The sequence below is a fragment of the Pteropus medius genome, unplaced genomic scaffold (genome assembly GCF_902729225.1).
Source record: "Pteropus medius unplaced genomic scaffold, Ma_sr-lr_union100, whole genome shotgun sequence".
Lineage (NCBI taxonomy): Eukaryota > Metazoa > Chordata > Mammalia > Chiroptera > Pteropodidae > Pteropus > Pteropus medius.
In genome coordinates this window covers 3968554-4019128 of record NW_024349799.1, presented here as the reverse complement: position 1 = coordinate 4019128, position 50575 = coordinate 3968554, and the positions used below count along the sequence as shown (strand labels likewise).

General features: G+C 42.9%; 1 protein-coding gene and 1 long non-coding RNA gene across 3 annotated transcripts; both read left to right on the top strand.

Moving 5' to 3' along the window:
• Positions 1–3482: 3482 nt before the first annotated feature.
• Positions 3483–8200, top strand: MRPS23 (mitochondrial ribosomal protein S23). Its single transcript, XM_039885729.1, has 5 exons — positions 3483–3639; positions 4183–4353; positions 6416–6493; positions 6694–6820; positions 7202–8200. Exons 1-5 carry the CDS (start codon positions 3596–3598, stop codon positions 7352–7354), a joined length of 573 nt encoding a protein of 190 aa, XP_039741663.1. The 5' UTR covers positions 3483–3595; the 3' UTR covers positions 7355–8200.
• Positions 8201–11161: 2961 nt separating this feature from the next.
• On the top strand, positions 11162–29218 carry LOC120621146 (uncharacterized). 2 transcript variants are annotated; one of them, XR_005658087.1, is made up of 3 exons: positions 11162–11240; positions 20752–20929; positions 28769–29218. It is a non-coding gene; the product is annotated as an uncharacterized LOC120621146 (long non-coding RNA). The 2 variants fall into 2 exon arrangements; XR_005658088.1 differs by lacking the exon at positions 28769–29218 and adding an exon at positions 21222–21292.
• The last annotated feature ends 21357 nt before the right edge of the window (positions 29219–50575 follow it).

The window sequence follows — 50575 nt, the reverse complement described above, 5'->3', positions numbered from 1 at the left end:
CGGTGACTGGAATCTCTGGTGAGAGAGCTGTGCGAAGAGGTGGCCTGATGCTGTGCAGAGAGGGAGGCAGAGGAACAGAGACTGACTTCACTCTCCTCCTTCCTTTCTGTCCCCTGCCAATGCCTTCCATTGGCAGCACCAATTGGAACTCACTGGAAGCATAGGGCAAGGGGCTGAGGGTGCAGTCGATGAAAGTCAGCCTCCTGGGGCACAGAGCAGGGTGAAAAAGGGCAGAGAGTGCACGTAGATGTGGATGGGCAAATGGAAGCTACTCAGCACAAGTGCTTATCGATCAGCGTTAAAGGCTGAAGTCCTAACTCCCAGCACCTCACTCAGGTCATGTCTGTATATGGAGATAGTTTTTAAAGAATTTTTTAAGTTAAAGTGAGGTCATTAGGTTGAGCCTGAGTCCAATATGACTGGTGTCATAAGAAGACAGACATGTACGAAGGAAAGACCCTGCGAAGACACAGGGAGAAGACAGCCATCTACAAAGCACCGAGAGAGGCCTCAGAAAAAGCCAATCCTGCCAATGCCTTGATCTTGGACTTCTAGCCTCCAGAATTGGGAGAAAAAGAAGTTTCTGTTGTTTAAGTCGTTCAGTCTGTGGTATTTTGTTATTGCAGCCCTAGCAAACTAATACAATCTATAAGCTATTCAGTATATAACATCAATTATGAATTTGCCTCTCTATCTCCCCCACTGGACAGTCAGCTTCTCTGGGACCCACCGAAGGGTTAGATAGACACTTAAATATTTGTGGACGAATGGATCACTTAACAAGAAAATAAAACAATAAGGTGATCTATGAAATATCATCAAAATGCTGCAGTCTCAGGTGACAATCAGTGGTTTACAGGACACAACAGCAATAGTGATGCTGTAACAGCCATTGGGCTTGTAAATTATGAGGACTCACTATGTGTGCTGCAATTAGTGCTTTACAAGAACGATTACTTTTACTCTTGCACAACCCATGTTGACAGCTGATTCTGCCATTCACATTTTAACTTATGGGGAGAGGCTTGTAAAGTTATATAACTTGCCCAAGATGACACGATTAGTGGGCACATCTACAGTGTGATGTAGTGGGGCCGAATGGCATAGTGGAAGGACTGTGGCCTTTTGGAGAATTTACAAGCTCTATTTCCTTATCCGTAAGATTGTCAGGACAGTACATCAGGTGACTGAACAATTGAATGAGATAATCCAGGTTCCTGGTGCAATGCACCGGCACGAGTCTATCAGCCCCTTGCAGGCTTGAGAGGCTGTGGTGAGAAGAAAGAGAAAGTGTCTAATGCCAGTCCGCAGCTACTCGACAGCTTCCTCCTAGATTATGAATGAGCACTCTCTGGGGTCTGCTCTTCCTGTTGTAGGCTCAGGGGGTTCCCAATCCATCTTGTTCTCACATCGCCATAGTCCCCTTACTTAACCTACCAACATTCTGCTCTCAGTCGCAAAAGCATTAGATATGATACTGGAGAGGAAACTTTAAAGGCTCAAAAGAGGAAGGGACTTCCCTAAGATCTAGAGAGAAAACTCTTGCCTTGCAATTCTTCCTCCATTAAGGGTTTGGGTCTTTGGCTCCCCTCCCTGAACTTAGAATAAACCCTTCTAATTCTTTAGTGGTAACTGCAGTGGCCTACAGGGGCAGCCCCAAGTGGGAGAAGGGAAGTGTGTCTGTGGTCTGGGCTGGCAACTAGCTCTGACTTGGACAGAATTAGAAACTTGTTATGAGGCCTAGGAAGATTATATTTAGCTGCGAGCGTGTTTGCTCTCCCTGGAGGAAAGTCTTCTAGATCTTCCTAGGATAGGAAGACTGGAGACTCCACACTTGGCCCACTGGCCAGAGCTGTGTGTGCTCTCTCTCTCTCTCTCTCCTATTCTACAGGGCCTCAAGGCAGCAGTGACACTCACCGTTCAGTTTAGTTCTGGCCCTCAAGTCACCCTGTCCCCTGCCCCTGGGGTCAGTTCTGCCTGATCTACTCTGTCTGACCGTCACTCTGTCCACCCGTCTCCAGCTTGAGGCACAGCTAAGGAGGCACTGTAGTGTTCTGAAAAGGGCCCAGGCTGGGCTGGAACTTTGGCCCTGTGGTTACCTATCAGATAAGTTACTTACTTAACCCCCTGGGGCCTCACTTTCTAATCTATAAAGAAGATAATAACAGCCACCTTATAGGTAGGTGTGTGGATTCAGTGAGATAACTCCAACAAGCAGTAACTGTTCATCACACATTCCTTTCCTCCTCCTCACCAGCCTCCCACAGAGCAGAACTCTTGGATGATTTGGTGTTCTTTCTTGCTGACAAAGATAATGGGCTCCCGGGAGACATTTTGTGTGCATGTGATTCAAAACATTTCATTGGATTAAAAAGTTCAAAAAAAAAAAAAAAAAAAAAACTCTTTACAGGTCAAACTCTGAAAGATAGAGAAAAAATTCTTTCTTCCTCTCCTGCAATTTCACTGGAGATAACCAATGTTCACAGCCTTGTGTGTTTTCCCACAAGTTTCTATCCTTATACAAACACAAATATATGTTGTATATTTTCTTTTTCTTTTAACAGGTCAGTTTCTCATTAAAGGCGTTTCTCTGCAACTTCTTTTTTCATTTAACTCATGGGCATTCACCTAGGTAAATACACATGGATCTGAATCATTTATTTTAATAGCAGCATAGGATTCCATAGAATATAGGAACCGTAATTTTCCAGACATTTCCCATTGGACGGACTTTTTCTTGCCACTACAATGCTGCAATGACAATTCTTGCACAAATATCCTCACGAAATTGTGTTTTAATTTCTAATTTACTCGAAGTATGATTATTGGGCCAAAAGGTAACTCTGAGAGATTACTTTCCCAGATTTTTGAGTTTCCTTCTTCGAATTAGGTCCGGACACTTTTACTTTTCAAGCTCAAAGATGAGCTAGCTAACCAGCGACGCCTCCCGGCAGCATTCCTATTACAGCCATGCAGGTGGCGCTCCAGGACCCGAGGGTTTAAAGGGGAGCGCTAAACAGCAAGAGACGTCGGGAAGGGGGCTTGGGCTCCAGTGTGACCCTGGGCAAGTGACTGCCCCTCCCCGGGCCTCGGTTTCCTTTTTCGTAGTCTGTGACTCCAACCAAGATTAGGCGCAGCCGGGGCCTAGTGTTGGTGACCTGGTTGGCTCCCCGAAGACAGGGGCTGCGCTTCCCTCCTCCCTCCCCGTCATCTTCCCTCCGAGCGGCCCCACCTTCTCGAGAGGAGTTGACTCAGGCCAGAAAAGGTAAAGCACCCACCACAATATACCCCTGCCCTAGATCGGTCACTTATTGCCTCTGCCCCGCTGATCGGTCATTTGTTGCTTCTGCCGGGCGGTGGCTCCCTCCCTCCCTTTCGGCTCGGCTCTCGAGTGCTCTTGGCTGAACCTGGTAAGTAGACGAGGAGCGCAGCAATTCGGCCGATCCTTTGCTTCCGTCTGGCTCTGTTCTCCCGTAGGGGCGGCGGAGTAAGCACCGAGATCCTCGGCTCGGCTAGCAACTTAGGCCCCTTGCGCCGGCCGCTGGCGCTTCCGGTTCCGGTGGTCACCACCCGTGCCGGGTCAGAGGCGCGGGCCATGGCGGGGAGCCGGCTGGAAACCGTGGGCAGCATTTTCACGCGGTGCGTGCTCGCAGCCGCGGTGGGCCGAGGGTGCCTCCCCCTTAGCGTGTCCCACCCTTTCTTGGGTGGATGTGAGCAGAGCTACGCGTGCTCCGGCGTGCGGTGTCGGATCCCCGGGAGGCCCCCTTGTGCCCTCTCCTGCAGTTGTGCTTGACGACCTCACTCTGAATTTCTTCTCTCACGTTCAAGATTGCACCTCTCCCAGTCTCCGAGTGGAGTTCTCTAGGAAGAGGAAGGGAGGAAGAGGCTGGTGGATTTGTCTGGGCCGTCTTCGCAATTTCCTTGACCGCACGGGAATGGGGCGGGGTGGGGCCGATGTAAGAAGATAGAAGGACTTAACTTTGTTAGGACAAGCATTGTTAGGTTGGTTTACAGTATGGAAATATCTTACTGTAGGCGGGAAACACCCCTGTTCTGCCCTCCTTCCTTTTCTGTCTTGCCGACTCCGTGATCCCGTTGACGTCCCAGCTATGGCTAGACTGATTCAGGGGCTTAGGCTGTTGTAACTGACTGACCTTTGTTCTTTTTTCTTATCTCCTTAAGGACGCGAGACCTGATTCGGGCTGGGGTGTTGAAGGAGAAGCCCCTCTGGTTTGACATATATGACGCCTTTCCCCCGCTGAGGGAGCCGGTCTTCCAAAGGCCCCGCTTGCGATATGGCAAAACCAAAGCTCCCATCCAGGACATCTTCTACCATGAGGATCGGATTAGAGCGTGAGTGCAAAGACCATATGGTGGACGGGAGGGAGCAGAAGTACAGAAAGGTTTAGCTAGCAATCTGGTAACCTAACTTAAAAAGGAATTGAATCAGGGCTTTCCCTGTGGAGAAAGTCTTGTAAACCTAGCCAGATCAGTGCCATGTCCCATGTGAGAGAAACAGAAGTTCTGAGAAATAGAATCTGGAGCCAGGAATTGATCGTTGCAATTCTGTCTACCTGATCTCGCCTGTTTTGCAGCAGGCACAATGGTAAGCCCTTAACAAACACCTCATTTAGGCCTTACTCTAACCCTGCAACGCAGGTATCCTCTCCATTTTAGTCTTGAGGATTCTGAGGCTTAAGGAGGTCAACTCACTGGGAGTTCATTGACAAAGCCCTCTCCTTCAAATGCTGATATTATCAACTTGATTAGTGTTCCCAATTACCTAAATTTTAGCCTTGTTCCTTTTCTCCTCACCATCTTAAAGTCAGGGTATATAATTGAAGTGTATATATCTTTATTCACTTAAATCCTATTCTAGATGAAAACAGAATTTATTACTTGGTTGAGATCAGAGCCCTTTTCATTTGAGAAATAACACTCCCTTTTTGGAGAACAAGTATGTTCTTGCTCTATTTGGAAGATTTCAGGGTAGGACACAAGATCTTCGGGACCATTCAATACTTTTTCAGCACTTTTCTGCTCTAGTCCATTGAATACACTTGGTCACAATGCTTTCAAGGCTCATTTATACATTGAAATCATTTGTACTTCTTTGTGGATAGCAGTTGGAACTAGGTGATAGGTCATTGGACAAGGTGGAATATTTTATAGCTCTCATTACTATTCATGCCAAAATAATAACACCTTGTATTTAAATAGTTTTTTGAACCGTTATATCTTTTTTGGAGAGGTCTGTTTTATATTTTTAAGAACTCAATGAAATTAATTCTAGATGATCCGAACCTAAATGTAAATAATGAAACTATAAGAGCACTGGAAGAAAACATGGGAGAATTTTAAAAATAGTCTGAGTGATAAAGGCCTTTCTAAGAATGGCATAAAACCTAGAAGCCATAAATGAAAATATTAAAATTTTCTACACAAAAAAATTACTATAAGCAAAATCAGAAGTCAGCTGACATATTGGGAAGAGGATTTGCAACATGTATGACAAAGGGCTAATTTTCTATTTATACTGCTATACGGTTTGCTTATAAGCCAATAAGAAGACCATCAAATGGGGAAATTGGCAAAGAACATGGACAGGTCACAGAAAAGGAGATTCAGTTTTCTTTTAAAAATATGATAAAATGTTCAATGTATTTCATAAGAAAAGCAAGACTACCATGAATTATAATTTTTCACCTATCAAAATGACAAAGATCAAAACGTTGGAAAATATAATTTGATCAAGTTTTGAGAAAATAGGTACTCTCATACATTACTGGTATGAGTGTAAATTGGCACAGTGCTGAGGAAAGCATTTTGGCAATTTGGAAGGCCAAATTACAAATACACATACCTTGACCCCACAATACCACTCTTATGAATTTATTTCACAGACATTTGCATAGTTCAGTTAAAAATAGAAACAGATAAAAGTAATCTTGCAGCACCATCTAGAGTAGCTAAGAAGTGGAAACAATCTACGTGTACTGATCTGAAATGATCTCTAAGAAATAAGTAAAAACCAAGATGTAGAGTAGTGTTTACTGTCCTCGGGGTTAAACAGTGTGGTTGGAGACGGAATGATAGATGCATGTATACTTGTGTATTAGAATATTTCTGATGCATACACAAGAAACTGGTTAGTGCTACTTCCTGGGAAAGGAACTGGGTGGAGGTATTGGGGTGCAGAGGTGAGGAGTATTACTTTTCACTGGATACTTTTGTGTAACATTCGATATATTATATGCATGCATTACTTATTTAAAAATAAAAAACCAAAAACTCTTAGCCTCGAGCTGTGTAGGTCATGTTATACTTAACTTTTCAGGGCCTAGCAGTTATTCTTCATTCTGTTCTTGGCCATGATCTATAATTGGAGATTTATGTGTGTTCTTTGCATTTTCAGGAAATTTTATTCAGCCTATGGATCTGGTCAAAAAGCATTTGATCTGTTTAATCCAAACTTCAAGTCTACCTGTCAACGGTAAGCCATTTTATTAGTCCAGGGTGATTTTTTTTTTTAAAGAATTTAGTGAGCAGTTTGAAGAGTTTTACTGAATTCCACTTGAGGAAAAAAAATGTTCCTCTGGGAAGATCTGTTAAAGGAATGTTTGCCACTGTGTAACAGCCTGTCTTGACAACTCTCAGTATACAGACCTAAGATGTGACTCCTTGGAATTCTAGGTTTGTGGAGAAGTACATTGAGCTACAGAAACTGGGAGAAACAGATGAAGAGAAGTTATTTGTGGAAACAGGGAAGGCTTTATTGGCCGAAGGTGTCATTTTAAGACGAATAGGAGAAGCAAGAGCTGTGAGTATTTTATTATTAAAATTGTTATTAGGATTAGTTGTCTATTTGTCAGAGGTTAAAGGAAGGCTTGGTTTTCTTTCCCCAACCTTGGTTAATGTTCCTAAACTCCAGATCAAATACTCTTAGCTGGAATATACTGGAATTTTGTGGTAACGATGGAGACTTGGAACAAGTGAGTTGTCATTCGGGCTTTTGAAATTGTGCTTCTGTGGAGATTTTTTTCAATCATGTTTATTGTTTATTACAATAGAATTTAACCTGAAACATTAACCTTAAAATTTTGACTCAGTGATAGAATGTGCCTAAGTCATATAGCTTCAGCCAATTGCTTGAGTGAAAATGATATCATATGTGTGACGTACTTATGTCTGGTCTTCTAAGCAACAGGAAGGTGGTCACATTGCCTGGAAATCTGAACCCACAGATGTCAAACCCCAAACTGTGTTGGAAAAAAACCAGTCTCTGAAAGAAGTTGCACAGGACCAGCTTTCGGAGTCACCCGAGGAACCACCAAAAGGTCTCTCACCTCCCTGAAGAACTTGTGTGCTGTGTGTTCTCATATCCAAACCATGTTCGCCAGATGAATGTTGAACTGTTTTTAACAGTTGAGCTGTGTAAATGTTTCTGTATCTCTAAGGCATTATGTTTGCCTTCTTTTAGTTCCTATCCCTAGGCTGTCATAAAGCTCAATATCGTGGATTGAAAGAAGCAGTTATGTGAACTTTGATGTTACAACGGTATTAAATAAAGAATTCCCTAGCTGCTTATAAATTAAATTTACTTTAAAATTGTAAATAGCATGAGGAAATCTTTCTAAGTATTATTTGAATGGGACTCGTTCTGAGTAGGTTTGCTTGGATTTCAGTGTTAACGTGGGCCGGCTGTACTTGATTCTCTGGTATGTTCCTCTTCTCTGGATCCGTCAGACTTTTACTTGCACATACAATGTCGTCCCTTGGTCAACTGTTCCTGTCTGCAGATGTTTGTACTTTTTGCTATAGAACTATTGATCTTCAACTTGAGAGGCCAAGATGACTTGGGTTTTGCAGTAAGAGTGAGGACTTACTATTGATGATAGCCAAAGGCCAGAACTATAATCTCATGGGTTGACTGTGCTAGAGACAATGAGCATAGCCCTGTACATAAGAGGCTGCTCAGTAAAGATTTGTTGGACAAATGATTACATCCAGCTAAAGACCGAATCCAGATGACATCTCTTAGGTAACTGGGTTGCCAAGAGGGGTCCAGCTAATTTAGATGTTGCTTTCCACCAGCATCCACATGCTTCCCTGGTGTGAAGGTGTGCTTATAAGTCCTTATCGATTGTACTGTATTCTTAATTTCCATATCTTTTATTAAATAAATGAAATATCCCTCTGAGGTTGTAGCCTTTGTATTTGTGATCAAGCCAGTAGTTTTCAGCTACTAGCAATAACCTGCTTCATAAATCCCTTATTTTAAAACTCACGTAGCTCTTCTACCCTTTGTTCTTTCTGTGCAGTCTCTTCTGTCTCCTGGTGGACTGAGGGTGGGGCATACACCTCACAGCCTGTGCACCTCCTTGCACGTGGGTACTCAGATAATGGAGGGTAAATGAGTACATGAAGCAAAAGTAATTCTCAGCCATGCTGCTTCTCCCCACCCAACCCCTTTATCACTGTTCTGTAATTCCTCTTGTTTGGGGGCTTTACTTTCAGATGGGAAAGTAAATTTCAATCATTCAACAATATTAGGCCACCATTGGGTTCCAAGTACCGGGCCTGGGCCTGGGAGGACTTAGCAGGTAGAGGGGCTGTTCCGTTCTCAGAGAAACAACCGGGGATCACTCATTACCTCTCAAAATCTTCTATACCTGAGGTTTAAAAGGCAGTTTATTTGCCATAATGATAAAGAGATTTAAAAAAAATGACAGCATAATGCTTAAAAAAATTATACATACACATGGTTCAAAATTTAAAGGTGAAAAGCCAGTTCCTTCTACTCCTCCCCACCAGCCACCCATTTTCCCTTCCCTGGGGCCACCACTATCACCATTTTCTTTCCAGAAATATTTTGTGCATATACTCTGTTCTGTACCTCGTTTTTCCACTTAATATGTCTCATAGATCTTTTGCGTGGATGTATAGTGATTTAATCACTGCCCAGCTGACAAAAGTGTTGTTTTTTATGTTATCTTGTGCTGCAAGTAGGCTGGTGTACCTGTGGGGTACACCATTCCTAGCAGGGGCATTATCTTCCTTAGAAACTGCTAAATTATACTCCCACCAGCAGTGTATGCGAATGCCTGTTTCCCCACGCCCTTGCCAGTACGTTCTGATCTTGTTAAATCAGACAGGGACTCTCATGAGGAAGGCCTAAGCTTGGTAGAAGGCGGAGAGACTATCCCATATAACAAAACTTCAAGTTGAATCTCAGTGATCAAAACATAATGAAAGGTGTGAAGCTTACTTGGAGAATTCAGAGCTCTTCCCAGGGCCTTGGCAAAAGCCATCAGATCCAGTCCCTATTTGGAGAGAATGGCTGTGTGACCTCATTCTTGCCTTTAAGGAGCTTAAAATCTAGTTGGAAAGATAAGAATGACATTCAAAACAATACAAGTAACAGGAATCCTTTTAAATTATGATATAAAAGCATGGTAGAGAGTCAGAGAGATGAGCTCTGGACTAGTCTAGGAATTAATACTGCACGCAGAGCCTTGAAGGGTGGGTGGGATTTGAAGTGTGTGTGCTGCTGCTTCTGCCAGGAGCACCCTCCCTGACACCATGGTCTTTAGAAACCATACCTTCACTGTCCTTTTCGAACAGTATCTCGGAAATTTTACCTAACATTCAAGTCTTGAGCCCTTTCTCGAGCCCCTTCCAGGCTGCACTCCCACACTTAACTGCAGTTGGCACACCTGGTCCACTGTACTCCTGCATGATTTACCCCGCTCTTACGTTCCAGAGAGGTAACTATTCTCTCTTAACTTTAGAGGGTAAACAAGGGCGAATTCTTATTTGTATCCACTGAAGCATTACACATAACCTTTGAAGAGCAGACCCTCCGTGTGGGTTTGCTGAGCTGAAGCCCAGGAAGGCACGTATCCAGGTTACAGTGAAGTTTGTGTAAGACATGTCTGAAGATCTGGGTGCTAGTTCTGGTTACTCCAGTGTTTATTGACGTGACCTTTTGCTTGTCACCGTCTCTCAGACTACAAAATAAGGATAATCACTGCCACTTTGGCTTCCAGTTAGTATTGTGAGAACTGAGGTAATGAATGCAAAACTCATTTGTAATATATATGATAGGTGCTTTTATTATTCTTTTAAAGAGTAATGGGAAACAGGTTTGAACAGATAGGATGGGATCTGATCATGGTGGCCTCAGTGACTACAGAGAGGACTTCAGCTGGGTATAAGCAAGTTTGAGCAGAGAAGTAACATGAAAGCAGTGTCGGGTCAAAGGAAGATTTGCCAGATGTGATATGAAGAATGTGGCTTCGGGAATGGGCAGGGAGGGAGGGAAGAGGAGACATGTCAGAGAGGCTTTGGTCTTTCAGCAGCCATTCCAGTTAGAGGCAGAGATTCCAAGGTTACAAACCTGAGTGACCAGAAGAGCAGCATCACTAACAGCAAGGTGGGGAAGAGAGCTTCAGCTCTTAATGTACTGAGTTAGAGGCGATGGTGTAACTTCCAGGTGGCAGACAGAGATATGAATTAGATGTCTGGGAGAAGGGGAGGAAATCTCCAGCTCAGGCGAAGCATTGGAGCCAGAACGAATGAGCTCGCCCAGGGGAGTGTAGAGAGACACAGATGTTGGAGGCTGAGCCAGGTGGATGCTCTCAGTTAAAGGGCAGGAGGAACAAGAAAGCCAGCAAAGGAAACAGGGCCCACATCTTCCATCATCTAAATAGCGAGGCCCATTTAAGCTGTCCTGGATTCACCGGGTTTTATAGTGTTTCCTTTGCTTTTGTTGGGTAGACCCGATCCTCGATCATGTGCCCTTAAAAGGCAAGCCCGATTCTTTTAGTAATTTAATATTTAGTGTCGTGTTCTTGGATAATGAAAGTGGTTTTACAGAAAAATCTGTGCCTCCAAGGGATTCCTAATTTTGTTAAAGCGATACCCTTTCTCTAAATAAATGATGGCTTGCCACTTAAAAACGTTCAATGGATTCCTTTTTTTTAAAACCAAGTTGTTCCAGTGGGATGATAAAATTTTCTCTGAGGCTAGCCCTGGTACCTGCCTCTGCTCTTGGGAATCCAGACAAGGCACGCCAGGGGTGTGTAGCCTCATCCATCCTTCTTGGCTCTCAGCTATGGCCAGTTCTGACTCAGAACTGGGCTAACAGTTTTCCTGACTTCATAGAAGCTAGGATATATGACATGATGTGAAAGCAAGTTAGCCTCAGTGAGAGGACTGTGGAGCTACGAACAAGGGAGGTGAGTCGGGTGTGTGTGTGGGAGGGGGTGAGCTTATTATTTGTTCCTGATCTCCGTGTTCCTGAGCTCTATTCCAGAACAGCCAAAAGGTGCAGGACTGACTGGCTAGGTTAGTCATGTGCTTTGAGCCTTCGAAGGTGCTCAGTGACATGGATGCTTGAGCAGGTTCAGTGAGCAACTTGGTTGAGGTCACCTTGGCTGTTGGAGGAAGGGCACTTACTCTCCTGTGGAAAAGACAGGAAATGGCTTTCATGTCATTCCTAGGGTAGCGCTCAGTGTGGCAGGCAGGTCTCTGATTGGATGAGCCCAGCACTGGAGCAGTTTCTGTGGAGATGCTGAGCCAGACAAGTGGTTATTGCTGCAGCACAAAAATGAAAAGGTTGCTAGGGGAAGGCAAAGGAGGCAGGAAGTTAAGTGTTATATCCCCCTACAAAATGTCGCCGCCACCGCCCCCCTGCCATCTGTGCAGATTACAGAGAGGAGGTTTTTGTTGACTGCTAGCTGACAATGAAATTACATTTTAGGTCTAGTTTTACCCTCAATGGATGCTTTTTTTGGACTGGAACTTAAATGTCAGTCACCTGACCTTCTAGTGGCTCAGTTCTTTTAATTAAAAGATGGTTCTAAGCAACATCCAGTAGTGGTCTCTTTATTATTTATCAAGCATTTTCCTTCCAGCAGTTAGTGAAAGGTCAGTGGCTTCAACAGATGCTTTGTTTTTCGTGAGCAGCTTAGATGAAAAAGATATACAATCAATCCCTGCTCCCTCCTGTTTGCTCACGGGCAGGACACTGTTTAATAGTCATTGTGGCATTTAGGATCGCAGACCTCTGAAACATGCAGAAAAGTGCATGTGCATCCCTTGTTACTGAACATTTCTCCAAAAGTAAACATCAGGTTGTGATTATGGTTAATAATGAGATATTGATTGTTTGAAAATGTCACTGACTGGGACGATTAGCCCCAGAACCACTAGATGGCGCTGCACTCTCATGCCGTTCAACTACAATAATTTTATTTCTTTGCCTCGGGGTACCTTGCCTTTCAAGGTTGGCGAGTGTCCTTGTAAAATAATGTTCTGGCTGAGATTTAGGAAGCTGAGGTCCTGGGGTGTCTGGGGTAGGGTAGAGTTGGGAGCAGTTAGGCTGCAGGACAAATGACAAAGGCCTTGGGGTGGGTGTGTGTGGGGGGAGTGGGGGAGGGGGGGAGGGAGGCGCGGGCCGGGGAACCAGCTCTGTTTGCAACATAATAGGAGCAGGAGCGGAAGGAGCTAACTGTGCTGAGCCCCTGGAGACTCTGCCCAGAGCAGTGTTTTCTTACCTTCTCCAGTCAATGACACATCTGTGAATTTGCTGTGGGGAGAACGGTGCGGGCAGGGAGGCAGTGCTGAGTAGTGGAAAAAACCCAGGCCTGGGAGAGACAGACCTGGATTTGAAACCTTGATCAATTGCTTTGTCTCGTGACATTAGGCGAGTTGGTGAATAACTTGAGCCTCAATTCTTTATCTGTAAAACTGGAATACTAACATCTACCTCATCAAGTTGTTACATGGATGAAAGGAGAGCGTGAACAAAGTTCTTGGCACGAGTCAGTCTTCTTCGCTCTCAGTGCTTGGAAAGCGCTCGGCAACTGTTGATTCTCACGGGGTGGAGACGAATGTGCATTAGATTAAAATGAAGAAATGTAAAAATGGTATGGTGTACCTTTTTACCAGACGCCAGTTTTCTCAGCCCCTCCTCTTAGTTACTATTTTCTTTATCTTCTTCACACCAAAGCAATCAATCGATTAGAGAAAAAGACAAGGGAGGAAACCAAAGAACGTCCTGGGAACTTGTTCATTATTGGAACTTACCAGTACTGGTAGCTTTCACTGAAAAACTTGCTTTTATTTAGTTATTTCTTAGATTGTGTGTGTGTGTGCGCGTGTGTGTGTGTAGTAGAAACCAGTATCTTAATGACATTGCCTTTATCTCTTTCCTTCCTCATTGATGCTCACCCTGCCTGTGTTGCGAGATTCTTGAACAGAGAGACCAGACACCAAGGCTATAAGCAGGAAGCAGGGTTTATTGCTGCTGACACAGGCTCAGCGGATTCTTATCCAAAGGCTGAGCCCCGATTGTAACATAACAGGCAGTTTTATGCAGTCTTGTTATCCCTACACATATAAGCTACAGATATAAGGAAAAACATTAATTGGTTGGCAAGCTATGAAACAACTGATGTTAGTTTGGAGAGTCCTTCAGGTGGACAGTCAGGAATGAACTCATTCCAGCAGGAAATGGCCAGGCAGGGTCAGGCTGCCACACCTGCCTTGTGGTAAACTTTTTTCTTTCTCCCCCTGCACCCCAGTTTGTGGAGAGAAGCCAGAGAGTCAATACCTAGGGACCTAACAAAGAAAATGGGTCCAACCTCAGAGACATTGTTTCTGGAGCCTCAGCAATTGGGGCAGGAATTTCTGGAACTCCCTCTGGTCATCCTCCTAGTGAAGGGCAGGGGTGATGCTAGGGCTGAAATGGTGGGTACGATGGGAGAAAGGTCTGGAGGGCCAGAAAGATCTATTCATGTCTTTCCCGGTGTCCTGCACCCCTCTCACTCCATTTGACCCTGGTTGGTCTGCAGACGGACTGTAGGACCCCTCTGACTCTGGTCACCTGGGATGGTGGGCCAGAGGAACACAAGTGCTAAGGTGCATTGCCCAGGTGCATTACTGAGAAAGAGCTCTGGCCCCTTTTCTCTCTAGGTCTCAGTCGAAAGGACTGGGCCCTTTCACTCCCTGTGTGACTATGTGACAGTGGCTTTGGGCAAGTCCCCAATTCAGTCTCAGCACAGGGTCTGGAGCCTAATAGATCTTTGAAAGTGTATTTGTTGAGTGAATGAATAAACGAGTGAATGGCTAAAAACAGGGATAATAATATCCACAGCAAGTATGTTTTGCGGTGCAGAACCCAAACAAAATGCTGGTTGTGGCAGAACTTTGTAAACTCTCAAGCCTGCTACAGTTACACAAAATAAAGGTGAAGAAAATGGCTGTGGAGCTGCCGGTGCCCAGCTTTCACTACAAAAAGAGCAGAGCCAGGGGTCACAAACTCAGAAAAGGAGCAGTAGCCGGCCAGGATGACTGGTTTAGTTTCTGCTACAAGATTCTGCAGGAAATGCCAGACTGTCCTTCGAACCCCATCCTGGGGTGCTTGGTTTAAACCCTAAGCATGTTCAGGGTTGTCTCTTGAGTATTAAACACGGATAAAAGACGCTTGTGAGTTTTATTACCAACTTCCCCGACTCCTGCCAAGTGAGGTGAAATGGCCCTGCTCCATCTCGGCAGCGGGCTTGGCCTCCCCGGCCTCCTGGAGCTTATCCCCGTCCTCAGGCCTGGCTTCCTGTTGGGAACTATTTCCCTGCCCTGGCGTATATGTCACTTTGGTTCCTCAAGGCTTCTAGCTCCCTGAAGGTATAACTCAAGGGACAACGTCTTGTGTTACCACCACGCCTGGACCTTCACAGTATAGGCAGGGTTCCCCTTTTCAGACTGGGGAAAGGGAGGGCTTTGCACCTCTGGTCTGGCTCACCTCAGCAAGTGTGCCTGAGCCCCGACTTCTGGTGTCCCCGTCCACCCATAGTCGCTGGGCCCCTGAGGTTAGAACAAGAGGTGGCCATCTTAGTCCCAGAAAAATTCCCATTTAAATCCTAAGAAGGCAAAGCTTGTCTTTGGCAATGCTGCCACATTCCTAACTTTCCCACTTTCGGATTGAGAGAAGAAAAGGGGGCTGCGGGAGACTGGCCAGATAGGTAGGAGGGGTCTAGGGACTTGAGCTGCAGGCAGATAAAGGCACTGGAACACCAGAATATTCCTTAGTCCTGTAGCGTTCTGGCCATGACTTTCCTGGCTTTCTGGGCAACTAACCTCCAATACAGCATGCTCTCAAGATTTATACTTTCCCTCTTGATTACTGAAGTGCCTAGACTGGCTTCTTAAAAGAACCACTTTGAATACCTGTAAAGTCAAGAAGGTCAAATTTAGGAAAATCTCATCTGCAGGACTTAGTTTCTCTGAGCTGTCATCCACTTGTAATTAATATTAATGAAAGATAGATGACAGATGCTTATTGCTCAGCTGACATACATTGCTAAGCCCCAAAGGGGTTACTCTAAGATCTAAAGGACTTGAATGTACTTCACTGTCACTTGGAACAGAATAAAACTTTCAGGATATAATCAAGATTACTTATATATAAGAACTCAATGACTCATAGGCAATATCTGCATTAAAAAAAAAAAAAAAAAAGAACTGAGTGTTCCACTATTGCTTACTGACATTTAAAAATAGCTCTATTAGCCCCAAACTGAGGCAGATGATGGCATGGGACAGTAGATGGAGCCCTGGATGAGGCTCCTGGAGACCCCAGCTCATCCACTGATTGGCTCGTGACTTGGAACATCATTACACCTTTCTAACTGTTTGTAAAATAAGGGCGTTGAACTACAAGACCTCAGAAAGGCTATTCTTTGTGTCTACAGGTCCGAGAAGAGCTGCAAAGGTGGGGAGAGCAACACACTCCAAGACTGATTGCATACTTATTTAAAATCTTTTCACTTTTTAAATTTTGCTTATGGAAACACTCATAAAGGTAGAGAGGGCAAATAATCCTCCAGATGTTCATCATGTAGACTCAACTATTATTCATATTTTGTCGTATTTGCTCATCTATATTTTTCTGAAGAATTTTATTATTTTTTCTTTTTCTTTTATTTTTTGAGGTTTAAAATTTTTTTCAATTACAGTTAATATTCAATATTATTTTATATTTGTTTCAGGTGTACAGCATAGTAGTTAAACAATTATGTAATTTACGATGTGATCTCCCTGATTAGTACCCACCTGGCACTCTACATGGTTTTTATAGTATTAACTATATTCTCTTTACTGTACTTTCCTGAAGGATTTTAAAGCAAATCCAGACATGACTTGTCACTCAAGGCTTCAGCCTGCTTCTCTGAAAAATAAGACCTTTTCTTAAACCAACATAATACTATTATTAAGCCTAACAAAGTGCTCATTAACTGTAATTCCTTAATATCATCCGATAACCAGTCCATATTCAAATTTCCCTACAGTCTTCTGAACAGACCCTCCAGCTCCTCCTACCCCAGGCCTGTGCCTAGGGCCAACCACTGTTAGTCACTTCAGTCTTTAGGCTCCAGGTGATTACCTTCACGCAAACAATCAGCTTATGGCACCACTTCTTGCTCTACCAACTGCAGTCATTGTCTCTTGTCTTTCTGCTATGGTTGATGAGGGTTTAGCTAACTTAGATTCTCTCTTCCTTTCTTCGTTATATATTTTCACTTTAGTTCCTCTGTGTAGTAACACTTATGCAGGTTCTCTTTTGGGTTGAATTGTGTCCTTTCAAAAGATATGGCAAAGTTCTAATTGCCAGTGCCTTATCTGGCAATAGGGTCTCTGCAGATGTGATCAGGTTAAGGTGAGGTCATCATGGATTGGGGGACCCTTGATCCAATGACTGGAGTCCCTATAAGGAGAGAGATTTGGAAATACACACAAAGAGGGAAGACGGCTTTGCGAAGACAGAGGCAGAGATGGGAGTGACGCAGTCCTTCCTTATCCACAGGGGATTCGTTTGTTCCAAGACCCCTGGTGGATGCCTGAAACTGCAGACAGTACCAATCCCCATATTCTATGTTTTCCCCTCTACATTCACACCTGCGACAAGGTTTAACTTATACATTAGGCGTGGAGAGAGATTAACAACAGCTACTACTAATAAAACAGAACAATTATAATAATATAAGAAAAGTTCACGTGAATGTGGCATTATTAAGTAAAATAAGGGTCACTTGAACATAAGCACTGTGATACCATGATTGTTGATCTGATAACCTTGATTTCGAACTTCTGGCCTCCAGAACTGTGAAAGAATAAATTACTGTTTTAAGCCACTCGATTTGTGGCAATTTGTTATGGCAGTTCTAGGAAACTAATATGGTTCCTCTGCTTTGGGAGCATTACTGTAAGGGGAAAACTTGGTTTTCTATCTTCCTATGTAGAAAAAATCCAGTTCTAACCTACTGTTTCTTCTTTGTGAATCTCCTTTACTACTCACATAGAACACTTCTTCCTGTCACCAAATATATGGGGGTTTCCCCACAAAAAGCAACTCTCTGTGCTACTAGCTGGGTGTCCTATAATTTAATTCTGTTTTGACACTATTTATCTGCTCCCTACCCCCTAAATACACACACACACACACACACACACACACACACTTTAAAATGACAGTCACAAGCCCAGGTTGTCAACGGTGCTTCTGACCAACTGGCTATAAATCAAAGGTTCTAACATTCCTTATTGCCTTGAGTTTGATTAATTTTCTAGAGCAGCTCATAGAACTCAGGGAAACACATTTTTCAGTTTATTAAAGGATATTATAAAAGATATACATGGACATCCAGATGGAAGAAATGTGTGAGGCAAGGTAAGTGGGGACGGGCGTGGAGCTTCCCTGCCTGTGCGGGGGCGCTGCTCTCCCAGCACCTTCAAGGGATTTTAAGGAGCCCTGAGTCAGGAGCTGGGGACCGACCAGTACATATTTCTTATTACAAATCACAGTATTACAATTACATAAAATACTCATGCCTCCATTTCTTGTTCATCAGCTACCTCTTGACTCCCTACTTTGTCAGATGAGGATAAGAACCAGAGGTTTAAATAGACAGTTGGATGGATCCAGGGTCCAAGAAGTTAGGGTGATGATGAGCAGCACTAGATAGAACTGGTGCCTTCTGACTCCAGGGCCAGAACCGCTCCATCTTATAAGGCCATGGAGTACTTGGAAGGTGTGTCCACAGCTCTGTGTCCCAGAACCAGGAGCAGGAGCTTGAGCAAGTCCTGCCCAGAGTTAAGGTAATCTCATGCCCCTCCAGGCACTAGCCCCAGGATCTGCCTGCTTCCCTCTTGCTTTACTCAGGACTGTTCTTCTGGAAATGTCCCCAGACACTGGCAATCGAGAAGGATCTCTCACAGAGTAGTTTCTTCTGAGTCCCGCTGTGATGTGAAGCCATTGGCATGCACTGAGGGACACTAGGAAGCAGTTGTATGATGCTCCCTTTTGTTTTTACTGTAGGAATGATATTAACCACCTTTTGCACTATGAAGGCCATGGGAGAAGTTTCTCTCACATCTTGATTCGAATAAGAGCTGTACTGCTTCTGAACAACTGGGATGGCTTACTTTCGTGGTCTTGGCAAACTTACTATCTTAGCTTCCCTCTTAGCTTTTGGCTGTGAGGATATTCAGAGTTAAATTTATAATCATGTGCAGCTCTGACATAGGAGATTATGATGGCATTTACTTTGATTTTTATGAAATATTTCAGGCATACAAAAATTACAGAGAGTGTATAACAAGCAGTCACGTACCTACCACCCATCTTCAGACGTAAAACTTAATACAAATAGAGCCTTCTGTGTATCCAGTTCTGATCTCATTCTTTCTCTGCCCCACCCCGGTGGTAAATGTCTGCCTGGAGTTGGTGTTTATTCATTCCATGTAAAAAACAATATTTTTTCTCCAAATGTATGCATCTATAACAAACATGCAGTATTGTTTTGCATGTTTTAAAACATTATATAAGTGGTTTCATACTACATGTATCCCTCTGTAATTTCTTTTTACTCAAGAATTTTACTTTGAAACTTACCTGTGTTGACACGTGTAGCTCTAGTTAACTCATAATTTGTATTTTACTATAAGACTAGACAAATAATTAGGTAATGTTTAAGAGAACAACCCTGGGTGAGACTGCCAGGGTTCAAATCCTAGCTCTGCTACTTACTAGTTCTGTAATTTTGGGCAATTACTTAACCCCTCTGTGCCTCAGTTTCCTCGTCTCTAAAATGGGGCCAATGATAACACCTACCTCATAGAGTTGATATGAAGATTAAATAACTTAATCATTCCATATTTATTCCATGCTGGTGGACATTTGTTTCCAGTTTTTTGCTGTCTCTAGGATGTCGTGTGCAGGGAACATTATTATATCTATTTCTTTGTGCATATATGCAAGAAAGAGTTCCTCCGAGGCAGGGCATACACCTAGGAGTGGGATCGTAGGGCTGTGGGGTGCACCCAGCCTCAGCTTTCTGGGCGATGCCAAGTTGCTCTCCAGAGTGGTTGTGCCGACTCACACTCCCGCCCTGGTGTGTAAGTGTGCCCATTGCTCCCACCCTGGCTCATCCTTGGTGTTGTTTTTGTGCACTGCTTCTGCTTAAACTTTGTTTAATCTTTCTTACCCTTTGCCCAAATGTCCCCAGCTGCTGTTTTTATCCCAGTATATATTTCTGTAAGCATTCTTTTGTCCATTTGCCTTCCTTTTCCTTTTGAATGAAGCAGGATATAAATATATAAAAATTAGGGCCCCACAGAATGAAGAGCGCAGCATACAGGGGCTGTCTGCTACCCTACCCCTGGACCCACAGGTTTATGAGCTCTCAGGATTTGTTGAGGTTGCTATCAGTCATGGCTAACATTTGCCGAGTGATTCCTACATGATAGGTGCACTCCATACATTATCTTGTCCGATCTCACGGTGACCCTACGAAACAGAACTGCTATTCCCAGAACCTTGATTCAAACGAGGCAGTCTTCTACCAGGGAGCATGCTCTTAACCAGGGCTGCCACGAGAGGTGGCTCAGGCTGCACGCTGCATGACTCTAGGAGGCACCACTTGCACAGACTACAGTTGATGGCACCCCTTGGAGTTGTGCAGTGCAGTGGCCCTGGCCTTCTGCTCAGTAAGAGCTTAAAGAAAATGCTTTCTATTTGACAGGCTTAGAGGAGTCGACCCCATTACCCACTGAGGGCCTTTTGTGCTCTGGATTTATAGGCCTTTCTTAGGGTCGTGGTTCTTCACGTTTTAAAAGCCCACTGGCATGGGATCCCTCCCACCTATGTAAACGTTTGTTTAGGAGGGAAGAACCCGGCATGTGCCCCGCGCGCTGACACCAACCGTGTAAGGGCACCGACTCGGCCGCTGTTCGTGGCTTTCCCCCTTGGCCACCGCAGACTTATTGAGCAATATATTATGAGTGTGCCTCACTCTGATGATGTGTTATGGATAAATCATTAAGGAGGCAGCTCACCGCAGTGATGTATTGGTGTAATAGATCATCAGAGTGAAGTCTTCTGCCGGCATACGGGCTGGCTCAAAGGGTGGTGTCATTCAGGGAAGAATTAGCCCAGCAGCAGATCTGGCTTAATTACAGGATAAAAGGTTCGTGAATGATAGGCTGAAGGCTGCGGCACCAGCATTTTGATTCTTGATGTAAAAATATAATTGGGCTTCCTGAGAGAATTTTTGATTATTTTCAAACAGCCTCTGCTTTATCGCAACAGCACAACTTGCCACGTGGCTGCAGGGGTACCTTATATCGGGGGCGGGGGGACGGGGCAGTCTCCAGGCCCTGTCCACATCTGAATTATCGTTGTCCTTTCAGTTTGTAGGTCATAGAATGAGCTAAGGGAGACAAAATCCAGGAGGCCTGCCTCTAAGGCCCTCAGAATGACGTCCTTAGCAACCAGAACTTCCGAATCGAGTGATTTATTCAAATCATCATTAAGGCCATGGTTCTCCACTAGATCTGTGTGCACATGTGAGAAAGAGGGGGTTGTCTGGTGAGTATGTGTGTGTTTGTGTTTGAGGACATCAGCATCCTAAGGATAATAATCATTATCATGTTTATCGGACACTTAACATTGTGCTAAAGGCTTTGCATACGTTTTTTAATCTCATTTAATCCATACGACACCATTGTGAGATAGGCATTATTATTATTCTTCTCATTTTCCAGATGAGGAAACCAGCCAAGAGCTGCTGTTATTGGCCAAGGTTGCACAACTGCTCAGTGACAGAGCCAGTGAGCCTGATGCTGGGGTGACTCTTACAATCTTTCTTTCCCACCTCCAGATCTCCGCTTCCTGTGAGGACCTTAAACCAGTGCTTGTGTGAACTGCAGACCTAAATGAGCACAATTAAAGATGCGTTTGTTGAAAATTGATTATTTTGTTTTAAGGCACAGAAATCAAACTTCAGGTATTAGTAGGGTCCCAAATTGGGTCTGAATCAATGATTTCTTGAGTGGCTTACAGGATGAGACTTCGTAGCAACAGTGGGCTAAACTCTTTGCACCAACTCTCCCACTGGAGACAACTATAAAAGCTGCATAAAATATTTTTTGAAATCTTAAATAGCATTAAATTGCTGACAAGGCAGTAAAAAACGACTAGGTCAACACGTAGAGAAGAATAGGAACCAGAGAGGTGAGTGAATTCAGAGGCCACTTTTGCCCTAAGGGCTGCTGATCCTGGATAGTTTCACAGCCCTCTGGGCAGAGAAGACAGAATGGAAGACAGGATCCAGCCCGAGGAGAGGGGGCCCTCTCCACAGTAAGCTGGAACCCCCAGGGCTACTTCCTCAGGTGAGGGTGACATGGAAGTGGAGTAGTCTTCATGTGGAATTACAATCCGGGTTCCTATTACCCAGATTATCTCAGTTCAGAAAACCTGAGGCCTTTGAATTGGTTTAAGGTGGGCCCAGACTGGTATGTCTCCAGTACATTAGGGAAGCAGATCTCTGGGCATAGGTGCTTTTACATAAGGCCTCATATTATTCCTATAAAGAATTTTTAAAATACTGGACTATGGTCAATGATGACCAGGAACACAAGGAAACATGACTCCATGTGTGAGAATCAGCAAAAACAGGCAATAGAAGCAGATCCGAGAAGACTTTAGATATTGAAACCATCAGACTACAGACAATAAATGACTTTTGTTCCTTGTTATGTTTAAATAAATAAAAAATGAGCTTGCGGCTATTTTCAGAGAACGTAAAGCAATAAAAAAGAAGCTGTTATAGGACAAATATGCAGCAATTTAGCCACCATTCTCTTCTCCTACTCCACCCTCCTGCCCCACAAAGAAGAAAGAAATTCCGGGCAGCAGAATTCCATATGGAAATCTCACTTGGCGTGGTATTAGGCAAACTAGAAAAGACATTCTCCTATCCTAAATATGTGTATTTTCAACAAAGCATATCAAAGATAGAATTTTAACTTTTCTTTGTGACTTTAAAAAATTATAATTTGAATTTCATTATTAATATGGACATAAGAAATACCTTTAGACAAATTGACCGAAAAGTCTTAAAAATAGAAAACAGAAAACATACCATACCCCTCTCCTGCAAAAAGGGGAGGCATACAACCTTCTATTTTAAAATTACCACTCCCGAGGACTGACTCAGGATTGCTGGAGCTTGGCCATTTACAGTGAGCCTTTTGATAGAAAAGCCACCTATTCCGGCCTCTAAAATTAAGACCATCTCCTTGTGAAGGGTAGAAATCCAGGTGAGATAAGATTGATAATCCTGCATTGCAGAATTTATTAAAGATGTCCAGATTAAAAATTGCTTTGTCTGTCAATCAATCAGCCTGTTTTCTACGTTTACTCTGTCACTTACTAAAAATGTTACTGTATAACACGGAACCCCCCCCATAGATATCATAACTGCTAATCTCCCTTTCTTTCCCTTCTGAGAGATAACCTTGGTCATGTTCCCTAGCAGAGGTCCCTAGATTTGTCCCTGTCTTGCTAAAGGCTTTACTATTATTATTTAAAAATTTTCCAAGTCATATGATTTTAAGTGAGGAAAAAGGGCACATGAGTGGAAGTCATCAGTGAAGGGGGGTTTATGCTGCATTTCTCCTTCTTTGGGTAGTTTCCTTGAATGCTGGTGAGAGGGGACAGGTTGGAAATAACCAACCTGAAGATTGATCTAAGGCTTAACTATTGATCGGTTGATCTCTGTGCAACTGTTGGAGTTCAGCATCGTTCAAGTCTCTCAATATCCTGGCCCGAGCTTGGAGGATACCTTGGGTTGGGTCCCCTAGAAGCAGACTCTGAGATGGAGAGCTGCATGCAGAACTTTAGTTAGGAGTGTTCTTGGAGATATACCTATAAGGGGACAAGGAAGGCAGGACCAGGCAGAGGGAGAAGATGTATCCCAAAATGGTTGCCATGGAGACCTCAGCTAATTATACAGGGAGCTCTGCATGTGGGATGGTCCCTCAGAGTTATCCCAAGGTAAGGGGGCTAGGCTTTTGCATCTGGTCATCAGCCAGTCATTGGCCAGGGCTGTTTCTGGGAGAGGATATACCTTGGGTAAAAGCAATTTCCAGTGAGAGAGGACGCTCTGAGCCATCAGCAGCTGATAGTCTCAGCAGCTGAGGGGTGGGCATGTGGCCCTGAAGAGTAGGATCTCGGCATACAGTATCCATGATGGACCATCCTCTGAGCTGCTCAGATTCATTTGCTTCTCATAGTAAGTTTGCCCCATCACTAATGGCTTCTTTAGGATTGTGGATTGTTTCCTTGGTAAACTGACAAGAGAAGGATTAATGGGACAAACGACAGCCCCTGATACTCATTTGATCTCAAGATTCTAACTGATATGCCCCCTTTCCTTCCGTATTAGATTCTTCTTACCCTTGGCTAGTTTCTGTGCTGGTCTAAGTGACTCGTTTGGTGGGATGACTCAGACTCTCATTTCCGAGGGTTTTGATCATTTAGTTACCATGCTCTTTTTAAGGCTCGGATGCTGTACTGGTCCATTTCTCATTAAAATTGGATATGAAAACACCAAGAAATGCCCCAGTGGATCATCTGTGTGCCAAACCTATTCTTTCCTGCCTCTACTGAGTACTAGCAGCCATGGCTCACACTGACATGTACTGAGCTGACCCATCTATGAACTTGGCTGGGAATTTTTCCTCCTCTGTCAGTTGGCCACAAGGGACCCCTCATGCAGCCATAGGTGTGAGATGAGGAGAGGGGCCAGGGTAACACTGGCGTGTGACATGGGAGTCTGGGCTATCTGTTTTTGCAGCTTACTCATGCTGATCCTGAATTTATCACTTTCATCTTATGACGGATCTCTGCTGGACCTGCCTGCCCTGGTGACTGGGTAGATCTGACAAAAACCAGTTTGTGATGGGCATCTCAGGGTTGCTTGGTCACTTGGTGTCACTAGGTCAGAAATTTCATCTGTATCAGGGACCTCCAGCATCTGGGACGTGCTTTTGAAATGGTCTGTATAGTTTTTTCCTGCAGATGTCATGCCTTGCTTCAGAACCGTAGGGATCGATAACATTATTCTCTTCCTGGAGCTTGCCGGAAACTCCACGTTGTGTCTTTTCCCACCATAGATACCACTAGTTCCATCAGGCCTGCCAGGTCATACAGCACAAGAGGCAGGGCTGCCTGAACCTGATCAGAGCCCCTTCCTGCTCTGGGTTCCACTCAAAGCTGGCGGCCTTCTGTGTTACCCAGTAAATGGGTTAGAGTAGTGTTCCAAAGATGAACTATGGTTCCTCTAGAACCTGATAAGGCCTGCCAAGCATGGCGCTTCTTGATTGGTGTGTGTGTGTGTGGAGAGGGGGAGGTACTGAGGCTCTGGAGCTCTGGAGCTGGCATCGCTCTTTAAAGCTCTTCCAAATTGAGACAAGGAGGCTGGGCATTTGTATCCCTGCCTCAGCTAGTCCTTGGCCATAGACTGCCCGCTGGAGGGGGTGTAATTTTGGGCAAGGCAGTTTCCTATGGCCAGAGTAATTCATAGTGAGGGATGCAGCTGTGAGCCATTATCAGCTGATAGTCCCAGGAGCTTGAATGGTTATGGAAGGAGTCTGGCAGAGGACCACAAGGGATCAAACTCCAGGGCTGGGACTAGGGAGATGCGAGTGAGGTACCTAAGGCTCAAATTTAAGGAATCAGTCACTCTTAAGGTCATTCAAATACAAATGGCACTTGCCTCACCCTAGGTCTGGCCCTGTCAAAAATCTATGGAGATCTAATGTCAGGAAGTGGTAGAAATTTCGACTTGACCAGGATAACCTTCCCAGTCATCATGAAAACAGCCTTTTTCTGGAACTAGTGGAATCTTGGACAACATAGTCCTAGAATATTTTCTTTCTACTTCTCTGCAGGACACAAGGAAGGGTGGACACTGGGGAAGGTTGTTACCTGTTACTACTGCTAAAAAAAATTCAAAACATCTTCCCTAACCTGTCAGTTATTCTATGATTTTATTCCTCCGCCCCAATGTCATTTCTCCATGATTTCTGTGCTATGGAAATAAAGTCAAAGGAAAGAGTTTGAGCTAGAAGATTCCTAAGTTTCCTTCTGTTATTATGGTATTGAAGACATGGTCCAATCCTGAACCTACTGGCCTCTTCAGTGGGCAGGACCACTCACCTGCATGCAGGAGCAGATTGCAGAAAGGTTAAGTGAGAGAAGACCAGCAACACCAGGCTAGGAGAACAGGAGGAGGTGGTTGGAAGGTCAGAGAAACAAATAACTCATATGCAGGTAGGAATCAGAGTTGAAGCCCAATAGGAAGAAAAAGCAAGATTTGAATACAGAGCAGTCTGACTGGAGCGGACCATGGGTGTGAGGCAGAATCATTCCAAGACTGATCCTGAGCCTCCTGGATTCCGGCTGTGGCATCTTGGGTCTGTGTGGCCATCCATGGGTAGTTTTGTTTTTCCCTTTCACCCAAAGAGTCTTGGACGATCCTTCCCAACTTGATACATATATATATAATTAAGGAAATTCTAATCAGATCCCATTGCTGCTTTTATTTTTAACTTAAAGATTTGGTAATGAAGTTCACCTGGAAGCATAAATACATGGGAATAGCTAATAAAATTTTGAAATGTCAGAATGTGGTATGTCTACTAGCCATCAAATGTATGATAAAGCAATGATAATTAAAATAGCATGACACAGGTATGGAATAGGAAATTAGACCAGGAGAGTACAATAGAAAATCTAGAAAAAAAACCCCTGTGTTTGTATGGGTATTAAGTATAGCAGGTCCTTGAATGACATCATTTTGTTCAATGTTGTTTCATTGTAATATAGATGAGATGCCATAGAAACCTAACTCTTGTTTATATAATTAGCCTATGGTAAAATTGGTTTCATTATACATTGTTTCAGTTGAAGTCACAGAACTTATTGATGATGTTAAGTGAGGACTTAGTGTATATGACAAAGATGGCATTTCACATCAGTGAGTAGAGGATGGATTATTAAATAAACTCTGTCGGGAACAGGGAAAATTTTCAAGGAAAATTCTAATTTAATTCTCTATCTGGTACCAAACCCCAAACAAGTCCAAAGATGGATTAAAAATCTAAAAATAAAAGTTAAAACTATGTAAGTACTAGAAGAAAATATAGGGCCTTTTTGAATATGACATGAAACCCAGAAGACAGCAGGGAAAGTTATGACCACGTAAATCAAACAATGACGACAACTTCTGTATGGTGGAAAATGCCACAAGTGAAATTTAAAGAATTTCAAAGAAGAAAATGTTTTAAACCTATATTCTGGACAAAAGATTAACATCTATAATATACAAAGAGCTGCTACAAATCAGTAAGTAAAAGAAATATCATGGGCAAATGAGCAAGGGTGATGAACTGGCAACTGACTGAAGAAGAAACACACATGGCATATGAAGCATGAAAAGATGCTCAACCTCAGCAACAATTAAAACAACATAAATCAAAACAAAATGAGATGTGTTTTCCTTGTCAAAACTAGTAAAAGTTAACCAGATTGTTTGTACTCAGTGTTTGGAAGGATACAGATACAAAGGCATGTATGGTTGAAACTGCAACTTGCTGTACCATTTTTGAAGAAGAATTTGGCAATATCAGTCAAATTTAAAACACATATCCCCCTTGACCCAGAAAATATACTTTTAGGAATTTATCATCCAGAAACTCCCCTTCAGGAAAGAACACATGCCTGTCTAAATATGTTTACTTAGCATTATTTATTATAGAAAAATACTTCATGCAAATAATTCGTTAGTGTAAGAGAGGCTGGGTAAATTGTGGAATATCCTTACAATGGAAAACCGTCAGAAAGAACAGCGCTGATTTCTACATTGTACAGACTTGGAACCATGTCCACGATAAGTCGTTAAAGAAACAAGCAAATCGAAGAATACTACGTAAACCGTGATTCCATTTTTTAAACATTAAAAAAAAACAGTACTTAAAAATTTAAGCTGTTATTGCAGAGAATTTCAAGCTTGCCAACGGTGGAGAGGATAGTATGATGGACCTGTGTAGTCCCATCACTTGTTTGCAACAGTTTCCAACTCTTGGCTGTTGTTTTTCCATCCCATTCAGTTGTCTCCCCAACTTGTGGATTATTTGATGCAAATCCCAAATAGCTTATCATCCTAAGTACATCAGGTCTATGTTCATATTCAAAGGCTGGTGTAGGCAGGGAAAAAAGGCTCAAAGGATATCACGGAGTTAAGGTCAGCGGTCATGGCTGGGGAGTGGGGTTGATGAGGGTGGATTTTTGTTTTAAACATTTCAGTATGATATGATTTTTTTTGCATTATTACATTTAAAAAAACTCAGTAGAGTTTTTAAGAGACAAAGAGAGAAACCCCAATCGTCCTTTTTATTTCCATAGAACCTCCTTTTAAACTTAAAAAAAAAAAAAATTGTTGCTTGATTTTGATTTTTAAAAAAGCCACTGCCAGACTTTTATGGAATGGTTTGGGATTAATACATCAATAAAGATATAAAAATTTTAATATGTGATTAATACTTAATATTATCAGAATATCCTGTTTATATCAAGTTTTGATAGTTGAGTTGTAGTCTTTATATGCTGCACGTATTATAATATAGAGAAATTCTTATAAAATTGATATTGCGATGAACTAAAGATTCATGTCCCCCCAAACTTCATTTGTTGAAATCCTAATCCCCGATGTGACGATATTAGGAAGTGGGGCCTTTAGGAGGTGATGAGGTCTTGAGGGTGGAGTCCTCGTGAATGGGATTAGTGCTCTTACAAAAGAGACCCAAGAAGGCTCCCTTGCCCTTCTGCCATGTGAGACAGAAGATCGAGGTTGGTCTCACCAAACACTGAATCTACTGGCACGTTGATCTTGGACTTCTCAGCCTCCAGAACTGTGAGAAATAAATTTCTGTTGTTTATAAGCCACCCAGTCTATGGTATTCTGCTCTAACAGCTCAAATGGACTGAGACAGATGTGTACATTTATGACCATTTTATGGAAATGAAGTAGCCTACTTGTGAAGTTCCCAGAGGGAGAATCTGATTGGCCTACGTTGGGTCAGCTACTCTCTCCTGGCCCAATCGGCTGTGACCAGCGGGGTGGATGTGGCCTGGGCAGACATTTCACCCCCACTGGGGTTGCTTCTATGCCTCTGCTTGTGTTTCCTCCTCTTGTGTTTATTGACACAACTGCCTCATGCGGCCAGCAAGGGTGTGGGGAGAAGAGCATGGTGGACACACAGAGGAAGGGGCTTTGAAGGCAGGTAATCGGGGTTTGGATTGACTAACTGTGACTTTTAGTAGGTCCCTTATCTCTGACGCTGGTTCCTCCCTTTCATTAAGAGTCGTGAGGAGAAAATGCCTTACGGTTGAAGACTCCCAAGGACATGCCTGGCACGAAGTAGGCTTTCAGCGCCCCTTGATCATGAAGTGTAAGCTCAAGCTTCTCGCTGAAGATCGTGCCCTTGGAACGTTTTGGTGCGAGGACCTTGGAGTTGCTGCAGCACAGGCCCTGTTACTGCAGAAGCCAGTGACAGAGGCCTCCTCCTCTCCTCCCAGCTGGGCTAGGCGCAGTCCGTGAAGCACTGTTGTTTTAGCCAGGCACTCCCCCACTCTTCCCCATGACCTTGGAGTTCAGCCCCTAGGGCATCTCCTCACAGGCCTAGTCTTCCCACTCAGGCCCATCTCCCCTCACCACAGGCCTCTCCACAAACCTACTCGCATATGCACTAATGCCATTATCTTCCCGAAATTAAAATCAAGCCTCAACCTATAATGTTTCACGGAGAGGGAATTGGGGTTATATATTCCTGTGTCGAGCCGTATTCTATTTCAGTCATAGCATTTAATTATGATTGGTATGTTAGTGCCCACCGGAGCATAACAAATTGTCATTATGTTATTCTGCTGAGTCTAATTTAATTGGCAAGTTGTCACAAAAGCAATTATCCATCATTTATTTTGTTGCCATAACCACATCTAGAAGAGCACCTGCTGTCTGCGAGGAGAAACGCGCCACCGTCTCTCAGCCCTGGATCCAGACCACTTATCTGACACAAAGACATTGCTTCCCCCTTCTGATTTAAAAATATGTTCCTCATTTCCTGCTGCGGTCTCAAGAATCCTCCTGGGGGAGCCTCAAAGTGCCAAAGGAAATTCACGGGCTGAGAAGTTGCCTAGCACCCCACAGGGAGGCTGGAAGTCAGCCCTGCTCTGTCGGGGTGTGGGTGGGAGGCAGCGGTGATGCAGGCCCCACGGAGGGTCCGGGCCCTGACTGGGTCAGGCTTTGCTCCCGTCAGCTGTTTCAGCTGACACCTCAGTGACAGATTTATAAATATTTGTTGCTCGTTTCTCCTGAGGCACGCTGCGTGCTTGCTCCCTGGGAAGCAGGATTGTTTGGCCATTTCACAAAGCGGGAACCAGAGGACCTGGGGACTGAAGGCCCAAAGTCGTGTGGGTGGTGTGGGGCAGGGGGAGCCAGGGCCACAGTGAAGATCTCTAAACGCTTTTCTCGTTCTTGGAAAAAGCGTGTGCAGGCAAAACAAGGTGGTTTTGTGCCTGGTGGGGTCCCAGACTGTGCCTCTGGGTGCAGTAGGACATTTTTCATGGCCCTGTTTCACATGGACACATCTGTGATAGGGTCTGGGTAGGGGAAAAGGACAGAGAGAGAAGAGAAAAAAGGGAAGGAAGAGCCACCAAATCACCTGTCCTCATTAGAGAGGCCAAGACACAACCGGCCTGCTTTCCCAGGAGCCTCTGATTCTAATCTCTTCGGGGGACCCTGTTAGCCCCACCCCTGCCTGGATACCTCCCCATGTGTGAACAATGTCGTCCTCACTCAAGCCCAACAAGACTTTTGTGAGTGAGGAAGCAGAGGCAGGCAAAGTTGTCACATGATTTTTTTTCCCCCTGAAGATGGTCATTCCTAAGGGAAGATGTAGCCTGCAGGTATGGCTCTGTCCTCTGGGCCGGAAGCAGGTACAAACATGAATAATCTTGTTCTTGCTTCCATGATGCTGTCAGTAGCAGAGTCAACAAAAGACTTGCTAAAAACAAAACCAAAACCCAAAACAATGACCACTATATTGCAAAAAGGAAAAAAGAACCAGACCTTTAAATCAACTGGCTTTTCCCTCTGGGTCAGTCAGCTATATATAATTCCCAGGCTACCTATTTGGGGACATTGGAAAATTACCAGCTTCCTGAACACAGGCAAATCATTTCTTGTAACTCTTTTTAAAAAAATCTCTCATTGTAATTGCTGACTAAAAATAAACTAGGGATGTGTCAGGTTCCTTCCTCCCTGACCAGTGTTATCCCTAAGGAATGTTCCTCGTGGCTGTGGAGAAGTAGCTCTTGCCACCACGAAGGCCACCACAGCAAGATGGTCAGGATCCTGGCTCATTCAGTTTCAGGGGTCAGACTTACATAATGTTGACATCAGAGCAGGAAAAAGTTTAATGTGCAGGGAGGGGGCTGTGCACGAGGGCCTGCTGGGCTCAGTGGGCATGTAAATTAGCTTGAACTCTGGAAAATAAGTTGGCTAAATGGGTCAAGAGCCATAAAAAAATGTCCAACACCTCTGACCCAGGAATTCCACTTAGGATAAACAAATTGCTTCAAAAACAAGAAAGATGTTTGCCCTGGTATTATTTATCATAGCAAAAACAAAATCTATGCTGAGAGCAATCTGTGCTGACTTAGAGCACGTGGCTGTAAGCCCATCGATGCTGACAGAGTTTCTTTCATGTTTCCTGGGAGGGATGTTGGGTTATGAGAAATTCTTCATGCAATTTTCTTAAGTAGGCATTTATTAAGCACTGCAATAGATGGAGCTAGTTTATGTGTGTATATAAATATAGGTGAGCCATGGTCCTTCCTATGTTAGTTTCCTATTGTCCTGTAACAAATTATCTCCAATTTAGTGGCTTAAACAATACATGTTTATCATCTTACAGTTCTGGAGGTGAGAAGTCTGGAATCGATCTCACCGGGCTAACATCAGTATATCAGCAGGGCTGCATTTCTTTATGGAATCTCTAGGGGAGAAATTGTTTCTTCACCTTTCCAGCGTCTAGAGGCAGCCTGCATTCCTTGGCTCATTGCCTCCTTCCCTCATCTTTGAAGCTAGCAACGGTGAGCCGAATCCTCCTCACCTTGCCTCGCTCTGACCTTCTTCCATAGTCACAGCTCCCTCTGACTCCTCTTCCGTCTCCCCGTTCCATTGTTAAGGACTCATGTGATGACATTGAGCCCACCAGGATAATGCAGGATAATGTCCCTGTTTTAAGGTCAGTTGATTAACAACCTGAATTCTCCTTTGCGATGTGATGCAACATACTCACAGGTCCTGGGGATTAGGACCTCATCTTTGAGAGGTGGGGGGCCGGAGTGGGGGTGGCGGGCGGCGCATTATTTTGCAAACCATACTCTAGACCTGGAGCTTACAGTTTGGTGAGACAGGTACAATGACACATCTTTAGAGTCCATGGCAGAGTGCTATAATCAGCCAGCACAATCTGGGGAGGCAGCACGCAGATTCATAATAATCCAGGCATTTCTTGCCGGGAAGCTAGATGCTATCCTACTTGGTTTTCCTCCACCTTCTAACACAAACTCTCTGTTCTGGTCACTTTAGTTTTCTTGCTATTTCATAATCACCATACGTTCTTTTCTAATCCCAAACCTTTGCCCATTGCTGCCCCTACCTGACTGCCCTTATTTCTGCTTACTCCCTGCCCAAAGCCCACCCACTCATCAAAATCTAGAGCAAGTCCCACGTCCTCTATCACTCTTCTCTGCCCCCTGTCACATGGGCTTCTATCACACTTATATTCTCAATTATATAATATTCTACTTAAGTGTACTAACTAGTTGCTCTCATGTGCCGCTGTCTCAATTTTAGTGTGTTCGTATGTTTTTAATCACTCCGTTATCAAGGATCATGTGTTACAAATCTTCCGTCATCTCCATAATGCCAGGCACAGCGGTGCCAAAGAAAAGTTTGCTAAATTGTTCCAGCATTCTTTGAATAAATGGAGCACTCACAAAGGTGCTAGACCCTAGGAATGGAAATGTGCTCCAAAGGGAGTCCCGCTCTAAAGGAACACTCATCTAGAGAGGGAGACTTACAGGCAAACCAGTGGGTTATGACATGATGTGACAAGAGCCAGAATAAAATTATACATAAAAGGGGCTTCTAGGTCAGCTTGTGGGTGGATCAAAGAAGGCTTTCAGAGGAGGTGATGTCTGAGCTGAGTTTTGAAGGATGAGTAGGAGTGAGCTAGATAAAGGGATATGGGAGAAAGATTCTATTCCAAGAGGAGGAGGAACATTTAAAGCAGAACAAAGAGATTAAATGAATTCTGAAAAAGCTTTTCCTTCTCTCTGTATCAGATATGAGAGTATTATAGATGGATAACTGCCGTCCGAGTTCATTTTCCTAGCCTCCCAAAACAAACTCGTCCCTCTGGTCACTTGAATCTCCTTTCTGTTCTATAGTCACTGGATGCTTTTTCCTAGTCCTACACCTTTGTCCATTAACTTGGAAAAAATGGCGAAAGTTGACATTCATGAGTGAACCTGATCGGGGAGGGATAAAAATGACCAACTCCCACTAAGTCAGAGGACTAATGATAATACCTATGACAAACAATAAATAATATTCTTAATATATAACCTGATAAGGAAAAGATAAAACTTAAAAAAAAAAGGACAAAGGATATGAACAAGCATTTTATAGATGAGAGAATGCAAATGACCGATAAGCATATGAAAAGACACTCAACTCTGCTTGTAAACAGGGAAGTGAAAAATCAAACAACGATTAATACCATTTTCACTCATCAGATTGGCAAAAATTAAAGATTGATAACATCTAGTGTTGTCAAGTGTGTGGGTAAACAGGGATTGTCATGCATTGTTAGTAGGTATGTGAACTGCTAAACCCTTTCTTTTGGGAAAGTAATCTCAAGGTGGCTGTTAGAAGTAAAAATAAACATGTCTTTTGATTCCAATTTTGAGAATACATCCTATAGAAATAATGTCAGTATACCCACGTATATAATATATACACAATAGATACAATAAGATATATAATATCACTTGTATATAACAAGATATCTATGTATATATATTTACAAGATTGACTCCATTTATAGTAGCAAAAGCTGGCTCCAATCAGAATTGCCCATCAATAGGAGAATGTTGAACAAATTATACTATTAGACAATGTTATAGAACAGAATATTATAGAATATTATGGAGGTATCGAAGAATAAATTCAATTCATATGTTAAAATAGAGGGATCCCCATGATACCATGATATAACTAACGTTAAGTAGCAAGAGCAATGTTAAAGTATGAGAGGGGGAGGGGGAGACATACTGGGGAATGGTTTCTACGTTTAAAAGATCAAAAAGAAAGGTATAGAAGGCTACGTATAGTTCAGGATGTTAACATTGATTCCTTGACTGACTAGAACTGGAAGGGAGACAGTTACTGAAAAATCTGTATTGTTTGACTTGTTATTATGAGCACAAACGATTTTTGTAATTGCAAATATTAATAACATTTTTAAAAAAGTACTGAGGAAAGAGTTTATTCAGCAGGGTCTGGGAGTTAAGGAAGTGAGAAATGATCCGAGTCCTGAGTTCAGGCCTATTTGCCCCTCCCTGGCTTCTCTTCTATTCAAATAAGCTAATTAAACAAACGTGAGATAGCTTTCATTTCCCTGGTTAAGTACGGTTAGATACTGGGATAAAAACAGCGTCATTTACATATGTAGCGACCCTCCCTTTATATCAGTGAACTCCAATAATAAATTAATTAGAGCAATTCAGTCCCAACCGGCCTCCCTGGGGATGGCCTTTGTTTGGGTGCATCCATCTGCCTGAATCGGGCCCAGGGCGAGGTGTATTGTTAACGCTTCTACTCCCGAGTAGCAGAGTGAGCCCAGTGCCAGCGCCCATACATCTGAAGTTGTTTGAGCACTTTCTGAATATCTCCAAGGCTCAACTAGTTAAATATCTGCCCAACTGACCAAGGAGAATGCCATTTGCATCTCAGCTCCCCGCTTCTTAGTCACTGATGGTGGAAATCCTTTCTTCACAACCTGAGCTACTCCAGAGGTCACCGGCTGTCCCACGGTCACCATGGCAACTCCCTTCAGGGTATGGCCAGGGGGCTGAGGAAAAGAGTCAGAAACCTACCAGGTGGCCCCAGGAGAAAGCCATTTTCAGAGACAGGGATTTCAAAGTCTCAACTATTGGGTTGCTATATAGGGCACTGCTTTATATAGGATACGTTATTTCTGGAAAAGTTGCTCCAGGTCAATTTTTTGAGTAAAATTTTGTAATTTTATTTTAAACACACAGATGGAGTTCCCTATATTGAGAACCCTGTTGTGAATTCTTTTGTAAGGTGGATAAAACTCCTATTTTTCTTTTAGTACAAGCATAGCCGTTGAGATGTCAAGTTGTTCAAAGTTCGGCGCACCAGTGTTTTAGGGTTTGGAAGGTGGGGGATAGCAATGTGGGTGAGAGTTGGGGAGGAATCTACCTTGAGAAATGCTTTAAGTGGTATTCTGTCTTCAGACTGGGTGGGTTCTCCCAAAAGAAGAGCCTGGGCCAAGGATTCAGGTGCAAGTGATTTATAAAGGAACTGCTCTCAGAAGAAATCTGTAGGGGCATGGGAGAACAGGATAAGGAAGGGGACGAAACACAGTGAAGGTCAGATCTCAGCTCCTGCACTCAGCCTCATCTGGTGGGGAGCTCTGGAATGTAAATTACACTTCAGAGATTACCACCTTGAATCAAAGGTGCCAGGCTCTTGTGCTCTCAGATCAGTCAGTCATTGGCTATAGGCTGTTCAGGGGAAAGTGTAAAATTCCCAGGGTGAAGCAGCTTTGGTGCCCAAGGTCAGTCCTCCAAAAGTCATCAGTGCAAGCTGTTAGCAGCAAAGTACAGAGCTGGCTGTGGGCATACAGAGCTGGTGAAAGGGATCCAAGAGGATCGAAGAGGCGTCCATTTTCAGAGTCCATTACAGTTGCCAAGTATGGTATACAACAGCTCTATAAGGGGTCAACCTTAACCAAAAAATCAGTGAAATTAGTTAATTTCTCACAAAGAGGTATTTAGAATGGTGTAAGTGGAGAAAGATGATAGTACACTTAGGCGGATGTGGAACTGGTTGAACACTCATTTCAGAAGAGTACGGAATGAATGGCTGTTGATTGGAGGAGTAGCTCCAGGAGTAGACCGCAGGGCTCCAGATGGGGCCTGTGTCATGAAACATTTATATCTATAACTTAGAGGCAGATGGAGTTCATCCAGGTAAATCTGGAGATTACCCTAAACTAAGAGGAAAGGTAATAGAACAAAGGGGAAAAAAAGTTGAAAAGGAGATTCCAACGAATGGATATCTATAAGATTAAAGTTAAAGAGATAAATGTGAACATAACATGAAGTTAATTTCATTATAGTTATTCATACAGTGGAATATTACATGGCCACTAAAAATAATGTTGAATAATAAAAATGACAAAAAATGTTCATGATTATTTGCTTTTTAAAAGATTGTTACAATATTCATAGGAAAAGTTTGGAAAGATGTTCTAAAATGGTGATGCTGCCTCTTTCTCTGGAGGTGGGATTATGTTTTTTTTTTTTTTTAATCATCTCTGCCTTTGTTCATCTCCATTACTACTTATTTAAAGATTGGAATTTATGGAAAAACGTAGTCACAGGTATTTTTGGCGATTGTCTTTTGCTTTTTCTTTCAGCTGTATGAGAAAAACATAGCTTAAAAACAGAAGATGTTAACAATTCTAAATCTGAATGCATCTAGTAACAGGGTTTAAAAATACATGAACCAAAAACTTACAGAACTGACAATTGGCAATGATCAGTAGTTGATAAATAAAGAAGACAGAAAATCAGTAAGGCTCTAGAAACTTGAACAACACTGTCAACCAAATGACAACTTAACTGATATTTGTAAAAGACTATCCTAAAAAATGGCAGAATAGATTGTCTTTTTCAAGTGCTCAGGGTTCTTCACCAAGATAGACCATATACTGGGCAATAAAACAAGAATCAATGGCTTTAAAGGAATCGACACAATATAGAATATGTTCTCTGACCATGATGAAATTAAAGTAGATTTAAATAATAGGGAGGTATCTAAAATATCTCCCCAATATTTGATAATTAAACAACAATTAGATAATCTTTAGGTCAAAGAAGAAATCAAAAATATTTTTGTGGGTGATAATGAAAGCAACATATTGGAATATTTGGGATATAACTAAAATACAGCTTATTTAGAAAACAAGAAAGGTTTAAAATGAACGACTTAAACCTCCACTTTACGAAAGAGAAAAAGAAAAGCAAAACAAACTCAAAATGAGTAGAAGGAAGAAATTATAAAGATGAGTACAGAAATAAATACAATATGAAACAAATGATAGAGAAAATTAATGGAAACAAAAACCATTTAAAAAATAATAAATGTGATAAACCTCACATAGCTAGAATAATCAAGAAAAAATCGAGAAGACGCAAATTACCAATATCAAAAATGAAAGAGGCAACATCACTATACAGCCTACAGACATTAAAATGATAAGAAAATAAGATAAACAACTTTATGCCAATAAATTCAACAACTTAAGAGAGATTTACAAAAATTTCCAAAGACACAAATTACCAAAATAGACTCAAAAGAAATAGAAAATTCAAATAACCTAATTTCTATCAAAGAAGTCAGATTTATAATTTGAAAAAAACTTTCTATAATGAAAACTCAAGGCCCACACAGCTTCATTCATAAATTATACCAGACTTTAAGGAAGAAATAATACCAATCTTATACAAAGTTTTTCAAAAAATAGAGACTTCACAACTCATTTTATAAAAATAGCATTACCTGATACCCAATACAAAGACATTACAAGGAAAAAAACCTATAGAACACCCCTTGTAAACATAGATGCAAACTTCCTAACAAAACATTAAGAAAGCAAATCCAGAAATATCATAAAACATCATAACCTAATGGGGCTTATCTTAGGAAGGCATAGTTGGTTCAATATTTGAAAATCAGTTAATACAATTAACTTTATTAACAACATAAAGGAGAAAAAATACATGGCCCTCTCAGTAGAAAAATGTAGTTGACAAAATTTCCCCATTTATGATACTTTTAGCAAACTATAAATAAAAGGAAACTTCCTCAGAGATAAAAGGCACCTAAGAAAAACCTGTCACTAACATTATACTTAACGGTAAAATATCGAATACTTTCTCCCTAAAAGAGAAAGATCGGGAAAAAGCAAGGACGAATGCTCTCACCACATCTATTCAACATTAAACCGATGGTTCTAGCAGATGTAATAAGGCAAAACAAACGGACAAAAAGAAAAACATGCAGACAGATGGAAAGGTAGAAATAAAGCCTTCTTTGTTCACGGATGACATAATTTTTATGTAGAAAATCCTAAGGAAAGTTATGAGAACTAATAAGTGACTTTAGAAAGGTTTCAGGGTACAAGGTCTATTATGTACAAAAATAAATTGTATTTCTATATACTAGCAACAAATAATTAGAAACTGGAATCTTTAAAAATATCATCTATAATAACATCAAAAATATCAAATACATAGGTATATATTTGATGAAAGATATGCAAGATACCAAAATTTTAAAAGAATTGTTGAGAGAGATTAAAGAAGGTAAATAAATGGAAGTTAGATGACATTTGCTATGGATAAAGCTGTTTCCCCCCCAATTCATATGTTGAAGCCCTATTCCCCAATGTGACCGTATTTGTAGATGGGGACCTCTAAAGAAGTAGTTAAGATCAAGGTAGGGCCTTGATCCAACACAGTTAGTGTCCAAATGAGGAGAGACACCAGAACGCTTGAGTTCTCTCTCTCTCTCTCCCTTCCACCTATTCTGGTGTGCCTGCAAAGAACTGAGACAGAATTTATACCAGTAACATAAAGAGGGAAATTTAATATAAAGAAATATAAAGAAAAGGAAAAAATGTGATTCACTATTTAAAAAGGTAAAAGAGAATGCTAAGATATAATAAAAGTAGTAACTGTAGGAAACAGCTACTACCCCAGGGCTGAGGGAAAAGTGAACAAGGAAGACACTTAAAATTTTAGAAGGGGAGCCTTGCAAGATTGAGATTCAGATCTCTGAGGAGGAGGCATGGCTGCCACCCTGTCTGCTATTACAGTAACTAAGGAAACAGCTGGAAAGGAAACAACTTGCCACTGAACAGCAAGGGCAGCCCACCCCTGTGGTAAACATAGCCGGGGTCCCTATACACGGCTCCATGAAAAAATAGGAAAACAGAAGAAAAAAGTACCTCTTCCTCTTCTAGCCTTGCAATGAACCTCCAGTATCTTCCACTGACAAAGCATATCATCAAGCCGGCGAGCAAAGGAGAAATATCATCTTCCGAGTTCAGTTCCAGAGTCACAAAGGAAAGCAAAGAGAAGTAGTAAATTTACAACTGAAATAAAAGTAGAAAGGCACACCACAGAGAGTGGAAGAAAATATTCGTTATATGTATATCTATCAGAGGACTCATATAAAGACTATATAAGGAACTCCTACAAATCGATAAAGAAAAAAGACAGATAATCAAAGGACTTGTACAGGCACATTACAAAAAAATATCTGAATAATCAATAAATATATTAAAATGTCATCCTGGAAATGCAGATTAAAACTACAATGTGATACCACTATATACCCATCAGAATGGCTAACATGGAATAGATTGTATATTGACCTTGTATCCAGTGACTTTGGTAAATTACTTATTAATTCTAAAGAGTCCTCCTCAATATCTTTTTAGATTTTCTATGTGTCCAGTTATGTTGTTTATGAATAATAACATTATGGTTCATGCATTTTGAAGCTCTGTTGTTGCACATATAAATATTTATGATTATTATGTCCTCTTGATAAATTTACTCCTTTATTATTATGAAATGACTCTTCTCTTATCCTTGGTAATATTCCTGTTCTAAAATCTACCTTGTCTGCTATTTTATAGCAACTCCTGCTTTCTTTTGCTTAGCATTAATATGATATATATTTTCCTGTCCTTTAACCAATTTGTTCTTTGCATTCAAAGCGGTTTCCTTATAGAAAGCATATAATTATGTCTTGCTTTCTTATCCAATCTGACACTCTCTGCCTTTGAATTGGGGGTGTTGATTAATGTGGTTAGGTATAAATATACCATTTTCCTATTTGTTTTCTATTTGTGCCATCTATTCTTTGTTCTTTTACTTATCTTTTACAGCTTTCTTTTTTATTAAGTCAATATTCTTCTGATGATTTCATCACCTTTATTGGCTTATTAGCTAAACCTCTTTGCTTTGTCCTCTTAGTGACTGCTTTAGGATTTCTAATGTATACATTTAACTTAACGGGGTCTTTCTTTGATAAACATTACACTACTTATAACACTATGTTTCTATTTCTCCACTCCTGGCCTTTGTGCTATCGTTGCCACACATTTTACTTCTATGTATATTAGAAACTCTACACTGCATGGTTATTTTTACTTTAAACGATCAATTAGCTTTTAGGAGGTCTAAGTAATAATAAAATAAGACTTTTATATTTCCTCACATATTTACTATTTCTGGGACCCTTCCTTCCTTTCTGCAAATCTAAATTTTCTTTTGGTATAATTTTCATTCTGCCTGAAGGACCACTTTAAGATTTCATTGTCCTGGTGGCTTGCTGGTGATGAATTCTCTCAGCTTTCATATGTCTGTTAAGGTCTTTATTTTGTTTTCACTTTCGAAAGATATTTTCTCTCTCTATTAGAAACATAGTCTGGTAGTTTTGTCCTTAGTACTTTAAAGATGTTGCTCTACTATCTTCTTATATGCATTGTTTATGATGAAAAGTCTACTGTCATTCTTATGATTGTTCTTCTGTATGTAATGTGTCTTTTCTCTAGCTGCTTCTGAGATTTTCTTCTTTATTACTGGTTTTAAGTGATGTGATTATGACATAATTTGATGTAGTGTTCTTCAAGTTTCTTGTTTTTAGGGTTCATTGAGCTTCTTGTGTCTATGGGTTTGTTATTTCCCTCAAATTTGAAGAGATTTTGGCCATTATCACTTCAGATTGTTTTGTATCTCCCTCCTTTTCCTCTCCTTGGATTCCAGTTACACGTATGTTTAACGTTGTGTCATAGCTCACTGATACTAGTTCAAGTGTTTTGGCCATTTTTTTAGTATTTTTTCCCTTTGCGTTTCACTTTGGATTGTTTTTATTGCTACACCCTCAAGTTCATTAATCTTTTCTCCTGCAGTAATCCTGTCCAGAGTATTTTTGACTTCAGATGTATTTTTCATCTCCAGAAGTTTGACTTGAATCTTTTTTATATTTTCCATGTCTGACCTGATCGCGGTCACATTTTCCTCTACCTTCTTGAACTTATAGAGTAATAGCTATTTTAATACCCTGTCTACTAATTCTATCATCTGTATCACTATTGGATCTGTTTCTGGTGCTTGCTTGCTTTTTGTCTTCATTATGGATCATTTATTCCTACTTCTTTCTATGCTCATTAATTTTTGAATTCCTCCCTCTACTGTGCCAAAACCTGATTCTGCAACACTTCAACCTGTTTATCCTGTGTCCTTTAAATCATGTAAATTCTGTGTTATTGGTGTCTGTAGTACCTTTTTTCATAGTACTTCTCAACCTTTTAAATGTCACATTTATTTGTGTGATCATTTGATCATGTCTGCCCTCCTCACCAGACTTCCTTTATGGTACAGGCTCTAGGAATGATCACAGTCGCCATCATATCCCAGTGTTGTGCACAGGCCTGGTACGCTGGAGGTCCTTGATAAATATTTGTTGAATGACTAAATAAATGAGTGCTTGGCTTTAATGACTGCTGCCTGTTAAGGCTGCTATTTTGCTACCTGCTCTAGATTTGTATTTTGTAGTTTTAAAGTTCAGAATTTAGTTCTTTGTCTTGAGATATGGCAATCAATCATAATTATAAGGACTTTATTTGGATCCTGATTCAAATAAACAAAAAATGTATGAGATAATTAGGTAAAGTTAAACATCTGGATATTTATGATATTGAGGAATTAACTTTTCTTTAGGTTGAGCATGGTATATTTACAATGGTTTTAAAAAGATTTTATCTCATATGTGTGTGTGTGTGTGTGTGTGTGTGTGTGTGTGTATCTCCTGAACTCTTTATGGATGAAGTGATATAACATTTGGGATTTGCTTCAAAGTAATTGATGGGGAAGAAAGGAAAGGTGGGAATATAGATGAAACAAGATTGACCATGAGTTGACAATTACTGAATCTGAGAAAAAGATATACAGGGTTTATTATACTCTAAAATGTTTCTTTATAAAAATTTAAAAAAATCCAGCTCTTTGGTTGGCTGGCTGAACAAAAGATACATGAGCAGAGGTGGGATAGATGTTTAGGATGGGAGGGGTTTGGGTCGAGATAAGGTCTGAGGGTTCAAAGACCGCAGACCCTCCAAGCCACCTGGAGGCTGCCAACCCAGGGTGTCTCTGACAAAGTGAGGGTAGCCTCTTTTTAGTTTGTTTCCTTATGTATTTATCAACCAATCCTTTTCTTTTTCATAAATAGAACGGTTATAATTAAGAGACAAGTCTTACAGGCTATCTCAAGCAGGATGCAAAAAAAATGTCCTTTAAGCAATAGTACCCCCTGCCAGGAGCCTACTCACCTGGGTGACTTGCTGATTCTTCCTTGACAGAGGGATTCAGCCTTCTGAAGCAGGAACTCAAAGCAGGGTCTCAGGTGACACCACTGGGGCTTCCTGTCTCACGCCAATCTAGTTATTCTCTGACAGCAGCTCAGTGTCTTTAGGATTCAAGGTGGTGAGCACTAGTGTTCCTCCTTTATGCAGGGGCTGCTGGAAGGGGACTTCTTAGCTGTATTACAGAGGGCCCAGCCCAGGCTTCTCCTGCTGTTCTTAGCACGCAGGTCTGAAGGGAATGATCTCTCATACTCAGAACTTTCTTCTTCTCCATTTCTGCAGTCCTGCCACATCTGCATTCTACAGGCTGCTCTCCCAGCGCACAGAAGGCAGGTGCTTCTGTGAGATCTGACCAGGCGACTGTGGTGTTTTAGGAATATCAGGTCATCCAGTGGGAGATTTTATCTTGACTTCCTCTGGGTCTATCTGTGTATACCATAATTGCTTCTGACCCACCGACCATCCTTCCTGCTTGGAGGTAAAAGCTAAGGGAATGTGGGCATTTTGAGAGAGCAAAGATGCGTTAATATGCTTGGAGTGGCAGAATTTTAATACCGCCGGACTATATATGGAATGAAAAAAATACTTCTCTGTAAAAAGTTTACTACCATGCGAAACTTTTCAATTGGACGTTAAAGCAAAAACTCTTGACGGATTTTCTAATTTGAAGACCAACAATTATTTTCCACTTTAAAAATGGAAAGTGAACTTGAAAAATAGAAAAAGGAAAAACAAGAAAAAAAAATCCTAGCCATGGCCCCATCACCCAAACACAAGCATAATTATATTTATGTCTGTTTTATTCCGCTAGTTTTTTAAATGCACAGTCCCTGTCATCTTGTGCCAATGGTTGAAAATCTAGGGTACACGAATTTCTATGTAACTGTCATTTCCAACCGTGTTATAAAATGCCTCCACGGTATCACATGCTCTACATGCCGCCAGATGGTTCTCACAGAAGATGCACGTGATTCCTCTCTCTCTACCCCTACAAATGGGCAGACGGGACGTTTCCATTTTTGTGGTTTTGTTTTTGCTGGTATAAATAACACCATATCAAACATCTTTTTCTGTATTTGGAGCAATTTCCTTAGTATCCAACCCCAGAAATGGAATTTCTGAGTCAAAGATGATGGATATTTTTACGGCTCTTGACTCATTTAGCCAATTTGCTTTTCAAAGATTTCGCATGAATTTACACTCCCACAGGAATCCTAATTTGAGTCTTTAAATTTTGAGTGACATTGTCCCATGTACCACACCTTCTAGAGTAAATATTTTTCTGCTCAGATGTAAACGTTAGAGGTCTGACACCTGTGACGATATCCTCTCCTGTTTCAAGACTTCTGGTTCTTCCTGAACTATGTGTAAGAGCAGTCTCACCTGCGGTTTGTGCTTGTAGTCTGTCCTTCTTCTCCCAGCCTTGTCTTAGGCTGCTAGTAGTCATTCCTGTCCTTTCCCTTTGGGGACAATTTCTTTATCTAAAGGCCTTGCAGCAATTCAGAAACTACTGCCCAGCTGGTCCCCACTTCGGTCTGTGGCTGTGTTGGTAACTGCCTAGTTGAGGTTCCTTCTAATGCTTCTCAGAATCTGGTGGAATGGGAGGGATTAGGGTTAAGAACTCACTCGGTTAGCTAATTCACCATTCTTTCTCAGGGATAGGAAATAAAGTTGTGTTCAGGCTTTGCCAATTTCAACCCCTCTCCCCCGCCCCTCACCCAAGGAGAAAAACATCCCTTCACCCACCCCCTGCTTCTTGTGATACAAGAGAAAAAGGAAAAGAGAGATTAAAATATTTACAAGTATCTGATCTTTCTCCCTCTTCTGGAAGGCACAGAGTAGAGGAAAGCAGACAGACATCTGTGAGCGTTTACAGAGCGGAAGAAGAAAGAAACGAGCAGGTTTCAAGCAGACCTGTCAGGTGGTGGGAGCACCCGTCTTGGGGACGGAGTTTATATCCTGATTATATTGTTTCCTTCTGCCCACGGGAGGGGAAGAGCTGCTGTGGATGCAGAAGGAGGGAAATGCCGTGGAATCGATGGAGGGATTCTCCATTTTAATTCAACTTACTTTGAGAGTGAGTTAAAGTCTTGTGGCAAAAAGAATCCCCCCAGGGGTGGCTCCATAGTGTAGTGGTTGGCACGTTTGCTTTACATACAGAAAGTCCTGGGTTCGTGCCCCAGGTGGAGCCAAGGACCAGGCCCCAAGGACCAGGCCCCAGGTGCCCCAGGCCCTGGGTGCACGCTGCAAGCGTGTGGGAGGAGACGCCCTGCCTTCAGAGATCCAGTTCTTAAGGGGAAATGGCAACATCCATAGGTCAGGGGTGGAAGTGTGTGGGGGAGAATTAAAGAGGGAAGAAAAAATTCCTCCAGGCCAGAAATTTAGGGGTCTTAGAAACACCAGAGAAATGAGGCTGGATAAGATATTAGACTATGCATAGGCCTTGAGAAGAAGGTCCAGGAACATAGTGATAGCTCTTTGGGATAGAAAGGAGCACAGTGGTTCAGGGTAGGAGGCTGAGAAATAATGGTGATGATGTTGATGGTGATGAGGATGACGACGCTGGTGATAATGAGGATGATGAGGAGGAGGATGATGCTGATGGCCACAGCTAACGTTTCTTGAATGCTTATTATGTCCTGGATACTATCCCAAACTGTTTATTCCTCACTATAGACTCACGTGAAAATGACTACTGCTCACCTCGTTTATGGATGAAGAACTGAGGCATGGAGAGGGCATGTGAAGAGGCTGACAGATGGCATGTGCCAATAGACTGGGGACAATGATACGAGCTGGAGCCTGACGGCGTGGGAGAGGAAGTAGGAAGGGATGGCGAGCAACCTTTCTAGGCCTCAGGTCTGGGAATCTCCCTCGACTTGCACCTCTCCCTCCCTCCTGCTACTCCTCCAGTCTCTCTTCGGTCCAGTCTGTCCCACAGCACCAGTCCCACCACCACCACCGCTCTACCCGTGTCTTGCCTTGACTATTGCATTAAGGTCTCAACTGTTGAGTCGCCATCAGCCCACTCCTTCAATCCATCTTTTATATCGACCTCCCTCCGCCCCACAGAGTAATCTTTCTTCAGGCTTCTTTAAACCTGATAAATACCTATATTTAGTATTTCCCACACTCATGGTAATCGTGAGTTTTCTATAGTTGTCTATCCAGCCAAATTGTTTACCGAATGAAAGAATAAGGTCACAGCTAAGGAGAGAAATTTCTGTTTGAAGCCAGAGAGGGTAAACCAGCTGGCAGTACCCTAAATGTTCTTTTCTTTGAACGTATCATCGGAACAGTGAATGATAGAGACTGATGACATGATATAATAAAGGATAATCTTGGGTGAGTTATTTTACAAGTTTGTCTCTGTTCTTATGATGGGGGAAGAAAAAAAAAAGGAAAGAAATCTAACTGGTCAACCTAGAAGTGGAAGAGGCCATATTATCTCAGACTCTTCAAGCCTTATATAATTAATATTCTTGAGACCGAGAAGACTGAAGCATTATTGCTTTTGTTCTAGGTATAAGCCTGTCTAATAGGTTATTGGTGACAAGCAAAGCTCAGAGCCATGACTGTGTCTCTAAAATCAGTGCTGAGGTTAGACTTGGGTCTTTTGCCTCTCAATCACATGGAGGGATAGCTGGTGTGGACCGATTTATTCCTGCAATCAACATATATTTACTGAACAGCTACTGTGTGCCAGGTACTGTACTGGGAAGTGGGAATATAGCAGGGCACAAATCAAAGTCCTTGTTTCATGGAGCTTGGGATCTAGTTGGAGGAGGTAGAAAATAACTGTTAAATTTATGTGTCAAATGGTGATAAATGGTATGAATACATCATGGTAAGGAGGAAGGCATTGGGTCGGGTTTCTATCTTATATGGAGTGGGCAGGGAAGGCCTTGCCACGAAGATGAGCAGAGACTGAATGAAGTAAGGGAAGGAGCTCCGTGGTGACTTGGGGTCAGAGCATTCCAGGAAGTGAGAACAGTAAGTACAAAATTCCCGAGGCAGAGTCATGCTTAGCGCACTCCAGCAAGAGCGAGGAAATCAATATGGCCTGAGAGAAGCAGACAAGGGTAAGGGCAAGATCATGTGCGGCCCTGTAGACTGTTGTATTCTATTCTTAGGGAGGAGAGAAACCTCTGAGAGTTTTCAGCGAAGGAGTGATGTGACTTGACTTTTGTTATATATGACTCTATTTGCTGCTCTGTGGAAATATCTGCAGGGCAATATGAGTAGAAACTGGAAGACCAGCCAGGAGATGACAGTGGCTTGGATTGGAGGGAGCAGTGGAGAATCCAAGAAGCATTCAGATTCTGGGTACATCTTAAAGGCAAATCTGGGTTCGCTGATGGCCTGATGTAATGTGTAAAAGAAAGAGGCAATGAGGATGACCACGGCATTCGGCAAATGAAGTATGACGTTGCTATTTATCTGGGTGGGAAAGAGGGAGAAGAGGGAATCGAAAGCTCCATTTGGGCATGTCTAGATAGATGACTGCAGGACCTTCAGGTAGAGATGGCGAAGAGGCTGTGCAAGTCTCCGGATGCGTAAGCCTGTTGTTCAGGGAGAGGGGGACCTAGAGACAGAAACGTGGGCATCACCAGTGAATTGTGGTTAAAACCTGGGGCTGGCAGAAGTCACCTAGAGAGTGAGTGTAGATAAAGACAACCGGACACTGAGCCCAGGACATCCTGACATTTTGAGACTGAGAAGATGATCATCCAGCCAAACATGACGGAGAAGGACTGGCCATAGAGGTAGGAGGAGGACCACGGGTGAGCGGGAGGAAGAGGCATTCCAAGGAGGAGGGGACGGTCCATTAACTATGTCGGTGTTGCTAACGGGTGGGATGAAGAGGCCTGACAGTGGACCGGTGGGTGAGCTTTGTGCAGCTCTCTGGTGACCGTGACGAGGGCAGGTGAAGTGAGGTAGTGAGGTGAGTGGTGGACACAAACACCTGACTGAGCAGGTTCAAGAGCTAAAGAGCTAACAGGGGAGAGGAAGTGGAGTCACCGAGCATATTTCAAGAAGTTAGGCTATGTAGGAAAGGAAAAAAGTTTGGAGTGGAGGGGATGTGGAGTCAGGTTTTTTTTTTTAATGGGCGATGTTTCAGCATGTTTATAATTAATGGATATAATCCAGCAAAGTGGGGAAAATTGATAATGTAGGCTAGAGTCTCCACAAACATAACTCTTCTCCCTTTTCTTTATTGCACAGCTTGGAGCATTGATCAATGTGTTTAGTAATTGCTTGTGGTTGATGTTTCTGTGAATGTCTCTGGAATTTATTTCTCCTTTAGGCAAAGTTGTTTCTCTCAACTATGCCCATGGAACTGGATCAGATCCGTTTAATGATGAAAATGCTTTGAAAAAACAAATCCCCTGACTTTTGTCTGTGGGATCTTGTCAGATATTCTCTTATTACCTAGTTGTAGAGGTGTCAGCTGAATCAATAATAATAGTAATTATTATTGAAAACTTGACATGTGCTTTACATGAATTACCTCCTTAAAGCATCTCTGTGATATAGATACTACTGATGATCTCACTTTAATGATTAAGAAACTGAAGCTTCAGAGATTGAACCATATGCCCAGGGTCGGGCAGACAGTGCGTTGTGGAGCCTGTTTCAGAACCAGATCCCACACTGTTAACCGCGCTGCTCTAGAGAACTGCCTTACCCCCCACGCTCCCCTACTCCAGAAGGGCTGGTCCAGGCCCTTGGCCGCCACAGGAGGATGTCAGTGCAGAGAGGTTGTATATTCCTTCTGCCAGGCTGGCAGCGAAGCGGGTCCTGCGGGATCCGCGGTGCCACTCCTTGGATGACCGCGCCGCCGGGACACAGCCCTTCTCGGTGCTGCTGCGCTCGCAGCGTCGGGCTCGGGCAGCAGGGGGCGCTCTCCTGTCACAAGAGGCGGACGAACCCGCCACAGCTCATACTTCCAGAGATGCTGGGAGGAAAACAAGACTCCCTCAGCCACCGTCCCCAACCAGCGAGACTTTCACCCTCCGCGGGTCATTCTCAGCCCGAACTTATTGCAAAGCTATCCTAGGAGCAGGAAGAACCTCTCTATGGAGGTTCGTGAAAAATCTCCGCCCTGGTGAAGGGTCCCGGGAAGGGGTGGGATAGAAGTGAGAGGTGCCAGCCCTTGGCTTGGGGGCTGTCGAAGTTAAAATATTTGCAGAGAAGAGGGGACCAGCAAGCCGAGGCCCTCAGCTTTGCCCTAGAGTCCAGCTAATCGGTGTGCAGCCCAGCTCCTGGAATGGCGTGCATCTGGTGCTTGGCAGGCACTCAACAAATATCAGCTTTCTGTCCCGAGTTCCTTTCTGAGATCCCAACCACCAGACCCACTGAAATACGAATTCTCAGTGGGGAAAAACGAGAGCCCCATGTCTGCAGGGATGCAACAAAGAAAGGGAAGCACCTCCTGTGACTTTGAAGTAAATGTTACAGGAAGAAGGGTGGGGAGGGAGCAGGTGCTCTTCACCCTTCCCCACCATCCTCCTCCGCCCCTTCTCTGAGGACACCGCTGGCCGGCCGTTTGCTGCTCTGGTGGCAGGGGAGGAGCAGCCAGCCCAGGGGAGGGTCAGAATCAAAAAGGAAGCCAGGTGGTAGGCGCCTGAGTCCTGGGGCCACCACAGCTGTCAGCTGCATGTGACTGCTCTTGCGCCCCAGGCCGCAGAGGGAGGGCGGGGACACAGCTGCTCCCGCTGGGAGCACGCACTCCTTAGCCCTCTCTGGGACCCACAAACTCAGACCAAGGAACAAAGATGAGAGGGAGGAAGAGGTACCGGATACACCCCGTTCTAAATGATTCCAGATTTGGCTTGGCTGCGTGGTCCTTTTGCCCTCATGCTTACTGATTAAGTCCGGCTTCCCCCGGGCAGCCGCTCCCCGGGACTCCCAGAAGAAGCTGTAGGTGGCAGGAAGCAACTGGTGTCCTGGCATCGCCCCAGACACAAATCTAGCCCTTGATTTGGCAGTACTGGCTTTGCCCCCACCTACCCTCATCTGCTCAGAATCAGAGGGACCACACTTTGAGGAGCTTAAAAACCCCTCTCCTGCTGCAGGTTCTTTGCATTTCCCCTTTGGAAGTAGCCTGTCCTGGAGCTGTTCTGTTGTGTTTGAAGTTATAAACATTCTGCCCGGCAGCCGCCAAGCATAGCTGTGCTTTCTGTGGGCTAGACCTAAAGAAACTCAAAAATCCAATGTGTGTCAAGTATCAGTCGCCTACTGAAGAGAGAAATAGAGCAAGAAGTAGAAGCGGCCACACCCTGGAGGGGCGCGTTATCTAGTTGAAGAGATGAGATGCAAACACATGGAAAGTACAGTACAGGGACCGGTGTAAGTCATGGTTTCAACCACACTTAGAAGAGATGTCACAGGTCCTTATGTGATTAATTATTAGATGAATGGCTCTGACAGTAATGGATCTCCTGGTCCAGGGGAGAGAGGGTGGTAGACTCACGTGGTTAGGAAGGGCTGCTGTGGTGTGGGGAGTAGGGGAAGTCCTGGATCTGAGTTGCTTCTTGAAGGCTGAGTACATCAGATATTACTAAGTGATGCTTTTTTGCTTCAGATAAGATACAGGATTAACCTATCCTTTCTCGATTAGTGCCTAATTCCAGGGCACTGCCCCTCACATCTTCAGGATGCCCAGAAAATGAAATTTGATAAATAAGAATGACCTTTTATGAGCACCTACTACATGTCACTCATTGCATAAGGCGCATTTAAAAAAAATTATTTCTGATATTTACAACAACACTCACTGGAAGATCATTTTCTACCCTAATTGCAGCTGAAAGAAACAGGGCTCAGCAAGTACAGGTATCTCGCCCAAGGTCATGGAACTAAATCAGAGTGAAGCCTGTTTTAGCTGATTCCAAAACTGACGGGCTTTGTTTCGATTTGCAGAAGCAACCCAGTTGGAAGCTGTTTTCTGAGGAGTTTCCCGTATTAGTGCCTAATTGCTTGCCTTCAAGAAGACCTGGACCCTTGGGGACCTCCTTAAATACTTCATGGACTGAGGACCCAGCTTTGATATTATTTCGTCTTTTTTAGGATAAAGAGAGAGAAGCCCAAAAGGATATTGTAACTGCTAAGTGTAAACAAAACATTAGGGAGGTTTCAGAACTGGGCAGTGGGTCTGAGCCAGAGGAAACCGTTGAGAAGGCAGAGATCTCGGTGACTCAGAGACTCCTGGAAGGAAAATGAATGGACTCTTCCCCACCCTAACCCCCGCTTCCTGTCCATCCTGACTCTCTCTTCCCTCCATCTCTGCTGACGCCCACCAAGGCGATGCTGACGAGTCCCACTCCAGCTCCTGGAGGGAACA

Excerpts from the sequence above, each read along its gene's own strand:
- MRPS23 (XM_039885729.1), top strand. The coding sequence starts at position 3,596 with ATGGCGGGGAGCCGGCTGGAAACCGTGGGCAGCATTTTCACGCG. Across the intron at positions 4,354-6,415 it reads CATGAGGATCGGATTAGAGC|GAAATTTTATTCAGCCTATG; the intron begins GTGAGTGCAAAG and ends TTGCATTTTCAG. Across the intron at positions 6,821-7,201 it reads GAATAGGAGAAGCAAGAGCT|CAACAGGAAGGTGGTCACAT; the intron begins GTGAGTATTTTA and ends TGGTCTTCTAAG.